Source organism: Camellia sinensis, chromosome 10 (assembly GCF_055761805.1).
Source record: "Camellia sinensis isolate YWXY chromosome 10, ASM5576180v1, whole genome shotgun sequence".
NCBI lineage: Eukaryota > Viridiplantae > Streptophyta > Magnoliopsida > Ericales > Theaceae > Camellia > Camellia sinensis.
The window spans coordinates 154,127,772-154,199,860 of NC_138970.1; the positions used below are offsets into that span (position 1 = coordinate 154,127,772).

Here is a 72,089-nt window from a genome sequence, read left to right on the forward strand (position 1 = left end):
AATATTGCGATGATTAAATACGTAATAATTGGTTCCAAAAAAATAAATAAATAATGACTATTCCACTAACCGTTTTCACCTTGTAGTAATGGCTAATGATGGAAATGGAACCGGATGAAAATAGCAGTTACTAGTTTTCTGTGAGCCCTACAAACCAACATAAATAATGGAATGCCCGAACGGTAAGAAGAGCTAATTACGATAAAATAGTTCCAGGATTTGAAACCCACCACATTTACCGGCAGTACAAACCTACTGGTAGCAGAAGTTTGGGTCAGAGACATGGAGAAGATTTTTCGTGCGCTACCTTGTACAGAAAGACAGAAGGTAACCTTCGCCACATTCACCTTCAAAGACGATGCATAGGAATAGTGGTTTCTTATCCTGGAGAACGAAAAAATCATGACTTGGGCAAGATTCTTGGAAGTATTTTATGAAAAATACTTTCTAGATTCGCTGCGGGAACAAAACGCATCGAAATTCATACATTTAAAGTAAGGAACCATGACAGTGGCCGAATACGAGAGCAAGTTCACGCAACTAGCTTGATTTGAGACATATGTCATCCCCTTCGAAACTCGAAAAGTAAGGAAATTCGAAGTAGGATTGGATGCTGAAATCAAGGATAGGCTTAAGGTTTTGAAACTACCAACCTATGCGAAGGTGGTAGATAGAGCATACATCGCAAAAAAAGGGATTAAAGGCTCGCGCTCTGGAGAAACAAGTAAAAAAAAATGATTTTGGGAAAAAGACAACAGAAGATTTAGTGTTGCACCCCCCAAGAAAGTAAATACCAGCACAACTAGTTCAGGCAATCAAGGTCCTCTACTAACCCCAGAGGTGGCACCATTCCAATTTACCCTACTTGTGGAAAGGCTCATTGGGAACGATGTCATCGAGACACGGAAGCACGATGTCATCGAGACATGGGAGCATGCTTTAAATGCAGTCAAGTTGGCCACTTGCTGAGAGTCCAAAACTTACCAATTCTACAGTTGGCCTCTATGAACCAGCCCCAAAACCTGCAGTACCTGGAGAAGTGAGGAAGGACCAAAAACGCCAAGGAAGAGCTTTTGCCTGGGTGCTTGGAATTACCGAGAACGTTGTGTCATGTACACTTTCTATTTGTGGCCATTTAGCTCATGTCCTCATTAACTCTGGTTCAACTCATTTTTTTGTTGCACTACACTTTGCTTCTAAGTTAGCATCAACACCCAAACCCTTAGGATATATATTATCTGTGCCTTTTCCTTCTAGTAATTCTGCCCTTGGTACTGATGTGTACAAATCTTGTACTATATCCTTAAAAAGTGAAACCTTACACATAGACTTGATTCCCCTCTGTATTAGTACCTTTGATGTGATCTTAGGAATGGATTGGTTGGCTGCAAACCATAGCTCCATTGACTGCAAAGCCAAAAAGGTCTCCCTCTTGTTACCAAACCAGCTAGAGCTTGTCTTTGATGAATCTAGAGTGTCTACCCCTCCATGTCTTATAACCTCCATGACAGCCCAACCACTTCTAAGAAAGGGTTGTTGTGGCTATATCTGTTATGCGATTGATACGTAACAAGAGACCTCCACACTAAACGAAATCCATGTGGTTAGAGAATTTCCAGAAGTCTTTCTTGAAGACCTACCTAGTACCCTAGTTGATCGGGAAATTGAATTTACCATTGAAACCGAACCTGGTACACAACCAATATCAAAAGCTTCTTATCACATGTTAATGACAGAATTGAAAGAACTAAAAATCCAATTTTAGGAACTCTTGGACAAATGCTTCATCCAACCAAGCACCTCACCCTGGGGAGCTCAAGTACTGTTTGTAAAGATAAAAAAGATGGCACGATGAGGTTATGCATCGATTATCGGGAGCTAAACAAGGTCACCATCAAGAATCGATACCTTCTACCATGAATCAATGACTTGTTTGATCAACTTCAAGGCACTCAAGTATTCTAAAAAATCGACTTGTGTTTCAGCTATCATTAACTAAAAGTCAAAATGAAAAGTATCAAAAAGACTGCCTTCAGAACACGTTACGAGCACTACGAGTTCTTCGTTATGCCATTTGGCGTCACAAATACTCCAGCAACCTTTATGGACCTCATGAATCGGGTGTTCAAACCCTATCTTGACGAGTTCGTCATTGTTTTCATTTACAACATTCTCATATACTCCAAATCACTAGAAGATCATGAACACCACTTGCGAAGAGTTCTACAGACACTACATGATCACAAACTTTATGCCAAGTTGAAGAAATGCAAATTCTAGATCACTAGTATACATTTTCTCGATCACGTAATTAACAATGATGGCATCTCGATCGACCCTCAAAAAGTTACAGCAATCGTGGATTAGCCATAACTTACCAACATGTTTGAGATTCGAAGTTTCTTGGGTCTAACCGGCTATTATCGATGTTTCGTGCAAGATTTCTTGAAGATAGCATCACCCTTGACCCAGCTAACTCAGAAGAACACACCCTTTGAATGGACTGACAAGAAGGAACGTTGCTTCCAAGAGTTGAAAAATAGACTTGTGACAACTCCTATACTAGCACTTTCTACGGGAGTGGAAGGGTTCGTAATTTATAGCGATGCCTCATATAATGGTTTGGGTTGCGTTCTTAGGCAAAATGGGAAGGTCATTGTACAAGATCCAGAAAAACAAGTAGCATTTTTTGAAGAAAAACAAAAAGAATTAGACCTATATCCCTATCCATATAAAGGAAATAATTCGGAGGAATCCTTTGAATTAATTTCACTTGCAAAACAAAAAGATAATGGAATTAAATAACTACAGCTTAAAACAGTCAAAAGAAATGGTTGAAAAATAAAATACAAGATAATATTACAAATAGCTGAATTATTAGATATGGTAGATGAAGAAATAATAGAGGAAATAAATAATGAGAGAACAAATTTAGAAGAAGATATCTATAAACAATTAGGATTAATCAACTTGGGAGAAATGGAACACATTCCCCTTGAAGAATTAAAACAAATAATGGGAAATAATGAGGCAAAAAAAGAAAAAGAAAAAGAAAATAATATACTAGAAAATTTCGAAGACATAGAAAAAGATAATGCTTTAGAAGAAGAAACTAATAACGTTAATGATATGGATAAGACAGTAGTAAAACAAGAAGGAAGTAGCTCATTTGTCCCACCTAATCCAAATCATCCAGATTTTAAAAATTTTATGAGACAACAACTAGAAAATGATACCAGAAATTATGAATATAGAAGAAGAACGGGACATTATAGTTATCTAAATAGGGGTCTTTTGCTAAAGGAACATCCAATTATGTTGATTTTATTCCTAAGAAGGAAGTATTCTTAAGGGAGGTGCCATTAAAACCAATAAGTAATATAGTGTATTTATTAAATATTGATAGTGCTACAAATACAAGTGAGGTAATAAAACAATGGAAGAGAGGCATGCACCATGTCTTAAATATCCATAGTAGTAGTTGAATCGCGCAAAGTTTTCTAAATTGTATTGAACATAGCTTTACGAGTATAGTAATAAGTTGACATGACAACCTAAGAGAAAGTAACAAAGAAAAATTAACAGTAGAAACTACCCCGGAAGGTATGTTAAACATATTTGTAAAACATATTGAAGAAGAGTTCATAAGAAAAGAGTGGGATAAAGATAAAAGAAAAAGAGAATGGGTCAGGAAATTAAGTAACATAGAAATATATAATATGGAATATATAGAATTACATATATGAATATTCCTATTATTATTATCAAATAGGTAGAAATAAAATTCATTTAACTATGTTTTTTCATAAATACCATATCTTATCAATGTTAATATAGAAGAAAAATATGAAAAATGGTTAAAAGAACTAGGAGATGCCACAAGTAACATCTTGGGTCATAGAATTAAATATCTACGAGAATAGGTAGAGCAAGAATGCATGAAAATGAAGTAAAGAAGAAAAATGAAAAAATAATATTTACATTGCTGGCAAAAATCTAATTCATGGAGATGTGAGCCTTCAAGACGAAAAACATACAATAAGAAAAAGAAAACATTTTATAAAAGAAAAGGTTTTAATAAGCAAAAAGGAGAAAAATATAAAAGAAAATATTATAAAAAACACTATAATTTCAACAAAAGAAGAATGTTTTTTAGAAAAAATAATTATTGTCTAGAAGGCTAGAAGGAAAAAAGACCTCTAAATGTTGGGCATGTAGAGAAATATGCCACTTTGCTAATCAATGCAGAAATAAAAAGAATAATAAAAGCTTTAGGAAGTCCGGATTATGTGGAAGAAGAAGAAGAAGAAGAAGAAGAAGAAGCTTTAGAATTAGTTTTAGAAAATAATGAAGGAATAATAGAATTAATTGAAGAAGAAATAGGAATTGAAGATGAAGACTATAGTAACACCGATGAAGAGTTAAATTTTATGATAACAGAAGAAATAAGTATAGAAAATTTGAGATGAGAATAATTTGTCATAGAAAATTATCAAGAAAAAGAAATAGAAAAAGATTGGATATTACCAATAATATGAAAAGACGAAATATATAAGAAATCAATATTCAAATTAAAAAGTAAATATATATGTGAAAGAAGGGAAGGAGATATTGAAATTAAGGATTGTGAATATGATTTAAGAGAAATAAATTATGAAAATATATTAAAGAATAATAAAGATAATAAATATAAATATAAATATATGTATATAGAGAGTGTACAAATACAAATGACACCGTTATTTGACAAATGACAAGATATAGATATATATGTATTTTTTGTGTGATATTAAATAACGAAATTTTTGAAGATCCATAATCAGTGGAATAAAAAGTAATCTATGTAGAGGACTGTTAGATTTTAATTGCAGACCAGAATGTTATATTAGCTTAAAAGATGTATTCATAAATAAATTTTTAACTCTAAAAATAAAAATCGTAGGAATCGATATGCATAAAACCACCTATCCATTAAGGATATTTTGGAAAATAATATATAAGTTAGATAATACTGTAGATCCTAAAATGTAGCATAAAATTATAGAAGCAGACAAATTTGAACCTACCAATGAAATAACAATAGATAGAATTACACTTAAAAGAATAAATCCTAATGAGATCAAGTTAGATAATCGATGGATAGCAAGTTTCAATAATCCTAAAAATATTAAAATCGATAATACCGAAAATATTAAAATAGAAACTCTTAGCACAATAGAAAATAATGATGAAATGGATAACATAAGCATATCGTCAGAAAGACATTCTATAGATAATTCTAGTATATAATCTGGAAAGAGTTTAGTTAGCAAAAGAATAATAGGATATAGAACTACCAGCGTGCTAGTATATGAAGATGAGGAGAATCTTATGGCATGGACAAAAGACGATGAAAAAGAGACACAAAAAGAATATGATACATTTGTAAAATGGTGTAGCAAAAATAATGAAGAAAATAAAATGTCATTTTTCATACACTAATGTTAATAGTATATATATACCAATAAAAATACACATAGAAGGATTTAATATCTACGAACTATGTGCTTACTTAGGTAGTGGATGCTCAATATGTTTTGGAAAAAAGGAAACTCTTTGCTGAATATATGTGGAAAAAGCAAAATCCACCATTAATAGTTTGAATAGCTAACAATAGTATGGTGACACATACTGATGCTATAGAAATTTAGTTATCGAAATTAATTCAGTTACCTTTATCATTCCTAAACTTTGGGTAACCGATCAACCATCACATGATGTAATTATAGGCAATAATTTTCAAAGATTATACAACCCTTGTATTTAAACATTACACTATGTTATTTACAAATAACAATAAACCAATTGAAGTCTTAAAACTAAAAGCGGCTGTTATGCATCACAATATTGATTTTGTACGCATCAAGCGTGGTGAGGAGGTAATCTCTCAAATTGGGCGCGAAATTGCACTAAGTATTAAAAAAATTAGTATTCAAGAAGAAATTCAAAAAGAACAACAAGAATGATGCAAAAATTTATATAGTGAAGATTCGTTAAAATTTTGGCATAAAGATAAAAGTATAACTAAAATAGACTTAATCGATCCTAAAAAAATAATTAGAGTAAAACAAATGGTATACACTTACAATGATATAGAAGAATTCAGAAAAGAGATAGAAGATCTAACAGGATTAGTTAGAGATAGTGAAAGTCCACATAGTAGTCCAGCATTTATGGTCAGAAATCATGCTGAGATTAAAAAAAGAAAGGCTAGAATGGTAATAAATTACAAAAATTTAAATGATAATATTAAAAGAGATGGTTGTTTTATTCCAAATAAGCAAGTCCTTTTCAACAAAATACAGGGCGCCTCCTGGTTCTCAAAAATGGCCTGCAAAAGTGGATACTAGCAAATAAAAATGGATAAAGACAGCATCCCACTAACAGCCTTTAGTGCACCATAAGAACATTATGAATGGCTTGTAATGCCATTCGGGTTAAAAAATGCACCTCAAATATTTCAAAAAAGAATGGATAATGTCTTTAAAAAATTAAATAGTAGTTGTCTTGTATATATGGATGATATTTTAATTTTTTCTAGATCTATGGAACAACATAGAACAAATATCAAAATAATAATAGAAAAATGTGAAAAACATGAAATAGTATTAGGTGAAAAGAAAAACGTGTATGAACAAAAGGAAATAGAATTTTTAGGATTTGAAATCGAGGGAGGAGCAATAATGCAAAGTCATGTTCTCGAAAAAATTAATAAATTTCCTGATAAAATCACGGATAGAAAACAATTAGAAAGATTTTTAGGATGCTTAACCTATGCCTCAGATTTTATAAAAGACTTAGCCAAAATAAGAAAACCTTTACAAAGAAACTAAAAAAGGATGAGAGTTGGACTTGAAACTCAGTCGACTCCACTTTAGTAAAATTCTTAAAAGAAAATTGTAAAGGTCTACCTACCTTAACTCTTCCTAATGAAAATGATGAGTTAGTACCAGAAAATGATGCAAGTAACAATCACTGAAGCACATTTTTAAAAATAAAAAAAATAATCAATTATGTAGATATTGCAGTGGAAGTTTTAATCAAGCAGAATGTAACTATTCCACAATAGAAAGAGAATTATTAGCCATAGTAAAAGGAATAGAATTTTTTAAAATATTTTTGACACCAAAACCTTTTTTCATAAGAACTTATTGTAAAGGCCTACTAGATTTCATAAATAAGAATTTATCTAACATGCAGGCGCAAATGAGGCTTTTACGATGACAACTTTGGTTAAAATAATTTACTTTTGATATAGAACATATTAATGGTAATAAAAATGGTTTAGCAGATATTCTAACTCGAGAACTTGCAGATGACATTCACATTCACAAGACTTACACCGCCAAAGAAGGAAACACTCCTGACAGAAACTCAAGAAGTGTTGGACTTGGTGACACAAGACAGTGATGAAATTATCAGAAAAATGCAAGCTGCATGAAAGAGCTGTTCTGTGAACGAGCTTATTAGAACAACCCATTTAGTAGCAAAAACCTTTTTAAGATTAGAAGTATTATATTCGTTTCTTCAACTCCCCGATGACATCCAAGATAAAATAAAAATATGTACATTTATTATTTCTGAAATGGTATGAAGAATGTGTCACCTATCTGGGAACTCAGTGGTGCTACTTACAGTTATAGAATGTTAAAAGTTTCATTCGATCCAGACAAGGTCAATAGCCCAAAAAATCCTTTGGGTCAAATGTAGAAATTGGGAATAATCTATACATTCGACATTTCCTCTCACCCATAGAGTACTTTGTTCACTCAACTCACCAAATTTCAACAATTCATGTTCAGAAGAATTTATAAAGCCTTTGAAGAATATCCAAGCATAGCACCCATCACATTTACAACTGCCCAAACAGAGGTAAAGGATGAACGTCTAAATGCAGCTCATTATTTGATAAAAGTCAAAGACAAGAAAGACATAATCCCCTACAAATATGATTGGTTCAAAAATTGGGACGAGCCATTTATATTAGATCCAATAGAAGCAAGGGTGAGAGGATTTTTCCTAATATCTTACGAAACTATAGAATTAGCAAGGGTTGGATTCAAATTAGTTCATTATGGAAGAATTACGTTTGTAGTAACACCATCATTGACAAAAAAATTAATTTATGAATCAGTATATGATTATTTGGAACAGGTAGAATCAGGGACATGTTTATTTGAAAGAGGATGTAAAAGTTTGGAAAAATATCTTGTGGAACAAGATCTAAAAGAATGGGATAAGAGGTTTGACGAGTATGATGAGAATTATGATCTTAGTAATATCATGGGTGATGAAGGGGTGTGGAATCTAGACAATGCAATGAATTAACAAAACCATGGATTGTTTGGCAAAACCATGGGCTGAAGACTACACTTCCATGTGACTACCCCACCAGGTGTCTCTTGTTCATAAATAAATTAGCATGTAGCCATGCCACCTGCTTGTTTGTCTTCTAGTAACAATAAACTGTAATATATAAAACATTGTATATTTATAAAATAGGTTGAAATCCAGACTTTGAAGTCCATAAGGTGCCTATATAAAGGCCTTGAGGGAGAGAAAAAAGAAGGCAGATTACTTAGAATATACTTAAAACAGAAAGAAGTCTGTTCTCAAGCCTTCTTAGAGCAAACAATACTTTAGCAATCTAATAGTCTACAAACACTCCTTTCCTTGTAAATCTTTGTTCAATAAATAATTTTTTTTTTTCATTTTTAGAAGAGAGTGTGTTATTATTGTATGTCAAATTATTGATCTTAGGTCTCCTGTATAACCAAAGAAGCAGTTTCTGAAGTTAGGGTCTGAGGTATGAAACGAAACAGTCTGTGCTGAGCATGATCTAAGGAAGAAAAGGTTGAGGGTAGCTACCTTTATAAACTGGAAGCTTGCCAACGCCAGTGCCCTACGTCGACTACGTTCAGGTAACGGTCAAAATCTTGAGATACTGTTCTTATTTTGGAAGTATAATGGGCCTATAATCAAAACATCTAAAACTTTTTCATTTTTTATGAGTTTTTATCACTATTTTTATATCCAAGACCTGTTGCTAGATCGTAATCAAGTAATAATATTAATAGCAAACTGTCACAAACGTCGTGAATTTTTACAAAATCTACTAAATATTGGTACTGCTAATGATATAGAATTTACAAGAAAAAGAGTTGATAAAATATCTCAAGAAATCGTATATTATCAAGAACAACTAGGTTTAGTATCCTAAAAAAAAATAATAAATAAATAAATAAATATATATAATAATAATTTTTCACATCATTTGAGCCACAAAAATTGGGACTACCTAGCATTGCTGATTTAAAACACATGGAGTGAGTTTTTGAGATTTGAATCGCATCAGAATTTGCCATATATTTATGATTTTTTTTCATTTTCTTTCCATTTTATTTCATACATAGTTTGAGGAACAATGCTAGTAACACAACCACAAAACACAAAATGAGACAAATATGTCTCACATGACGTGGATCCTATTTATTGGTTGCACACCATGTGAACCTCACGGTATATTAAATATATGTGTCTTATTCAATATTTGATGATTGTGTTTCTAAACTTTTTATAATTTGAGTACTTGGGACGAAGGATGACTCAATGGTTAAGCCATTTTTTTTACCAGACTTCATGGACAAGGCAAATCTCATTAGCTTTACGTGGGCTTAGTGGGATTCGAAACTGGGATTTTCTCTGGCCCGAATGGCGAACAAACGAACAAAAATAAAAGGACCTCCTATTAGTAAGCTTCAAGGAGCTCCTTTGACTGTTTTGGATTTCAAGTTTGATGATTCTTGAGTATTTCAAAATTTGAGAGAAAAGCCTCTCAAATAATTTGTAAATTACATATATATCAATTAAAATAATCTATAGTATCACTGAAAATCAAACTTAATGCCAACTTTTACCATTGAAATCGGTAAAAAAAAAAAAAAAAAAAAAGAAGAAGAAAACTTATATATAGGTTCTAATATGTGGACTTATTATCCAATAAGTCCTATGATAGTTAACATTATTTTTCATTAAACACTATTCAAAAGTTATTAATTGTTAATTTTTAAGGACAATTTAAAAAATGTCACAATTGTAAGTTTTAGTAACAGTTTAAAAAAATCAACATAAAAAAAGTTACCAGTTTTTAACTTTTAGCTACAATTTTAAAAACTCGTCACAGAAAACCGTCACTAATTATAAGTTACTAATTGTCAATTTTTGGCGACATATGTAAAAAATCGTCACAAAAAATTATTTTTAACCACGATTTTACTAGAATTAACGTACAATAGGATTAATGGGACTTAAGTCCAACTATTAAGACTTATTGATAATTTACCCAAAAAAACAAAAAGTTTTAATTTCCCCTTGCCATCCATCACTAACCATGAATAGTAGGAGTGAGCAGAGGATATACCGATTCGTCAAAACCAACTGAACCAAACCGATCTGTCACATTTTGGACGGATGCATGGTGACGAGTGGACGGTTGTGGATTAATTTTTTCCAATCCGCTAATCTGGCGGACGGATGGTGGATTTGAGATTCCTTTGGCCGCAACCGAACCGCCAAACCGCGAGCACTCCTGGTAATTCATAAGACTGTGTTTTCAGTTTATTTAAATATTCTGTTTATGTTTTCAATCAAAAAAGAGTTTAAATATTCTGTTGAAAAAAAAATTTCAACTTGAATATTTTTTTTGAATTGAAAAAAATAAACGTATTATTTATCTATATTTTTTGATTTTTAAATCTATCTCTAAAAATAATAAAAAATATGATATATGCTTGTTGGTTTTTATTTTAAAAAACAGATATAGATGTAACAGTATAGAGACATACAATCTCTACTACTGCTATGTTCATGGTTTTAGTAGTTTGAATTGTTTTTATATTTTAAAGACCACAAATTGTAATAAGATATCATGTGATTGTAGTATGTGGATGAGGCATGCAGTGATTTTGATATTCTAAAGTTTCAAACTTTCTTGATTTGGATGAGGCATGCAGTGATTGTAATATTTTTTTAAGTCATTGATTGTAATATTTTTTTTTTTGAAGAAGTGCACAAGTTAAATTATGTTGAAAATTTATAAAATTTTAAACCGCCAAACCGATTCGCATCCATCCACCAAACTGTCAATCCGCTCAATCCACATCCGCTGGTTTGGTAGACAGATGTAGATTGATTTTCTCCAATCTGCCAATCTAGCGGACGGATGACGGATTGGAGGTTCCGTGGCCGCAACCGACCCACGCCCACCCCTAATGCATAGAATGGTGAAAGTGAAAACACAAAATTGGTCCAGATCAAAAAAAAAAAAAAAAAGAAAACACAAAATTGGTCAATTAAAAATTTCAGAAAGTTGAAAAAGAAAATGAGCACTGCAAAAACTTGGATGAATAAATTATAATGGAACCAATTACACACTGCATGTTATACAACATTGGTAACTTCATCAAATAGTGAGTGTTTCTTGTCTGTGGCCATCAAGCCGACTGTGAGTCAATACTTCTCTCGCTCGTGCACTCCTATGTTGCAGACGCTGGTGTAGAGTTTCCGACATCTGGTTGAAGAATTCGGCATCCCATCTATGAATCAATAACGGGTCTTCTGCATAACATATGTATATGGACGTAACAGCGCTTTCCACAACCACCATTGCTAGTCCCACCTGAAATATCAGACATACCGTGCATAAACATTTTGCAGAAAACAGAGAGCAACATACATGCACTAACCACAGTTTATGCAGCATGAACTTCCTTCAAGTCCGTATCATGACAAATTAGTCAATTACAAATTCAAAAAATTAAAAATAAATAAGAATATGTCAAGTTGATACATATATTTCTCCATATAAAGGTAATTAATCGAGTTTTTGATATAGTAGAACTCACAAGAGATTAGAAGGAAACCAGTGGATTACTAATTAGCTCTGCATTCAACTCCATAGACTAAAAGCTTCCCATCACTTAGATTAAATGTTAAAGCCATTAACAATATGCAAATCAAGCATGCAAAATAATTGATGAATTCAAATAAAATTTGATGCCTTCTAGAATATATTCCAATTTCTAGCAGATGAAGCAATGACAAATGTACATGTCCCAAAACAGAAATTCCTTAACTTGGTTGTGGTCAGTTTTCAATTTATTAGCTGAAGAGGCATTTTTATAATTCAACATATTGTAACCTCTTGATCATGAGAAAAACAGCCAAAGTCAGCAAAACCAAGAGGCTTATCTCAAATTAAATAGGCTGAAAGGAGTTCAAGTCATTACAGGTTTGGCCCAAGGCCATATTTTTATAGCAGAGGAAGGAATGCTTCCCTCTAGTTTATAGCTCATCTCCTCTTCAATAGCACAATGCCATATTTTAATAGCAGAGGAAGGAATGCTTCCCTCTAGTTTATAGGGCACAGCACCCTCATCTCCTCTTTGATACTTCGGTTCTCTAGTCGGTCAATTTACCCAACACAGATCCGAGATAAGTAGGTCCACTAGCTTTCCAACTGAGCCAAAGCAAGGACAGAAGACCATTTTGGTTGGGTTGCTTTGGCTGAAAGGTTGATTAGTTCCGAGGTGCAACCATTGAAACATGCATATTTCAATGTACTTACCAAGATCATTCCCATCAACATGGCAGTAGAGCCCACCATAATCACTCTGTCAGGATATTTTTTCATTGTCCAAACTCCTGCACCAGTTCCAGTAATAAGCCCACCTAAAAGAGTACCCATTAATAGAACAGCCCCAGAACAATCATAGGCAACGAGTGCTTCCACACCAGTTAATTGGAATAACTCCCAGGCATCTCTTGCTGAGTGATTAAAGCTTTTGCCATAAGCTGCAATCTGAAGTGACCAAGATGTTAATATATTTTCTAGGAACTAACAATTTCAGGTGTCTAATAAACAACTTGAGACAAAATTCAAGGCAAAGAATCAATTAACTGAAAAAGCACTAACTATTTGAAGAAAAAGTCATAATCCTTCCAAAAAGCGAAGGCAAAGTTCACCTAACAGAAATTAGGAAAAATTAAAATCAACTTCCTTCTTTTGAAGCTTTGATTTGCAATGCAAAACTGCATATCAACTAAACGAATCAATAGACCGAAAGAAAAATAAATGTTCCAAAAATTCCCTCAAGACGGGGTTTGGGACATCAAACAAGCCCTCAGTGCTCTTTAAAAGAAACCCCCTAAAACCTGAAAAGGAGTATCCAAATCCATTCAAAAATATTGTGATGATGGGCATTAAGCCATTACATAATGACTTTGGGTCAGCTTATGTGCAAATATGCTTTGTCTTCAGTGCTACAAACCTCCTAATATTATGTCAAAAAACTTTACATAAATCTGCAGGGAACACCTGGACAATGCCTGTTAGGCACAGTATATAACAATAATATCTTCCAATCATGATGCATTTACAACATGCTGCAGAGCTAATCTATGCCATCTCGAATGTAGTAGCTTGCAAGGTTGTGGACTCAAGGTGATCCTCAAAATAGTTCTCAATTAGACCCACAAATTATGGTAAAGCCACTTTTTCAATTGTTTAATGGAGCTGCACAAATTTTGGCGTGACAAATTTGCCAGGGATAGGTGATCCTCAAAATAGTTCTCAATTAGACCCACAAATTATGGTAAAGCCACTTTTTCAATTGTTTAATGGAGCTGCACAAATTTTGGCATGACAAATTTGCCAGGGATATTTAACAGATCTTTTAAGCCTTGTTAACCACCGTTCAAATAGACTGAACTAGCAGAAATCTATAGAGAAGAAACAGAATTTATAGAAACTTCTCCCTCTTAAGATACATGATAAAACTACAATTTAAAAATGGTCAATAGAAACAGGATGTAGCCCAAGGCCTTGCGGCCTAGGGGCAAGACATAAATGTGCTTGCAAGGAGAGGTTGGGGGTTCAACTCCCCCTAGGTGTGCTAATCTAACAACTAATCACTGACTGTTGCCGAAAAAAATAAAAAATAAAAGTAGAAACAGGATGTAACTAGAATCTAACAAACAGTTTGCCACAAAAAATGGTATGTGAGAGAATTTACCAATAAAATGGTTAATAAAATGTTAAAACCTATCACCTACTTCATCCACTAAACCTAACCCACTACACCACTACCACCTCACCTACTCCACTAAACCTAACCCACTACACCACTACCACCTCCACTTCACCTACTCCTTACCTACTACACACTCACCCTCTTCTATATATAGGAATCATGAATCATTGTAATAAATATAACATTATATCAATCAATAATACATACAATTTATTCTCTCTCTCTTTCTCTATACATTATTTCTTACATGGTATCAGAGCTGGTTTAAAACCTAGTATTTTCGCTTCCCCGGCGGGCGGCAACCTCACCTTAGCCGCCCGCCGGACCTCAACCTATTCCGCTAATAAAATCAACAAAGATTTGTGCAACTGTAGTCATGTGTGAGGCTGATGGAGAAGAATTCTTCACCTCATATGACGAGACAGTCTGGAACTGGAAACACTGCAACATTCTGCTCTGGAATTCTGCAGCAGCTAGATTATAGCTTGGTTGAGTGCCAAGCTTTGGTTCTTCCACCCACTCTTGAACTTGCCCAGCAAAGTGTGAAGGTTCATGCTTGTGTTGGAGGGACTAGTGTGCGCGAAGATCAGCGCATTCTCTCCAGTGGGGTTCATGTTGTTGTTGGTACTCCTGGTCGTGTGTTTGACATGTTGCGGAGACAATCACTTCGCCCTGTTTGCATCAAAATGTTTGTCTTGGATGAAACCCTTACCATACTCCACTCATTCTCTCCAACTGTTCTAACTTTTTATTTTTATTATTATTATTATTATATCAAATAATCAATGCACTCATGATCCCCACTAACAGTGTCCACTTTTGACCCAAACCATTTTCAATCCATCATTTCTCCTTCACCTTTTGCACCCCACTCACCGACTCTCTCTCCACTTTATCACATGGGTTTGTCCCTCTCTCTCCTCCATTTGATTTCAAAAATCACTTATTTTTATTTATTTTTTCCAAATCACTTTTCCGCTTTTTTAAATACCCCACTTTATTTTGAAACAATCGCACTGATGTTTTTCATATAATCCATCTATAAATATTTTTTATCTATTTTCTTTCTCCCTTGTTTTCTTTCATTTTATTTTTATTTTTTCAACAAAACACTCCCAAAACAAAAACAAAAAAAAAAAAACAAAAAAAAAAACAAAAAAGAAAAAAATAACATTTTACAAACTTGTCATTTCTTCATGCCGGGGATCAACCCCGATCAGCATTTTACACCATAAAAAAATAAAAATAAAAATAAAAATAAAATAAAAATAAAATAAAAATAAAAAAAACACAAAACAAAACAAAACACAACCAACACAAATCGGAACAGTGGGATTTTTCTTCTCGCCTATTCCGCCGGTCTCTTCTTCTTGCCTCCGTCTTGGACGGCCCTTGCCGGTGTTGCCTCCGTGTTTCCTTGTCCACCGAGCACGTTCACTCCCCCATACTCCTCCACTGCAGCATATGGTGGACCTCCAAAACGGAACATCACGGTGGCCTTCCGCTTCAGCTCCTTGTTTTCCATCTTTAGCACGCTTATCTCTGCTCGCGCATCCTTATACATGCGTTGGAGCAGAGCCAGCTGGGAGTTTAACTGTTGCACTTCATTTGTCCTGCTCTGCAGCCGGTGCGACAAGTTTGTGACCGCCGTCATGGTTTCCACACATGACTTCAGAGTATACTGATTGGCCTCAATATCAGTTTGCACCGCCATTTTTTGCTCCACCGACCGCATCGGAAAGTTCAAAGGAGCAAACCCAGAAGTGTTTGGTTGGGGTTCACTGGCCACCGCACCAGTTATTTCTCTTGTGGACTCGTTCAGTTCTGGAAAGAGCGTAAGCAGACCGCGGGAAGAGGAGGCCATGTTCTGGGTAGCTGGACGGGAAGAAGAGGCCATGTTATGGTTGCTGAGTGTTTCAGAGTGTTTACAGAGTGTTACTAGTGTATCTCTCTCAGCCCACGAAGAGTTTTTCAGAGGTTTCAGACTGGTTTGATTTCCACATGTTCTCTCAGCCTCCGCCTTCATTTATATAGCACATGACGAAGAGGCCGACACGCGCACTGTCGATCACGTGCATCGCCGCGTGTCTGGCGCGCCTTTTGATGGCACGTCTTTTTATGGATTGGGCACGCCTTTTGATGGCACGCCTTTTTATGGATTGGGCACGCCTTTTGATGGCACGCCTTTTGAAAGATTGGGCACACCTTTTGAGGGTTAGCTCCTTTAAGGGTCCGACAAGACTCTGTAAACTGTCCCGACATAGATTCCGGTTAGTTTCTACAAGGGTCCGACAAGACTCTGTAAACTGTCCCGACATTGTTTCCGGTTAATTTCTACAAGGGTCCGACAAGACTCTGTAAACTGTCCCGACATTGATTCCGGTTAGCTCCTTCATGGGTCCGACAAGACTCTGTAAACTGTCCCGACATTGGTTCCGGTTAGTTTCTACAAGGGTCCAGCAAGACTCCGTAAACTGTCACAACAACTGTCACAACATTGTCTGCTACAACGGTCCGACATGACCCCATAAACTATCTTCTACATCGGTCTGACACCGCTATCCAGTGTCCTCTACACCGTTATGACACCACCATACAGTGTCCTCTACAACGTTATGACACCCCCATACAGTGTCCTCTACAACGTTATGACACCACCATACAGTGTCTTCACCATCGGTCTGACACGACCATACAGTGTCTCCTATCCTCTTTTCTTTTATGTATTCGTCTATTTTCTTGTTTTGTTACTCTCTCCAAACTCAAGTTGGCTAGTTCCTATCCCCCTTGAGTTTGCGGGGGGCTGTTAAAACCTATCACCTACTTCATCCACTAAACCTAACCCACTACACCACTACCACCTCACCTACTCCACTAAACCTAACACACTACACCACTACCACCTCCACTTCACCTACTCCTTACCTACTACACACTCACCCTCTTCTATATATAGGAATCATGAATCATTGTAATAAATATAACATTATATCAATCAATAATACATACAATTTATTCTCTCTCTCTTTCTCTATACATTATTTCTTACATAAAATTACCTGAACATAGGCATACTTGTTGAAAAACCGAACAAGAGTCTCCACAAGATGAAACAGGAAATCAACACAGCAGAGCAAACACTCGTTGTTGCCAATCTTTGACCTAAATCCCCTAATCTAAAAATATTAAATTGAACTGCATGATCAGTCACAACTGAGCACACTTAGTAATATCTACAAGCACTATTAGCTTAAGAGCAAAGCAAAAGAGTATAGCTACCTCCCAACGCAATGTCCGGATAGAAGCTGTAAAGAGTGATCCATAGCAGATGCTACCAAAAGAAGTTGTGACAGCGTACCGTAGAGACTTCATCAGTGGCTTGGAAGGCATTGATGCTGCTTCCCGGCCACCATGGATGAGAACAAGAAATACCATCCCAGACACAATAACATGAACAGTATTACAGAGAACCGCACCTGTCCAAAATAAACTTACAGAGAACAACTGCATCACAAATAAAAGCATTTTTCAATGTGATGTCCGTGGCATAAAATTGTGAGATGAGAATACTTTGTGCTGGCTAATCCCCAACATAACCAATAGAATGAAGAACAAAACTTTCCAGCTCACCACAAGAAACCACCAGCATGGTTGGTCACTCATGTTTGAAGCCATAACACCAGCTGCACCGAAAGACCATAGTGCTAGCCATAAAAGCATGACTACCATGAATGCACATGATACTCTCATAACCTCAGGAAGGTTCCAAACCATCTTCACAGCTCCTTGCAGCACCAACATAGTAAATGGAAGTCTACAGGAAAACATTATAAAGTTGAAGGAAAACTGTAAAGATTTGAATAAAGGTTTTAATATCTTTACGAGAAAGGTGCTCTTTAAAGCACAGTAACACAGAAAAATAGTTCTAAAATTGAGACAGTGGGAAAGACATCCAATTTACAGTTCTGCTAAAAAAATTTACATTCAATTATATCACCATAAAGATATATGCCATTATGATTCTGTCCATTAAAATTTCACCGTACAGATGTAGTTCTGCTCTCTGTTGGGGAACAAAAGTAGAAATGAGCAGATGCACCAAAACAAGTGAACATCTCTACATACTGAAATAACAAAACATTGAGGAAATATCACATTTAGTAAATACAGAAAATTAAAAATCACACCAAGCATGTAATCTCTTTTAAGCCAAAGTATTTTCCGGATGTAGCTGTAAGATTTCTGAATGTTTTTTGTATATTCAATTGTGTTTAATACAAAGCTTACAACCAATATATATAGCAATCCTAACCCTAATCTGAATAGGAAATACTGTCAATCTACATAATCAATCGACTAATAAGGAAATACAATCAATCTACACAATCAATCTAATATTTCCATAAGTAACATAATATTCTCACACCCCTGTTCAAACTCAAGGTGTTTTTGCCGAAAACACTGAGAATTTGCCAAGAAGAAACTGAAAGCAAGCAATGGTGTGAGTCTTCGTAAAGAAATTAGCAAGCTGTAAGGCCGAAAAGACAAAAGGAAGCGAGATAGAGCCAGACTGTAGATGTTGGTGGACAAAATGACAATCAATCTCAATGTGCTTCGTCCGTTCATGAAAGACAGAGTTATGTAGGAATGGCAACGGGGCGGGGCGGGGGCGGGGGCGGGGGCGGGGATCACCCTCCCCGTCCCCGATCCCCGATGGCCAAAACTTCCCCGTCCCCGTCTTCGTCCCCGGCCCCGATCCCCGACGGGGAACCTATCACGGTCCCCATCCCCGTCCCCAACGGGGATCGGGTTTTCCCGACCCCGAAAATTCCCCGATCCAACTCTGTTTCAACATTCAACACCATCAACAACAACTTTCAACATCATCAACAACATCCTCAAAAATCATACACAGAGAGACACACACACACATACTTACATGTATACATTCACACAAAGACACACACATACATTATATATACACATAGACACACCCATACATGTATACAGAGAGAGAGAGAGAGAAAGGGGACGATGGAGATCGGCGGAGATCGGCCGATCGGCGGCGACGACGGAGGAGATCGGCGGAGATATGAGATCTCTGTGTGACTGAGGGCAGCGATGGAGGTGGAGGTGGAGGTGGAGGTGCACAGCAACTGAGGGCAGGGCAGCGATCTGAGATCTCTAGAGCGAACGGCGGAGGTGAAGCGGCGGTCGAGGTGGACAGTGACTCTGTGCTGAGGAGGCGGAGAGGAGAGGTGCGAGAGTGAGAGAGAGGAGAGCTGCGAGAGTGAGAGAGAGTAGAGGGAAGAGAGAGAGTGGGAGAGATAGAACATAACATATAATATATATTAAGGGGTATATATAGTAACTTTAATTCAGGGGGCTAACGGGGACGGGGTCGGGACGGGTCGGGGGTGAAAAACATATCACCTTCTTCGGCCCGAAAATCATCGGGGATTTATTTTTGAGTACCATCCCTAGCCCGTTGGGGATATTTTTCAGGAAAAAATCGCTCTAATCGGGGTCGGGGGGTCGAGTCCCCGTCGGGCCGGTTTCAAATTGCCATCCCTAATGTTATGTGCAATCTGAATAGCACTGCAGTTGTCAAAGTAAAGGGAGGTGGGAGAAGACTGAGGGACACCTAAATCAGTCAAGAGACAACGAAGTCAAACAATCTCAGTAGTGGCATGAGCCATAGTACGATACTCAGCCTCAGCAGTTGAACACGCAACAACAGTCTATTTCTTGTTCTTCCAAGAAATCAAGGAATCACCAAGAAACATGCAGAAGCCAGAAGTGGACTTGCGATCAGTGACATCACCAGCCCAATCAGAATCAGCATTAGGAATGGCAACGGGGCGGGGCGGGGCGGGGCGGGGCCGGGGATCACCCTCCCCATCCCCGATCCCCGAAACTACAAACTTCCCCGTCCCCGACCCCAATCCCCGGCGGGGAACCCCTCACCTCCCTCGGCCTCGGCCCCAACGGGGATCGAGTTTCCCTGACCGTGGAAAATCCCCGTAACTATCTCTCTCTGTTTAGCTTATCATCATCAACAACATCATCGATCATCAACACCAACATCATCGATCATCAACAACATCATTTTCATCAACAAAATAAAAAATAAAAAATAGACAGATTGGAGAAAGACGGATCTTCAGCACCGACGAATCTTCTCAGATCGATCATCAACACCAACGGATCTTCTCAGAAAGATGGATCTTCAACATCGATCATCAACACCGACGGATCTTCTCAGATCTGACGGTGGCCTGGCGGAGAAAGACGGCTCCGCCTGCGAGAAGCGACGGGAGGAGGCCGTGAGAGGCGACGGAGAAGGAGGAGGAGGAGGAAGCGACGGAGAGGCGGCAGTGGCCTGGAGGAGGAGCCGACTGCGTAGCATCTGTGGAGAGAAAAGAGAGAGTGAGAGAGAGAGTGAGAGAAGAGAGACAGATCAGAGATATAGATTAGAGATATATAATAGATTAGAGTGAGGGGGGTTTTTATTTTGGGGAGAAACGGAGCGGTGAACGGGGACGGGGACAGGCCGGGTCCGGGGCTGTGAAAGTGATCCCCTTCCTCGGCCCGAATTTGATCGGGGATTCAATTTTAAATACCATCCCCTCCCCATCGGGGGTATTTTTGGGGAAAAAACCACTCTTATCGGGGACGGGGGGTCGGGTCCCCGTCAGGCTGGTTTCAAATTGCTATCCCTAATCAGCATAAGCCACCAAGTCCAAAGAAGAAGTTAAAGACAACAGTAAACCCTGAAATATAGTACCCTGGAGATAGCGAAGAATCCGAACAAAAGCAGGCCACTGGGTAGAATGAGGAGCAGAAACGAACTGACTAACCGCATGAACAACATAGGCAAGATCAGGACGAGTAACCATCAGATAGACTAAGCAACCCATGAGCTCTCGAGATAAAGTAGGATCATCTAGAAGAACACCATTAGTAGTGGTGAACTTCGCATTAAGCTCAATAGGGGTATCAGAAATCTTAATGTCAGTAAGACCGACACGATGAATAACCTCATTGGCATATTTAGCCTGAGATAGAAAGTAACCCTTAGGAGACGAAGTTACCTCAATACCAAGAAAATATCGCAAGGGACCTGGATCCTTCATTTTAAAGGTGCGAAAAAGATATTGTTTGACCTCAGAGATAGTAGAAGAGTCAGAGCCAATGATAATCATATCATCCACATACAGTAATGAGGCAACCAATCCAGCAGAGGTATGCAGAAGAAATAAAACAGAGTCCTGGGCACAAGGATGAAACCCAAACGCAGTAATAACAGTTTGAAAGCGATCATACCAAGCACGAGGAGACTGCTTCAGACCATATAAAGCACGCCGAAAGTAACAAACTTGTCCAGAGGAATGGTGAAGGCCAGGGGAATGACGCATGTAAACCTCCTCTGTGACATGGCCATTAAGAAAAACGTTCTTAACATCCATCTGATAAAGAGACCAAGAACGAACAGCAGTAACAGAGATCAAAGTATGGACAGTAGTCATCTTGGCAATAGGAGCAAAGGTCCCCTCATAATCAATACCATACTCCTATGAGAAACCTTTGGCAACCAGACGAGCTTTGTAGCGCTTAAGAGAACCATCAGAATGAGTCTTGCCTTTGTAGACCCATTTGCAACCAACCAGATTCTTTCCAGCAGGCAAAGGAACCAACTCCCAAATACGAGTTTTGTATAGTAGACAACTCATCTTCCATAGCTTGAACTCAATGAGGATCCTAACAAGCCTCCTTGTAAGACTGAGGTTTTGGAAAAGAGTAAATAATAGACAAAAAAATACGATAGGAAGCAGAAAAACAAGTATTAGACTAACCTAACCTGTTTGGAGGACGATGCGCTCGAGTAGGATATTGGTGTGTAGTAGGATCAGAGTCGTTAGAAGTAAGAGGATCAGCAGCAAGGGCAGAGACAACCGGTGGAGAAAGAGCCTTGTGACGAGAATAAACTAACAACGAAAAAGGAGAAGAAACCGAAGAACCAGCAACTAGAGGTGAAGCAGGAGGAGAAGATGAAACAAGCTCAGAAGGAACTGTGGAGATGTACTCATCAGACGGGACCTCAGAAGGAAACGGATCAATATGAATCAAATCCTCTTTGGAAACTGGGGTAGTGAGAGGAGGAAGTTAAAAGTAAGGTAGACGTTTGAGAAAGGCAACATGGCGGGAGACATAAATGCGATGGAAAATAGGGTCATAACAGCGATAACCATTCTGAGTGAGACTATAACCCAAAAAGACACATAGGACAGATCGGGCACTAAGTTTGGTCCTATCTTTATGAGGTAAAATGACAAAACAAGCAGACCCAAACACATGAAGGAGGGAGTAATTAGAAAGTTGAGAAAACAGAGCCTCATAAGGAGACCGACCAGAAAGAAGGGGGTAGGCATACGGTTGAGAAGAAAAGCAGCAGTAAGAACTGCCTCACCCCAAAACGGAGCCAAAACGGAGACAAAGAGAAGTAGAGACCTAGCTGTCTCACGGAGATGACGGTGTTTACGTTCAGCTCGATCATTTTCGGCAGGTATATCAATACAATAAGTTTGGTGAATGGTACCTAATTTGGCCAAATATTCACAGAATTCAGTTTTAAAGTATTCCCCGCCCAAGTCAGACCGTAACAATTTAATAGTAGACCCAAACTGTGTAGTGACCATAGACTGAAAAGTACAGTATATCTGGTAGAAGTCAGACTTATGAGTCATAAGATAAATCCAAGTGTAAAGGGGGTAGTCATCAACAAATGACACATAATATACAGAACCCCCTTTGGTGAGAACAGAAGAAAGGCCCTACACATCACTATGAACTAAAAAAAATGGTGTATCAGATATAGAAGTACTTTTATGAAAAGGTAGGACTGTCATTTTGGCAAATTTACGTCCCCGACATTCAGTAAGTTTACTAGGAGAAACTTTACCCAATATAACAGACTGAGCTAAAGACCGTAAGCGATCAGCAGACAAATACCCTAATCTAGAATGCCACAAGTAGAAAGGACTAGACAAAGAATCTAACTGAAAAGAGGAAAAGGCAGTCAGAGAGGTTGTCATAAGCTCTCCATTACATAGAGGTCTCCAACTCTACGGTTGGTCCCAATCTGCTGTTTAGACATCCGATCTTGCACATAACAGATAAAAGAAGAAAAGACAACAACAAAACTAGAGACATCAAGCTGACTGATAGATAATAAACTAACAGATAACTGAGAAACATAAAGGACAGATGGAATAGAGACAGTAGACATAGCAGACGGTAGGACAGACCCGACAGACCCAACAGACACAACAGATATACCAGACCCATTAGCAGCATTAACAGTAATAGCAAAGGGAGGAGTACAATTTTGAAGTAAGAAGAGATAGGGAGTCACATGATGAGAGGCATCAGAGTCAAAAATCCAGACAGACGAAGAAATACCTGAAGAAGACCCAAGCAAACCTGAATGAAGAGAAGAGACAATGGAGGCAGAGGGGATGGTTGAGAGGTAGATAGTATATGCTGAGGTAACATATACAGAAGCTGACTGATTTGAGCGCTCAAGGAAGCCAGGTTAGGATCCGGAGTCAGAGCAGATGCAATACAAGCAGTGGAAGAAGCCCAGAATTGGTTCTGAGACTGCTGAAAAAATGAGGCAGGCAGACATTCCTTCTTGGGACAGTGATACTTCCAATGGCCCCTCTGATGGCAGAAGGCACCTCATCAGATGCCAGAGACAACATAATAACCAAAAAATTAAAGGGTTCAAGTGTAATAAACCCTAAATCCAAAACCACAGCGTAATAACCAGAAGAGTTTTGGATCTAAAAGTATTATATCAGTAAACTAATATCAAATGGGTCAAATACCAGAGAAGTCGAGACCCAACCTCAGAGAGAGAGATATCGAGACCCACGAAATAAGAGAACCACGGAGAGAGCGAAATCGTTACAGAGAAGCATTGCGAATAAATCTTCGGTCTCTCAACCTAGTCGATCTAGATGAAATAGTCAGATGGATCGAACGAGAGAGACGAAACAATCAGATAACAGAGCTTCCAGAGAACCATAAGTTCCAAACACAGAGGACCAGAGAGAAGCAGAGTTAATCGCGATGGGTCACCCATGCGAGTTAGAGGAGTGATGAAGAGGTTCAAACCAAATGGGTCACTCACGCGAGTCACACATGTGATGAAGAGGTGCGACCCAGATGTGCGAATTAGATGGACCAACCAAAGGCTGAGGTACAATGATTCCAATGCTAGATGAGCCTGATTCCAACGAGAACCAATCAATCGATCGACTAATAAGGAAATACAATCAATCTACACAATCAATCTAATATTTCCATAAGTAACATAATATTCTCACAGTAGCTTCAAGGCCAAAGCACCAACTACTTGTAATTTGTGAAATACAAGTTGAATATGAGATTTGAGGGCTTCAATATTGCATCTGACAAACCATTTTCTGATTCCAAGGTAGAAGAAATGTACTGAAAGAACATGTTAGGCACGGATCATAGAAAATAAAAGTCAATCAAATGACACGGTTTGCTGAGTGTTTCTCATAATATCAGCCATTTTCAAGAGCACTAAAATGTGTTTTCTGTGTCCAAAAACAGAAACTTTGAACAAGTAATAGGTTCTACAAATTTCATGGTCTTCTAGTTAGGAAAATGAATAATTCTGAAGGAAACTCTTGGTACAAAACAAATCCTTATGTTCCGATTACTAAATCAAAAGACACCATGTTAGCATTAACAATCTATCGCATGATGTGAGTAACAAAATTTTAATCTCCCTTAGTAGCAGGAATCATCTCAGATGGTGACGACTTTGAGGAAGAAGCGCGATTCTGCGCTTCTGAGGAAGAATCGCAGCAGAATCGCGAATCTGAGGAGAGGGAAACACGAATCTGATGCGAGAAGGAAGCACTCTTGAGAGGGCAAGGAGAGAACCTAGTTGTTGGCTTCGAACCTTTGTTCGACGACTTCGATCTCTCGCTGTTTGACTTCCCCTTCGAAGCCCTAGTCTTCGTCCCTCTCTTCGAAGCCCTAGGTCTTCGTCACTCTCTTCTATCACTCTCGATCTCCTCTTCGTCTCTGTTTGCTTCTCTTCTTCGTCTCTGGTTGCTTCTCTCGCTTCTCTCTCTCTCTCGATCTATTATGTTCTCTCTCTCTCTCTCTCCCTTTTCATATTTGACTGTTTTATATAATATAATTTATAAATTATAATATTTATCATAAACAATATAATTTTTATGTCTAAAATAAAAAATTATTTATTTTATCATATATAAAATAATTTTTATTTATTATTTCTTTTTTATTTTTTTAACGAAATTTATTATTTATTATTTCTTACCTTTTTAACATATAATAAATAAAATAAATCACCTAATTGTTTAAAAGAAATCTATTTAAATCATATATAATAAAAAAAAAACTTAAAAAATTTATAAAATAAAGCATCTAATTTTTATTTATTATTTTTTTTAACATAACCAATAAATCCCAAATTAATAACTTATGCACTGTTTAGTCCTAAAAGTTTTCTTATAGACTAAAAGGTCCCATTACAATGTTAATAACATCAGATACAATGTTAATAACATCAGAGTCATGTTACAAACATTGGATTTCAAACATCTAATGTTCATCAAATTTCAATAATGTTTGAAAATATAGGATGAAAAACATCTAATGTTCATCAGATTTCAATAAATTTTGAAATTATAGAATGAAACATCAGATCATTTACATCATTCACATCATGTTGATGTAAAAATGGGACTAAATGGAGCATAAGAAAACTTTTAGGACTAAATGGTTCAACGTTTCAAAAACTAGGACTTATGGGTAAATTTTCCTATTCCTTATTTATTATAATATAAAATATAATTAATAAAAATAATACATAAGTGCTCCTAATCTACGACTCCTTTAAGTGACCACGTTCCCCCACTCCCGCTCCCGCCCCTGCCCCCGCCCCCGCCCCCGCTCCCGCTTCGTGCAACTAAGTAATCTCCGTCTACTTTTCCTGAGTCTAATCCATATTTCCTGACTAGTAATATCAAAAGATACCACTTTACCATTAACAATCTATTAGAGTAACATAATTTTAACTGTCACCTACTTTGCCCGAGTCTAAGTCCGTAAACTCTAAGAGCCTTTACAACAGTCAGAAAAGACAACTAAACAAAGAATAAAGAATAAATTAACAAATTAACTCAAATAAAGCAAAGGAGCAATGAATGCATTTTCCAGTTTTCATTATGAATGAGTCAGCTAAAAGGAACATCACACAAAAAGAAAACAAAAGAAAACCTATACATCAGTTCAAGACCCCATGGCTGTCTACAAAATCTAAACAAGAGCTAATCTTATCCCTGACCAAGCTATACAATGAACTAAAATTTACTCAATGCATTAAAGACGCAATACCATTGAAAGATCAGTGATTCTTTTTTTTTTCCCCACAAAACCTCATCAAACATAAAGGTGTTTGTCGCCCAAACCTTCCTCTTATTATGCATCTTACAAACAGTCCAACCAAGAAATAACCCAATTACTGATTTAGGTGCCTAGTAAGTGTTCTACATCTTTTCTCAATCCTGCAATGAATGAATATTTAATCCACCAACTCCCCCATTTCTTGCACATGCAACACCAATGGAAGGACTTTTATCCATTTTACCAAAATATCAATGATAATTGATAAGTGTCTTCCACTGAACTACCACCCACACAAGAAAATGACACTTTGATGAGCCTTTAGACTTCCAAATGTATTTCCAAGGAGGAGAAAAATCACTTAACAAAGGAAGTAATTTCATAAAATACGATTTGACCTCAAACCCACCAGATTTGGAGGAAGTCCATCGAATCCTCTCCTCCTCTTCTCCCATAGGAACACCACCCTTAGAAGGCCTCAAAAGTCTCCAACATCACCTCAAACTCTTGATCATAACGAAATCCCACCAAAGGGCTGAGGAAACATCCCAAACCACACATCACCCTCGACTCTTCACAAAAAAAAAAAAAAAAAAACAATAACAATGGTGTTACAGTTTTACAGCTACATAATTGTCAATATGAGAAACAGAAGTGAGAAACAAAACAGTACACAGAAACATGATCCAAAAATATTTTGCAAAGGTGTAAACACTACGCAAGATTGAATAGGATATTTAAGAATTTTAAAACTAGAAATATATAATATTAAAAAAAAATCATGATCAACTAAAATACTAATGCTACACAATATCTATAGAAACTAATTAGAACAGTTAGATATGACGGTTGAAAAATAAGATTTGAAACATGAAAAAGTGGTAGAAACTATGAGAAGCGTTTTTTTGGAGTTTTCATAACATTTTTCAAATTTCTGATACATTTCTTAAAATTAAGTAAGAGTTTCTAAAACTTCCCAGAAATGTTATCCAGAAGTTTCTTAAAATTTCATAAGAGTTTCCATCTCCATTCCCGAAATGAGCTCACAAGAAAATGAGTTTCCCTTCTCAAAGCGAGTTTCTTGGTAACTAGAAACTAGATTCCACAATCAATAGCAAAAAAATTTACAAGGCAGCAACCCCTGGTTTGATTAATCAAACAAAACTGTCATAATGCTATTAGACTACACATTGCACATTGCATGTTTTCATTTCAAGTATCTGTTGAAAATCAAGATACACAGCAGCATGCATCAAAACTTTGGTTATGTGTCTGAGTTGAATTATTCAATTATTTTACTAAGTAAATAAATGATTCTTAGGTAACTCAGTAATATTAAAATATTTTGAAGAAATTTAATTTAAAACATAACCAATAAAAAGAACTCAATTTTTAATTCACTACATAAAGTTTTGACAAAAATCATATTTAATTTAAAACAAAACTGACAAAAAGAACTGAATGTTTCAATTCACTACTTGAAATATGCTTGTGGTTGGACAAGATGCTTTAATGTCGCTACTAATTTGGGTAAGTTTCTCCACTTTAAAAGTCTAATCATTTGCGAGTTTTAAAACCAAATTCCACAACAATCTTTAAGTAAAAATAACAGATTTAAAATGTGACTTTGCCTAACTTTTGACACATTGCAAGTAGAAACAAAGCTAGGAATCTTGAACAAATAAAGACTATGATGTCTAAGACAAGAATTTAAAATTATCAGTTATACTAACATAAACATTTCTTAGTAAATCTCTATAATAGCATCTACATGTTCAAATTAAACATTTCATTTGCATTGGTCATAACCACTTCATCGTTAACAGGAGCAAGTGAACCAAAACAATTAGGGCCCTTTGAATTGTTAGTGCCTGCAAGACTAAAATTTTCTACCACCAACATCTAGATCTACTGAGATACCATCTTGTGATATTCAGAAGTCATTGTTTTATTGATGAAAACCCTGTAAAATCATAATTTGGTCCATATATTTCAAATGAATTGGTCGATGATTGATGACAATGTCACATGAGATAATCACTCTTTAACCATGCCAAAAAGTTCAAAAATATAACCACAAGAATAAGCATGTAAAATCGCAAACTCTTTTACCTGTCTATAACTGATATGACATACAAGAACTGAAATGCAGCCCCAATAGCAAATGCAACACCGCAGAAGAACTGATCACCCCAAAAACACAAGACACTAATCACAGCAAGATAAGTAGTCAAAATGTGAACCGCAAATTTCATCATTTGATTTGCACGTGAACCAAGCAATAACAGCCAAATCCACCCAAGAACAGTCCCAATTCCGCCAGCAACGGCATATAATGGCCAGTAATCCTCCGTCCCTATGTAAAGCATATCCTTCCTCCTAAACCAAGTAAGTCCAAAGAAACTAAGAATACAACCTATCCCAATCATATGCAAAATAAATAAACATAACCAAAAAATATCCCGCCAATGGCGTGAACCCTCCAGAGCCAGTCCCGGAGACAATGAATCAACACCACCACTAGCACTTCTACAACTCTGCCCAACATTCTAGAATCCAAAACATAAAGCAACCAAAATAAGTCAGAACAATTAACAACATAGTTGTCAAATCAAGACACGAATCGTGTATTGTTTTTTCTATTTTTTTGAATTGCTTATTGTATCGTACCATATCGTGTATCGTAAATTTTTTTTAACATCTTTAAAAATAGGTAGAAAAATAAATATATATAGCTATAGAAAAACACAAATATCTTGAACAAACAAAAAACTAAACAATACACTAAACAATGAACAATTCTTAAAATTGCAAAAGTAAGATTGCTTAAAAGACAAAATGCATATAAAATATATAATCATTAATACTAATGCATATAAAATGCAGAGGGGAGTTAAAATATGTATAAAATAATATCTTAATTCACCATTTTAGGTTTTACTATTTAATTTAACTTTTTAGTTCTCAAAGAGTTTGTCCATAATAGGAAACTTTAAACTTTAATCGGTGTGTAAAAAGGCATAAATCAACCATACAAGATGGTAAATACTAAACAAGTAGATATTTGTCTAAAAAGTAAAGAAAACAAAAGAAACAGTATCATTCTCACCTAAAAAATTACTTTATTTATAATAACCAAACCAAACCAAACCAAGCCTTAAGTCCCATCAAATGGGGTCAACTACATGAATCCTTCTTTTCCACGCGGCCCTATCAAAGGCCATTTCGTTAGCCAAATTAAGTAGATCCATATCTCTAGTTACAACGTTAGCCAACGTTAACCTAGACCTACCCCGTCCCCTAACACTCCCCTCTACCGTTACAGTATCGCATCTCTTCACTACTGCCTCTGTTGGTCTCCGTTGAACGTGACCAAACCATCTCAATCGATTCTCTTTTAACTTATCTTCTATCGGTGCTACTCCTACCCATTCCCGAATACACCTATTCCTAATTCTGTCTTGTCTAGTCTTGCCACACATCCACCTTACCATCCTCATCGCAGCCACACTCATCTTATCTACATGTTGTTTATTGGTTGCCTAACACTCCGTCCCATACAACATCGCTGGTCTAATAGCCATTCTATAGAACTTACTTTTTAGTCTAGTAGGTATTCGTTTATCGCACAGTGCCCCAGACGCACTTCTCCACTTACACCATCCCGCCTTAATCCTATGGGCCACATCCGCATCAATTTCCTCCGCTGTTGTGATAATCAATCCTAAATAACGAAAATGTTCACTCTTAGGCAATTTTTGATTCTTAATCTTCACTTCTCCTCTGCTTTCATTGTTACTGTTATTAAATTTACACTCCATGTACGCTGTCTTATTTTTGCTTATCTGGACACCTTTAAATTCAAGAGCTTTTCTCCAAATCTCTAATTTTGTATTAACTCCTTCTCTAGTCTCATCCACTAGCACAATATTGTCTGTAAAAAGCATACACCATGGCACGTCATCTTGAATATTTCTCTTCAACTCATCCATAATAACTAAAGCAAAAAGGTAAGGGCTTAAGGTAGATCCTTGGTGTAACCCAATAGTGATAGGAAATTCATTTGTTTCTCCAGTAGGCGATCTAATAGTGGTCACCACCCCTTCATACATGTCCCTAATCATATCAATGTAACCTTTTGTCACCCCTTTCTTCTCTAACACCCACCATATTATATCTCGGGACAGTCTATCATATGCTTTCTCAAGGTCGATAAACACCACCTGAATGTCTTTTTTCTTTTCTCTATACTTTTCTATTACTCTCCTTAAAAGATAAATCACTTGCATTGTTGACCTGCCGGGCATAAACCCAAATTGATTCTCTGACACCTCTGTTATATCTCGCAATCGGCGTTCCATCACCCTCTTCCACACTTTCATTATATTGCACATTAGCTTGATTCCTCTATAGTTGTTGCAATTCTGGACATCTCCTTTATTCTTATATATTGGCACTAAAATACTTTTCCTCCACTCATCTGACATGTTCCTAGTCAACAAAATTTTGCTAAACAACCTAGTCAACCAAGCAATCCCCTTTTTACCCAAGCACTTCCAAGCTTCAATAGGGATATCATCGGGTCCTAAAGCCTTATTTGATTTCATCTTCTTAAGTGCAATCTCCACTTCAAAATTCCTAATCCTGTGATAAAATCTATAGTCTTGGTTTATCGTATTACTAGCCATTTCTTCCCCTATTGCCGTACCTCCATGTTCCTCATTTAATAGTTTCTCAAAATAGTTCTTCCATCTTTCCTTAATCTCTTCATCCTTCACCAATACCTTAGAATCTTCACTCTTGATGCACTTGATTAAAATCTCTTATTTTCCTCTCCCGTATCTTAGCAAGTTTGTATACTCTTTTCTCTCCTTCTTTACTATCTAGTTTAGTGTATAGGTCATCATAAGCTTTCAACTTAGCCTCTCTCACTACTTTTTTGACCTCCTTATTAGCCAATCTATAGCTCTTAAGGTTTTCCTCAGTTCTATCATTTTGTCACTTTTTAAAGCACTCTTTCTTTGCCTTAAATCTTAGCAAGTTTGTATACGCTCTTCTCTCCTTCTTTACTATCTAGTCTAGTGTATAGGTCATCATAAACTTTCAACTTAGCCTCTCTCACTACTTTTTTGACCTCCTTATTAGCCAATCTATAGCTCTTAAGATTTTCCTCAGTTCTATCATTTTGTCACTTTTTAAAGCACTCTTTCTTTGCCTTAACTACCGCTTGAACCTCTTCCCTCCACCACCAAGTTTCCCTAGCGCTGGGTCCTCCCGTTCCTTTCAACTCTCCAAGCACTTCCCTTGAGATTCTCCTCATACAATTGGCCATCGAGTTCCACATAGTGTTAGCATCATCTTGCAAGTCCCAAGTACCTTCCTTATCCATTCTATTCTTAAATATTTCTAGTTTATCCCCTTTCAGGTCCCACCATCTCGTCCTACGATGCCCACCATCCTTCCTAACTTGGTATTGCCCTCTAAAACATAAATCTAGTACCAAAATCCTATGTTGAGAGGTCAGGCTCTCTCCAGGAATCACCTTACAATCCTTGCATTTTAGGCGGTCCACTTTTCTCACTAAGAAGTAATCTATTTGGCTATTAACTGAATCACTCTTAAAAGTTATCAAATGCTCCTCCCTTTTTTGATATATAGTATTGGCCATCACTAGGTCAGAAGCTAACTCAAAATTTAAGATACTTTCTCCAGTCTCATTTCTGTCACCAAAACAGTATCCACCATGCACCCTTTCATAGCCTAGTTTATCTATGCCTACATGGCCATTAAAATCTCCACCTATAACTAGGTTCTCCCCTACGAGCATCTCCTGTAAGATCTCATCCATTTGCTCCCAAAAATCCCTCTTAGTCTGATCATCTAATCCTACTTGAGGGGCGTATCCACTAATAACGTTCACTATATTCTCTCCCATAACTAGTTTAACTAACATAATCCTATCCTCTTTCCTAATGACCGCCACTACATTTTCCACCAGACCCTTGGCAATTATGATTCTTACCCCATTACTGCGCCTGTTCGTACCACTATAATATAGTTTAAAACTGGTATCCTCAATTTCCCTACCTTTCTCACCCGTCTACTTAGTTTTTTATACGCAAGCTATACTAACTCTCCTCCTAATCATAATATCTACCAATTCATCGTCTTACCAGTTAAGGTTCTTATATTCCAAATGGCTACCCTAAACCTGTAATGAAATTTCTAACAATATTACTTTATTAGAAATAAGTACAGTTATTTTTTTTTTCCTAAATGCTAAAAAAATTTAAGGATAACTTACACTTACCTCGCTTGAGGCTTGAAAAAAATATAGTAAGCCCCATAAATTTGACATAATTACATTAAATTCTCTTAAATAACACTTAGGCCCATTTTCATAATAATTTTGTTAGTGATACGGATGAAAATGATGTTGTCATCTCTTTTACACTGAAATGTGTATTTTACTTTATTTATCTCTTTGTTTGCATTAATTGTGATATCTTTAATCTTACTAAAAGAGAAGTGGTGTAATTATGCTAAAGTTGTGGTGTTTTCTATATTGTCTCCACACCTCAGGAGAGCTTAGTGTAATTTACCCAAAATTTAAATATTATCATATGAATCTTATTATGTATAAAGTATTGTAAATTACATATATATTGTGTATATATATACAAGTTGGCCGCCTCGGGCCTCCAAATGATTTAATTCTCATGTTAGGTTTGGTTTATTGAAATGAATTGGGATGAAACAATCATTCCTTCATAATATTCATTTTCATATTTGGTTCACTGAAAAAATGATAAAAAAAAAAATTACAAATAAAATCATCATTTACATCATCATTGTGAGAGAATAATCATTTTATAGAGAGGTTAAAGAATGACTATTCTATTCCATTTCATTTTAATGAACCAAACATTAAATTATTGTATTAGTAGTTTAAAAGTGAAGTTTCAATGTTTTTTTTTTAAAAGAAAAAACATAATTGAAATGGTGAATTATGTAATAGTAATGGATGATTATTTATTAAATGTATAGATTGTTTATAGAATATTGTTGATTATACTAGTTACAATTCCCTCTTAAGTTTTTTTAAAATTGAAATTGATCAAATTTTATATTCAATCAGTTACTTCATAAAAAAGTTAAATAAATTATTACGTTACGTCACCCATCGAAAATATCCAAATCTTATTTCAATAATTATGATTTATGTCTATCTCAACAACAATGATTATGTCAATTAAGAAAATCATATAAAATTGCTCAGAAAATAAAATGTTATAATTATTGTGAAAAATAAATTATAATTAAATTATTGACTAATACAATATTTTTTCAAATTAGATTTATCACTTAATATGTCTGTACAAGAAAAGAAAATAATTTTTTTAAAAAAAATATATATATAAGGGCCCCATTTTTTAAACTCGCCATGGGCTACAGAAAGTCAGAATCGGCCATATATATATAACGAAAAATATACATATTGATACATATCGATTTCTTTTAAAAATATTGAATCATGTAACTATTGTAAATTGTTAGTAAGGGAAATTCTAATATACACCAATTTAAAAAGGTGTACTATATGCACCCGTAGTTATGCTATATTCTTCTTTAGTTATGAATAATTTTCTTATTTAGTTACGACATTATTTTACAATTCATGAGTTCTTTAGTTATGTCTTATGTTTTGTTTAGTTATAGGATAAATTACAAACACAGCCCTTGAGATTTACTTAAATTACAAATTAACCCCTATGATTTTAGAAATTACATTATGCCTTTAAGATTTCTAATTTCATAACAAATAGGTCATTTTATTAATAAATCATCAAGTTAATTAACAGTTTTTAATAGTGTTAAAATTTTATTTCAATTAATAATTCAGATAATTTTATTATTGTATAGCTGAATAGTTAGAAAATTTACTTTTTCAATTAATTCTGTTAAATAAAAAATTATGACAGGGAGATATTTGTAATTTTTCAAACCACATGGAGCAATTTATATTTTAAACAAATCTTAGGGGTGTATTTGTAATTTACCCTTAGTTATAATATATATATATATATATATATTTGTTATCACTCAGAAAATTAAAGTTATTTATTATGATTTTAAGTTATGGGCATATATAGTATTTTTCTTTTTCATGACATTTTGAGCCTTTACTTGTTTAATGATGAGTCGAATTGAAGACGGCGGTGATTGAAATTTTACATGAATACATCAATAAATAGTCTATATAGAATGATTAAAACATGAAATTGGATAGAGAAACTGATATACATACAGTGATTTAAACATGAAATATAGTTGTTAGAAGTGTGATTGAAACATGAAATTTAGTGATTGAGACATGAAATTTCAGTTTGAAAAACCTACCTGTTGGGGGGCGGAGGGGGAACCAGAGTTGGAGGAGTAGGAGGAGGGGCTTTGAGAGTCGCTCATGGTGTGATTGATCCAACGGTGCGAGTAGATTTAGAAGACATGATGAGCATTGGGATGTAGGGAGAAGAAGACGTCAAGACCGAGAGAGCGTGAGAGAGAGAGAGAGAGATTGGCGGTCAACGGAGACTTGTTACGAGTTTGAAGAGACCAAGAAGAATGATTGAGACGTTTTGGAAATGGAATGGAAAAAACGGAAACTCAACGGCTATCATTTGGAATTTGCAGAGAGAGAGAGAGAGAGAGAGAGGGGCAAATGAGCGAGTGATTAGTTGGTGACAACAATTTATTTTGGTGGTCCCCGCGTGGTGACGCCACAGGTGTGTTTCGATTGGTGGACAGATTGGGATTTATCAATTTTTATTAAAAAATTATATAGATAGTGTTACATGTATCAATTAATATATTAATTAGTATAATAATATTAATAGCATCTTCTGTGGAGGTTTTTCTATTGTCTCTGCCTATGATGTTGTCACGGGCCATCATAGTTGTGTAGATAACTGGAGTTGGATTTGGAAAGTAAGGCTACCTCAAAAACTTAGAAGTTTTATGTGGCTTCTTTTTCATGGAAAGCTGCTAACTAACCTTATGAGATTGAGGAGGGGCTTAACATCTGCCCATACATGCCCTAGCTACTGTGGGGTGGAAGACATGGATCACCTATTCATACATTGATTCAAAGCCAAAGAAGTGTGGTTGGCCTTATGTGGCCGAACCTGGTGCAGAAACATGTTTAACTTATCTTGGAAGGATTGGCTTTTGTCTAATTCCAAGAATAAAAAGCCTTTTAATGAGCAGGCTACTTGGTCTTTTGTCTTCATTATCACTTTATGGAAATTTTGAAAAAATAAAAATGTTTTTGTTTTTGAAAAAAAGTTGTGTAATGGCATGGATAGTGTTAAATTCATTCTTGACTACTCAAGAGATATTGATTTGGCTTTCAATTTGTCCCTTATTAATCCCAGGCCTGCTTTTAGATTGATACAGTGGATGTTACCTCATGCAGGTAAAATAAAACTAAATGTTGATGGCAGTAGGAAGCTGGGAGGTGGAGGCGGTTTTGGCGGAGTTTTCAGAGATGAACGCGGTGCTTGGGTGTGTGGCTACTATGGAAGGCTGGACAGTGGAACAAGCTTGGAGGCGGAACTGTGGGCTCTCTACAAAGGATTGACCGTGATGCTCCAGAAGGGTATGCACGAGGTGATCATTGAGACTGATGCTAAACAAGTTGTGCAGCTAATGGAGGATGCCATAGATGATAAATTCCGTTTTAAGGGACTGTTGAAGGATGCAAAAATAATTTTCAGAGGATGTGAATGCACCATCCACCACATCTATAAAGAGGGAAACTTGTGTGCAGATGCGTTGGCCAAATTTGGAGCGGAGTAACCTGAAGATATCTTGGTGGTTAATGATCCACCACAGGAAATTCAATGTTATCTTGTTGCTGATATGGCTGGCCTTATGTGGCCGAACCTGGTGCAGAAACATGTTTAGCTTATCTTGGAAGGATTGGCTTTTGTCTAATTCCAAGAATAAAAAGCCTTTTAATGAGCAGGCTACTCGGTCTTTTGTCTTCATTATCACTTTATGGAAATTTTGAAAAAATAAAAATGTTTTTGTTTTTGAAAAAAAGTTGTGTAATGGCATGGATAGTGTTAAATTCATTCTTGACTACTCAAGAGATATTGATTTGGCTTTCAATTTGTCCCTTATTAATCCCAGGCCTGCTTTTAGATTGATACAGTGGATGTTACCTCATGCAGGTAAAATAAAACTAAATGTTGATGGCAGTAGGAAGCTGGGAGGTGGAGGCGGTTTTGGCGGAGTTTTCAGAGATGAACGCGGTGCTTGGGTGTGTGGCTACTATGGAAGGCTAGACAGTGGAACAAGCTTGGAGGCGGAACTGTGGGCTCTTCTACAAAGGATTGACCGTGATGCTCCAGAAGGGTATGCACGAGGTGATCATTGAGACTGATGCTGAACAAGTTATGCAGTTGATGGAGGATGCCATAGATGATAAATTCCGTTTTAAGGGACTGTTGGAGGATGCAAAAATAATTTTCAGAGGATGTGAATGCACCATCCACCACATCTATAAAGAGGGGAACTTGTGTGCAGATGTGGTGGCCAAATTTGGAGCAGAGTAACCTGAAGATATCTTGGTGGTTAATGATCCACCACAGGAAATTCAATGTTATCTTGTTGCTGATATGATCGGCCTCTCTAGGGAGAGGTCCTAGTTTGTTTGTATTTTCTATTGTACCTAAAAAAAAATATTAGTTATGACATTATTATTGATCTCACTCATTAATCACATTACAAATTTTAAAAATTTCTTAAATTATGTCACATCATTAATTGGTATACTAATTAATACATTAATTAATACATATAACATTATTCAAATTATATATCTATTTTTTTAAAATTTAATGATATTTAAATGATAGGATTAGTTGATGGTTAAAAAAAGATAAGAGAATTATCTTATATATTTTAATTGATTTTGTATTATTAAATTTAAAAAATAAATCTAATTTTTATATTTAAAGGGTAATTGTTATTTTTATATGGAAGAACGGCGGGCTGTGGGCCGAACGGCGGGCTGTATTGATGAATGAAAGTTAAATTGAGAGGTTACATAAATTTGCAACACTACGTAAAATTATACAATACTTTTAAAACATCATATTTGTATTCTTTTATTAATCATTATTGTTGACACTAAAATTGTATATTCTCTGTCGATTGTATGTAACAAATGTAGAGAATTGGTCCAGCGGGTGCTAAGTTTAAAGACCACGAGTTTCCACAAGTTTACAAGTGAAAAGTGAGTGAATATGAAGCCTAGAATACAGAGCAAGTGGCATAAAGGAAGTAGTCAAAAAGACAGGTGTGGTAGTTGTAGTTTTCCTGTCGATTCATCAAGTAATGAAGTGGAATGTGGCCAAACATGGCCCAGGTGTTAAGCCATAAAGTTAGCATGCAAGGCATATAGGATACGTGTCATGTTTCCTAGGAGGAGAAAAGCTGCAATAGAGAAGCAGTTACTAGTAGTTGCAGAGATCATGGGCATTGAAGTGGAGGTAGTTGGCTATATGATGAGACACGTGGTAGCAGAGCAGCAGTGGAGTTTGAAGACCAGCAATATAAAAGCTGGAAATTCGAAGTTAGAGGGACCTTTAAACAAATTTACAATTCTTATAGCATTAGGAGTAACTTAACTTGGTTAGTTCTTACTTAGGAGTAGTCTATCTGTAGTTCAGTTTCTGTAACTAAGAATTCTCTGTCGATTGTCATGTAGATTGAACTGGGAGTTTAATTTTACTAATTAAATTCCAAGTTTGTTTGTTCAACAATTGATTTTCAGTTTATTCCTTCTTGTTTCTTCGCATTATAACCTTCAAAGAAGTTCTTGAATCTGTCAAGGCATAAAACGTTCAGACCACAATTGTTTGATTTGTTGTTGTTTGTAAAAGTTTGGCTTCTCTGTCGAATCACCCTTGTCGATTTGACCCAGACCCGATTTTTTGCTAACATATTTTGGCACGCCCAGTGGGACCTGTCTAATTTGGAGTGATGGCTAGGAAGAAACAACAAGAAGTCTTTGAAGATCCTGAGAAAAGGATCGAAGGTGAAGAAGAGTTGGACAGTGAAATTGAAGGAGTACAAGACAACTTAACTGATGGCCATTCAGTGGCTAGGCAAGAAATAGGCCAAGGAAATGACCAAAATGTGGCTAGAATTGGCCAAAATGTGGCTAGAATTGGCCAAAATGTGGCTAGCATTGGCCAATCCAGTTGTCCACCAATTGACCCAAGGAGGGCTCTTTTGCTGCATACCCAGCAAGCAATTGGTTCCATATCATCAAATGAGAATACCAAGTGATGATTGATGACTTAATGGCTTTGTTTGAGAAAGCCAACATCAAGCCCAGTCAATCAAGAAAGATTGGAGAGGAAGCACAAGGGAAAAAAGCACAACCTAAGTCCCAAATGACCCCTCAACAGTATAAAACAGTAAGTGAACCTCTATCATTTTATAGACCTCCCATACTCTAAGAGAGATATGAGGAGGGAATAAACATAAATCCAATGTTTGAGAGGGAACAACCCACATATCATACAAACCCAGTATTTAATTACAATGTAACTAATATGGGAATGAGGCCTGAGGGGCAACTAAGGCCATAAATGTATGATAATTTTGCATTTAAAGGGCCTGGTTATCAGGCTATGGCAGAACAGAGAAATATTCCATTTAATCAAGTAAGGCCTCAAGATGCAAGGGATTTTACCATGCCTCAACCATATTTTGAACCCTACATGATGCATCTAAGGCCTAGAGGGCCTGGTCCTCCTAATCCTTACTTCCAACCAGAGGTTGAAGGAGGAGGGTAGCAACAACAATATTTAGAATCTCAAATCAATAGACAACAAATAATGAACATCATATAGGAAATGTATGGTCCAGGCTTGAGAAGGCCAGATAGACCAATGTTTAGGAGTCCTTACCCTCTATGGATGGAAATAATTCCCATGCCAAGGAATTACAGAATTCCTGAGTTTACTTTGTTCACAGGAGAGGAAAGACAATCAACCATAGAACATGTGGGCAGATTCATACTCCAGTGTGGAGAACCTGGTTATGATGATAATTTAAAGTTAAAGCTCTTTCCTCATTCTTTGTTGAAAGTAGCTTTTACTTGGTTTATTAACTTGCCAGAGAACTCTGTTCACACTTGGCAAGACATGGAAAATCAGTTTCATGCTCAGTTCTTTAGAACTGAACCTAAAGTGACAATGATGGATTTGCCAAAATTTAAACAAAGACAAGGAGAAAGTTCAGAACAGTACATCGACATGTTTAAAAAAGCAAAAAACCGCTGTCATGTATACGTGCCTGAAATAGAAGTAATAAGATTAGCCCAAAATGGTTTACATTTTGAGCTTAGGAAAAAATTTGAAGGCATGATGTTTAGGGATTTATTTGAGTTGTCTTCAAGAGCAACTAGTTATGAGGCCATTCTCAGAGAAGAACAACATAGAAATGCAGCCTCATTGGGCACTTATTATTAAGAAGTCGAATTTGACATGGAAATTGACATAGATGTTGCCCAAGTAATAGGTAAAAAACCTGTGGTTTGTGAGACATTAAGAAAGACAGACCAACCTATAAGTATGCCAGCAACACAACCAGCCAAAAAGAATGTGGCTATATTACATAGACAATATTCTTTTGATTTGTCTAATACAGATGCATTATTTGATGAGTTATTAACAAATAAGTTTTTCACTTTAACACCAGGCCACAACATTCCTAAAGAAAGGGACAGAGTTGGCAAGGAATATTGCAAATGGCATAATTCTTTCAGACATTCTACTAATAATTGTGTTACATTTCGCAATTGTGTGCAGGATTTAATTCAGAAAGGGATATTGAAATATGTCGAAAAAGATAAAGGGTAATGGCAGTTGACAGTGATCCATTTCCTAGTATGGTGGAAATCAATATGGTAGCTACTGATTAGAAGGAAAAAAGGGAAAAATCCTAGAGTTCTGTTGGTGGAGTTAGAAAAACTTCACAAGGAAAGGTTGGAGAAAATGGCAAAAGAAGCAAAAGGGAAAAGAGTTCAAAAGGAACCAAGTGAGAGTTTCATCTGTTTCAGATGTGGTTCTGAGAAAGAAAAAACTAAGGCTATTGTGATTAATGGGATTCAACAAATTGGAAAAGATGTTGGCCTGAGGTTTAATACTATGGGAAGTGGAGATTTACAAATTTTTGATAATGATTGTTTGTTTTATGATGGAATAGATCCTAGAATTTTTGGACCTGCAGAGAACTATGGTAAGGATGATGCTCCATTCCTATTTCAGAGAGCACCTGTTCATCCATGCTTGGTTGGAGCTAGTAATGTGAGGGCTATGCTCAATCAACATAAGGGTTCTAAGCCTTATGGGAACCCAAAGGTTTTGACTCGACCATATAATGGCCAGCAGCAGTAATTTGGTGCATCACATAGTGGCTATCAACAATTTGGAAGGCCATATAGAGGGCATCGACAATTTGCAAGACCATTTGAAGTATATCAACAGCAGCATCATGGCCTAAGAGTGAGGCCAGAAATGCAACTAGTCCAGCCAAGAATGGTAAAACCTCCAAGACCATCCCATTTAGGATGGCAAGGAGTGTCACATCCAAAGTTTCCTATGAGTGGTTGGAGACCAATGGGAGAAACAAAAACTCTAAAAAGGAGAGAACAAAGAAGGTTTCATGATATGATGTCCACTGCTGCAGGGGATAAACCATCTGGAAGACAAGACTTAGTGTGGACTAGGGAAGGATTGGTTCCTGCTGCTACAAGAAAAGAAATGAAAGGTTCAACGACTTATCCAGTGCAACCAGTTCAGATTTTGAAAAGAAAAATGAGACTAGAAGAGACTGAAGATAGACTTGTGGGTAAACTTTCAGAGAAGGCTTTGTTAAGCCAAAAGCTGAAACAGTTAGAGAAAGATCTGATGTCTGATGAAGAAGATAACAATAACAAAAAAGATGTGATAATGAAAGATGATCAAGATGGTCATTGATAACAAGAAGGTTAATGAAAGGATTGAAGAAGATGATGTGAAATTAGACAGCTCTGGTGATGACTTTGGAGAGAAATTAGCTGCCATTCATTTTGGTTCTTTGCCCCTTTTCAAGGAGTGCAACATGCTTATGGCCATCCCACAGAGGTTTCAGGCCAAACCAAACTAGCCAGATAACTTGGTAGGTGATGTTGAAGATTTGACAGAACCAGCTGTTCAGATAGCAATAGTTGAGACACGGGCCAAGCCATTGAGATCAATCGAGGTCATTAAGTTTGTCAATGGAGAGAAAGTTGTGCTTCAAAAACCAGAAGATAAGCTTATTAAGCATCTGGGGCCTCTGTATGTCAAGGCTTTTCTGGATGGAGTACTAGTGGAAAAGGTGTTGGTAAATAATGGAGTTATTGTCAACATTCTCCCATCTAGGACACTGAAGGCTATTGGTAAGTCTGTCAATGACTTACTTCCTACTGAGGTAAATACAAGTAATTTTTTTGGTGGATCATCTGAGGCTAGAGGAGTAGTAGCTTTACAGCTTCAAGTTCGTTCTAGATTAATGGGAACAACTTTCTTTGTAATAGACTTCACTTCTAATTACAATGTGCTCCTAGGTAGGGATTGGATTCACCTTAATAGGTGTGTACCTTCGTCTCTGCACCAAGCATTAATTTTTCTAACTGGTGGTGGTCAGAATAAAAAAGGAATGGAAATCTTTTGGAGTGATGCAAATCCTTTTGCTGCTGATGTCAACAACATAGAGGTTGTGTTGTATGATGAGGATTTGGGAGTCAAATCACAAGGGAAAGGCTTAACAACTGAAGGGTTCAAGGCCTTCATTGAGGAAGGTTTTAAGCAGATAGGCCAGGAATTGGCCAAACCAAGCCTGATGCAAAAGCAGAAGAGGCTTGTGATAGAGGAAATTGCTGAAGATGATGGGTGATGCAAGTGCAAGTAACAGAAGGAGACAAGCTGGATGAGACAGCTGATATAATTAGATCTACTTTTTCTAGGCTTTTTTTATTTCTTTTTAGAAAGTAAGTTTAGCCCTAAGTGTTTGCCTAATTGTTCTTGGGCAGAATGTGTAATCGACAGTAGCCCTCTGAGTTATAAAGAGGTGCAACTGGAACATCTGAAGGCAACTTCTGCCAAACTTGATGATCTCAAGGCAGATGTGCAGGATCCTTTAGAGGAATATAATTTCGGAAGTAAGGCCTGTAAGAGGCCCATCTATGTAAATGCTAATATATCTAATGAATGTAAGAGCAAACTAGTTAGTTTGCTTTTTGAGTATGTGGATTACTTTGCGTGGACTTATGAAGAAATGCCTGGATTAGATAGAACATTGATGGAGCATAGACTTCCAATTAAAGGAAATTTTATTCCTCATAAACAACCCCCAAGAAGGATGACTAATGAAGCCACCTTATTGGTTAAGGAAGAAATCGAAAGGTTGCTTAATGCAGGTTTTATTAGAGCAGCCAGGTATGTTGAATGGCTGTCTAATATTGTCCCTGTAATGAAGAAGAATGGTAAGTTAAGAGTGTGTATAGATTTTAGAAATCTGAATCTAGTAACTCCTAAAGATGAATATCCTATGCCAGTGGCTGATCTGTTAGTTGATTCAGCAGCCAAGAGCAAGGTTTTGTCCTTTATGGATGGACATGCTGGGTATAATTAGATCTTTATTAACCCAGAGGATACACATAAGATAGCATTTAGATGTCCTGGTGCCTTAGGAATATTTGGATGGGTAGTCATGCCTTTTGGATTAAAGAATGCAAGAACAACTTATCAAAGAGCAATGAACTTCATTTTCCATGATTTTATTGGAAAATATTTAGAAGTTTATATAGATGATGTAGCCATCAAATCTGACAGTTTTGATGAGCATCTAGAACATTTGCAGCAGACATTTCAAAGAATGAGGACATACAAACTGAAAATGAACCCTTTAAAGTGTGCATTTGGGGTATCTGCCGGAAATTTCTTAGGCTTTTTAGTACATCACAAAGGAATAGAAGTGGATGCTAATAAAGCCAAAGCCATTCTGGGGGCAAGACCTCCAGCCAACAAGAAAGAGTTGCAAAGTTTTCTTGGAAAAGTAAATTTTTTGAGGAGATTCATAGCTAATTTGGCTAAGAAAACTTTAGCATTCTCTCTTTTAGTGAAAATTAAGTCAGACCATGACTTTAAATGGGAAGTGTGCCATCAAGAAGCTTTTGACTTGCTCAAAAAATACTTGACAAACCCTCCAGTGCATATGCCACCAATGGTAGGAAAGCCTTTGAAATTGTATATATCAGCCTCTAATCTGTCGATTGGCTGTTTATTGGCTCAAGAAAATGATATGGGTCATGAACAAGCCAATTACTACCTAAGTAGAAGGTTAAATGATGCTGAAACTAGATATAATTCTGTTGAGAAATTGTGTTTGACACTTTATTTTGCAGCCATTAAATTGAGGCATTATTTGCTGCTATCAGAAGTGTTTGTAATAGCACAAACATATGTTATTAAATGTATGTTGTCTAAACCAATTTTAAGAGGGAGACAGGGTAAATAGATATTAGCATTAATTGAGTATTGTCTCAAATATGTGCCACAAAAAGCAGTCGAGGGGCAAGCTTTGGATGACTTCTTAATGGAACACCCTGGCACTTCTGTCGATTTAGACCTATATGAGGTCAATTTGGTGGAAAGTGAACCATGGAAATTGATGTTTGATGGTTCAAAAACAGATGAAGGAGTTGGAGCAGGTATTGTGTTGATTGCACTAAACAAGAAAATGTATTAGTTTGCATATCAGTTGGAAGCACAATATGTACAGTCTTGTAATCAAGCTGAATATGAAGCCTTGATAATTGGTTTAGAATTGGCCATAGAATTCAGGATTAGAAGCCTCTAGGTTTTTGGAGATTCCCAGTTAGTCATTAAACAAGTCTTGGGTGAGTTCAAATGTGTCAGTGGTGCTCTAGAAGAGTATTTAACTGAAGTCAAATGGCTAACTAGTTTCTTTGACCATATCACATTCACACATAGGTTTAGACTGGAGAATAAAGAGGCTAATGAGATGGCCCAGACAGCTTCTGGACTAAAAATACCTAAAGGAGCTTAGGCAGCTTCTGGACTAAAAATACCTAAAGGAGCTTAGGAAAGGGTGATTCGAATTCAGAAAAGAAACTTTTCTGCACTTAAAAATAGGTGCAGGAATTTCCTACCTATTCTCACTTTGGATGTGACAGAAGAAGATTAGAGATTCCCTTTAATAAAGTACCTATCGAATCCCAGTGAAAAAAGCAATAGGCAGGTGAGGTTTCAAGCCCTAAACTATGTTATCATGGGAGATGATTTGTTCAGGAAGGCTCATGATGGTTTGACTCTGCTTTGTATTGGTAAATTAGACCAAATGAAATCTATGGCTAAAGCACATGAAGGAATTTGTGGAGCTCACTAAGCTGGTGATAAAATGAGATGGCTGATTAACAGGTATGGTTATTTTTGGCCATTCATTAGAAAAGATTGCATAATGTATGCAAAAGGATGTCAGAGTTGCCAGAAGCATGACAATATTCAAAGGGTACCAGCTGCCAGCCTGCATTCAGTGGTTAAACCTTGGCCTTTTAGAGGATGGGCAATGGATTTAATTGGGAAAATTTTCCCAGCATCTTCTAAAGCACATTCTTACTTATTGCTAGCCATTGACTATTTTACTACATGGGTAGAGGCAATACCTTTAAAAGTGGTGACACAGGTCCAAGTTATTGAGTTCTTGAAAAAGAATTTGACACATAGGTTTAGTTTACCCAAATCTATCACTGTCGATCAAGGTACAATGTTTAATGAGGATGAGATTAAAGGGTTTGCCAAAGAATATGACATTCAGATATTAAACTCTTCACCATGTTATGCCCAGGCAAATGGACAAGCCGAGGCAACAAACAAGATTGTCAAAAATACTTTAGAGAAAATGATTGAAGACAATCCTAGAGATTGACATTATCTTTTGTCAGAAGTGCTTTGGGCTTATAGAAATTCCAAAATGAATAGTATAGGTACAACTCCATATGAGTTGGTTTATGGGCATGATGTTGTATTACCTTTGGAAGTGACAATGAGATCCAATCGACTGGCCAAGCATTTGGATATTCCTATAGATAAATATTCAGAGGCACTATCGATTGAGATGCAAGACTTAGAAGGAAAAAGAATTGTGGCTTTTAATCATTTGGTGGCTCAGAAGAAGAAAGTTGAGAGAAGTTATAACAAGAAAGTTAAGAGTAAATTATTTTCTAAAGGAGAATTAGTGTGGAAAACCATTTTACCAGTTGGATTTAAAAGCCCAGAATATGGTAAATGGTTTCCAGATTGGGACGGACCATTTAAAATACATATGGTTCTTAGAGGAGGAGCCTATCATCTTGCTTCTTTAGAAGATGAGCCACACAAAAGGATAATTAATGGCAAGTATTTAAAGAAGTATTATCCAACCATATGGGAATGCATGAGTTCATACACATGAAAACAAAGATATATGACAGAAAGAATAAAGTCAAAAAAAAATGTAATAAATATTTTCATTAAACTTGTATAAAAAGTACAGAAGGACAAATAGTGAAATTTTTTTACATTTGACCTAATCCCTTTGGAAATACATTGAAAGTCTACTCCAAGCTTGAAGAACAGACTAATGCTTTAGCTTATTTTACCTAAGCTTGGTTTGGGCTTGCTTGAAAACTAGTGGGCCACTTTTTGCTTGAGCAAGAAGGTTTGGAATTTGCTGAGAAAAGTTGACTTGCTCTTGTTCAATGGCAGTTTTTTGGGCTCTCACGTAGGCCAGTTGAGTTTTTAGCCGAACTTCTTCTGCTGTAAGAGTGTTAAATTGAGCAATGAGGGATTGTGATCTAGCAGATGCTTCAGTTAAAGCATGCACTGCTTCCCTCACTTGCTCAGCCTGATTCTCAACAGTTTTTGGCTCAATCTAAAATTGATTGATAGCCATTAAATGCTGAGGAAGCTCTGAAATGAAGGTTTGAAAGATTTGCACTTGGTTTGGATCAAAAAGTTGAGGCATCAGTGGTGCAATGGCTCCTAAATAGTCAGTCAAAACTGTAGTTTGAGAGAGAGCCAAGACATCCAATGGTTGACCAAGTAAATTAAAAAATTGTTCAATAAGTTCTTGCTCTTCATTGGATAGTTGCTTCAATTTTTCTTCAACAGTTAAATTAGCAACCATTTCTTGAACAGCAAAAATTCGCAAACGTAAATCTTGAATGGACGAAGAGGAGATAATTACAGGCTGTAGTTATAAAAAGTAAAGTTGACAAATGAAGAACAGTGAATATGGAAAATGATATGAGCAATTATTACCTCTGTGACAGTATGAGGTGAGGTAGAAGTACCCAAGATCTCTCTTGAGGGACTTCGAGCTGGTGTAGTCTGCACCCCCATGTCAGCAGTCAATGATGTTTGAAAAGGCATCTCAGTCTTGCATAAGAGAATGAAAGGGGATTGTTTTTAAACCGTATATATCTAAGCATATATATATATATATATAAAATAAGAATAAGGTGTATATGAGAGAATATGTTACATGTGTTGGAAATGACTGAGTAATGGAAGTGATGATAGTTGGTTGAGGAACTCTCATATCACTTGAGGTTGATTCATCATCTAAAACCTCAGTGTCAGCTCTGTCAACTTCATTTAGAAGGTTGTCATCTGGCTCAAAAACTTGCTCATGGACAGGAGAACCTCTATCAATCGGAGATGTGTGGTTGTCAGAATTAGTTGGTAAGTCAATTGGAGCTTCTCTAACATGGTTTGAACTAACTAGATCTTCTTGAGCATGTTCAGGAATTGTTGATTCTTCTGGAGAAGAGGCCACACCAGGAAAAGTGATGACTTCATCAGTTCCATACGGCACCCTTCTAAGAGGAAAGGCATTAGGTCTCCTAAAGCCACTTCTTGGGGAATTTCAGACAAAATTTGAGCCAATTCAGGAGCCAAGTTTCTTAAAATGGCTCTTCTTTGGTCAATTTGTTCTTTCTCAAGGGGGTTTGGTTGAGACTCTGGCAATTCAGTGTGGCTTTCAGGAGGACTAACTTGTGCCTCAGCCAGTTCTTCATTCTCAAGAAGAGGAGGAGGTAGGTTGGTATGAGTTTCGGGTATATCTTCATGAGAAGAAGAAGAGGTGGCCAAAGAAACAAGTCTTCTCTTTTAGTATGACTTAAGATATGTTTGAAAGAGAAAGAGGAAAATGTTAGACAAGTAAAATAGAATGTCATTATGTTTAAAATGATAACAAAATTGACAGATTGAGTAAGATTCATACTATTATGGGACGAGAATATGAACTTCTGGAAGAAGAAGAAACTGGTGCAACAGGAGCTTGTGAAGGAACTGGTTGTTCTTGCTTTCTTTTAGGCCTCCTCACAAGTGCTGCACCATTGGAAGAGGAAGAAGCTGGTGCAGTAGGAGCTTGTGAAGGAACTGGTTGTTCTTGCTTTCTTGTAGGTCTCCTTACAAGTGCTGCACCACTGGAAGATGAAGAAACTGGTGCAGCAGGAGATGGTGGAGGAACTGGTTCCTCTTGTCTTCTTTTAGATCTCCTTTCACGTGTTGCATCACCTTCCGATGTTAGTTGAGAAATACCACCTTCTGGTTGTGATTGAGATGCAAAGAATTTTTGAAGTTCTTATTCTCTAGTCTGAAACCTTTGTTCAGTCTCCACACCTGGGTTGTAAGGTGTGAAACCTTTAGCATTGGTGGTGTTTAAGGGATTACCATTATGCTTTCTTTTCTAGATAGTGGAAGTAGGCATTTCTATGGCCAAAGGAATGGTTTTAACTAAGGACTCAGCTGCATTATGTAGAAAAGATATGTACTGTTATACACCCAAAAAAGAAATTTTAACAAGAAATATAAAGTAAGAAGGAGATAGTTGTTTACTAATGCTCATGGTTACTCCTTTTTTGTTGTCAGGATGCACATTCCAGAGGCATATTTGAGTTTTTTTATTAAAGATTATTACATTCATAAGAAGCCATTGGTCTCTAAATCTTGTAGAGAGAAAGGGTGTGACTTTGCAATAGTAGAAGCTGAATTGGTCAAATAGTTCTTGATTGTGGGCTAGAAGGGCCTCCACAACTGTTTGATGTTTGAATTGAATTCTAGCTCCAACTTGCTCATGAATAATGGGATGAAAGTATGGGCAAGGAACAGTCTGATAGAGGCCCATTTGCCTAGCCCATTGATAGGGGTTATAGCTTTCAAAACTGCAGTTAGAAATTCTGCTAGTTGAAAGGGACCCTCCCACTAAAATGTATCTTGGAGTAAGGATCTGAGCCCAAAAATGCTTTTGTTGTTGTCTCAACTCATCACCCAATACAAAAGGATCATCATGGACATAAGTGAGTCTAGATGAGGTGTAGTGAAGTTGGTGAAAAGGGATGAAAAGCTGAGCATCTCTGTTAATAGGTAGTTCATAAAGAAAAGGGAACACCTTAGTAAAAGAGTTAGAGGTGGCTGGTCTAAAGGAAAGAAAAAACTCAGCATAGCTGTGGCATGTGGGGAGAAATGGAGTTTGAGTAGTGGGCCTAATCTGAGGAAAATAAGCATAAAGCTAGGCTTGGAAAAGCCAGAAAGGACCACCACTATTATGATCAATTTCTTTATCCACTAAAGGAAAGAGACCTCTGTATAAGGTGCCTAGTAAAAAGGGGGACAAGAGCCAATTCTATACCCTTCTGAATGCAAGTGGCTAATGCTAGGTATTCTTTAGTGATTTTCAAACCAGGAACACAGAGAAAATGTTGGGAAAGCCATAGTAAATAAAAAGCTGTCATTTCCTTATTTGTGGGTTTAAGGTCATATTTTTGGTACTTTGTCTGAAATTTCCCATAACAGAGATCAGTGTCCAACTTGATAGGTGTTTTTGGGGTCAAAAAGGGCACTGATATGTTGACTAGAAAAAAGGGAGGAGAGTTAAATGGACAACATCAAGAATAGTAGGTGACATCATACCACATTTTAGAATGAGAGAATTACATGATGAACACCAAAAACATGTAGCAGCACCAATGGCCCATTTGTCCATATCTAAAGAGAAAGTTGATAACCTGATGACATCGTAAATACCTAAAGCTCTCTAGAGGTCAATGTCATATAACATCATTCGTTGGACCTATCGTTTCCAGTTTGGATTAGGTTTTTGCCATGTGCGTAGAGGATTAGGGCTGGAATCCTAATGGTTCCATGACAACTTTGCTTTGTTGAAAAGTAATGTTTCAGTGTCTGCATTAGGATAGTACTAGGTAAGCTTATCAGGGATGGTTACATTGAAAGTAGGGCCCAATTCTCCTTCTACCGAGTTGCCATGGCGTGGGATAATGCAACTGTTAAAGGTGTTTTGACGCAGTAGCTGCTGAAAATCAATTGGAAAGCATTGTACAGGTGGTGACTCAGTTTGTTTCTTTCCTTTGACCTAACCTCATTTGGGCGCCATTAGAGAGTGTGAGCAGAAGGGTTTTTTCGAAGTCGGAAGGATGAAGAAGCAAATAGCAGAGAAAGATAGAGAATGGTGAAATGGTGATTTGAATTCTGACATTCAAATAGCTTGCAGTGGGCCTTTTTAAGTTTAGGCTTTATTTGATAGTTTGATCAGTTGGGCTTACTCAAAGTTCTGGGAAATTATGTTGGACTAATTTTTAGCATTTGGGCCTTATTATAAGTTATAGATAAACAATCCAAATATTTAAATGTCCAACTTTATGTCTTTTAAATAATCATTCAAGGCAAAAACTCCTTTTTCGTCTTGAATGAGAAAGGCATTGTTGACTCTAAAAATTGTATATTCTCTGTCGATTGTATGTAACAAATACAGAGAATTGGTCCAGCGGGTGCTAGGTTTAAAGACCACGAGTTTCCACAAGTTTACAAGTGAAAAGCGAGTGAATATAAAGCCTAGAATACAGAGTAAGTGACAGAAATGAAATAGTCAAAAAAACAGACGTGGCAGTTGCAGTTTTCCTGTCGATTCATCAAGTAATGAAGTGGAATGTGGCCAAACATGGCCCAGGTGTCAAGCCATAAAGTTAGCATGCAAGGCATATAGGATACGTTTCATATTTCCTAGGAGGAGAAAAGTTGCAATAGAGAAACAGTTACTAACAGTTGCAGAGATCATGGGCATTGAAATGGAGGTAATTGGCTATATGATGGGACACGTGGTAGCAGAGCAGCAGTGGAGTTTGAAGACCAGCAATATAAAAGCTGGGAATTTGAAGTTAGAGGGACCTTCAAACAAATTTACAATCCTTATAGCATTAGGAGTAACTTAACTTAGTTAGTTCTTACTTAGGAGTAATCTATTTGTAGTTCAGTTTCTGTAACTAATTATTCTCTGTCGATTGTCATGTACATTGAACTGGGAGTTTAATTTTACTGATTAAATTCCAAGTTTGTTTGTTCAACAATTGATTACTTGTTTCTTCGCATTACAGCCTCCAAAGAAGTCCTTGAATCTGTCAAGGCATAGAACGTTCAGACCACAATTGTTTGATTTGTTGTTATTTGTAAAAGTTTGGTTTCTCTGTCGAATCACCCCTGTCGATTTGACCCAGACCAGATTTTTTGCTAACATATACATTCTAAAAACCACCAATAACTTTTCACATACGAGTGTTTGGGTGAGGCGTGGGGGACGCATAGCATCGTGATGTAAAGCTTCTCTTTCAATAATTGAAATCATTTATGTTGTAAAACTCAACGAGTAAATCGTTCATGTAAAAACATTAAATTAATTGAATATTTGTAGTTTTATAACAAAATTATATTTATATTTTTAAAAAATTGATGGTTAGTCTGATTTTGTTAAATTTAAAAAAAAATGATTAGGGTCTAATTATAAGGTTACGAACGTCCGATTATTCTTATTATTTTATAGATAATATGTTTAACGAATTCTATAATATGAATAATTTGGATTATTGAATTAAATTCAGGACAACTTAACAAGATGTCACAACATAGTGTTGTGACGACATTCGCTCCATATCCATATTTAGTCTTACTTATAAGTTAAAAATTGATAATTAAAAAGTAGAGTTCATCAATATTACATCGCTCTAATTTTCATTCACAAACAAAAATATGAAGGATATAGTATGTTAGTAAACCCTCTAAACTAACAGATAATATGCTAGTTTATGACAGTGTTGATTCATTCACAAACAAAATATGAATATTCTTAAAAATGATCAAATGTTTCACATGGGTATAGGACCTGCAATTTTGTGGACCTCACACTTATGTGAGACATTTGGTCATTTGTTTGGTAAAAAATTTAAGACCCATAACATTTCTTATAAAAAAATGGCAAAACATTAATGCTATATCACTTTAATTTCCCCTCCTAAACTCTTTCCAATGATGTGGTAAAGAATGAAGAGAGTTAATTGGCTAGTATTGTTTGTCACATAAAAGTTTGAAGAGAGTGAAGAGAAAGAAAAATGTTATAAACCTTAAATAATTTGTCAATTTTTTTTACCAAAGCTCTCAAATAATCTACCTGTTATTATTAGGGGTGTCCACGGATCGGTTATGCGCGGTTCGGGTTGCGGGTTGGACCCACCCGATTGGGTGCGAGTCAGGAAAAAATGAAACCGCGTCCGCCCGCAATACGGGTTACGGGTTACACGGGTGGGTCGTGCGGTTGTGCGAGCGGATACGGGTAGTTTCTAAATTATTTATTTATTTATTTGAAAATTTTATTCTTGGCTTTGCTTTTGGGGCTTTCTGAGATATGCTTTGGGTAAAAAAAAAAAAAAACATAAAGCAAAACAAAAATTTCATGGGAACCAATTGGTATGATGATTGATAGTGTGCTACTCACAAACTAGGTAAATTGACTCATAATCATTCCCAAGAAAAAGAAATGACGTCTCTTTTGTACAAACCACGTAACAAACCAGGTAAATTGCAAGCAACCCAGGTAACAAAACAAAAGTGGACATACTGGGCCATCAAGCAAAGCAAACCCACAATCGACAAATCATAAATAAATGAAGACGGGAGATTTCAGACTTGGGACTCATACTTTGTGTAATGAAACACTTTTTTTTTTTTTTGTGTGTGCAGTTTCTACATTTTCCAAATCTGGAAATCTCCAGATCTGGTCTGCAATTGGCGACGGCAACAATGAGAAAATGAGGGGATGACAGCGAGCAAACAATGGCATGGTTGTGTAACTGAAAAATAGAGTGGCGATGCAAGAGACGATGGCGTCACGGCGAAAGGAGAGGAGAAAGATGGTGACGGTGAGGAGAGAAAGGAGACCGTGAGTAAGGAGACGACAGATGGTGGTGGTGACGGTGATGAGGATGAGAGAAGAGAGAGGTCAGTGAGATGAGAGAGAGGAACAAAAACAATGGCGAGAAGAGAGAGAGGGAGAGAGAGAGAGAGAGAGAGAGAGAGAGAGCTGGGTAGAGAGAGAAAGGAAGACCAAAGAAATGATTTTTTTCGATCAATCTGGGTATGAGTTTCTATTCAAAACAAAAAAATTTGGGAGTGGGTTCTATTTTAAATATAATTTGTAGGCAGATACGGTTCTCTGCGAGTAGGGTCGGGTCTGACTCGAACCCGATTTTTGGCTAAAAAATAGACCCGCACCCGCCCTATTTATGTGTGTGGGTCGGGTCAGTTTGGGTGGGTTGTGCGGATTGGATAAACCGTTGCCCACCCCTAGTTGTTATATATATCCTACCAAATAATCTACCTGTTGTTATAAATATCCTATACGCCATGGTCCAAACCCCCTATCTCTTTCTTCTTTATATCCGTCGCTGCCGACTGGTCGTTGCCGTCGTCTTCTACCTCCTCGCCGTCACTACCCCCTTTCACCACATCGTTGTTCCCTCTTTTTAGGGTTTCCAAAACTCAATCATATCAAGCTCATCATCCACCGCAAAATGGCAGCGATCGCTGCCCTTAACTCCGAAGCTAGATCGTAGGACCTCTGTCTTAGTAAAACCCCATACTTCCCCATACTCTTCACCAACTTGAAAGCCCTTTGCCGCTATGAGCCTTGCTACGGTGGTGATCGTCACTCTCAGTGGAATCTTCATCATTACTATGTTCCTAGAAGGTTCGCTGGAGATGAAGCCGGTGAGAGTGAGAATGTATGCCTTGTTTGATGGTGTCGTTACTGTGAGGATCAAATTGGAATATTTTTGAATATTTTATGTTTGATTCTAAATATCAATTTGGTATTTTTTGTTGTTGATTTTTGGTTAATTTTGTAGTGTGGTCGGTGGATCTATGTAATTTGAGAAGATTTAGCTGAGATTTGGATGAGATCTAACGCTGTATTAGTCCGAGATTTAAGATCTTCTCTATGACTCTTGCTCTGTTTTGTTTTGGGAATTTGAATATGATATCAGATTTTCCATGTTATTATGCTGATTAAAGCTTGATTTGATCTATCATCTAATTATCATCTTTTGCTGTTTTGTTACAATTTGTCATGGTAATTTGTATTTGCATTGCAGGATGTAGGGTTAAGATCTATGATTTTAGTTTTTTTTATTTTTAATGTTTGTGTGGGTGTTTGTTTATTCTTGTTTATTTGTATAGATGGACCTTTTTATCTCATCTCTCTCTATGTATATCTCTATGTATGACAGATAGACCTCTTGTGATGCAGATCTGTTCAAAAAATGGTTTCAATCTGTTGAAAATGACACAGATATTTCAACAGATAGTATGGTTGAGAAATGAATCAGGTTTGTTGTTATTGTTGTTGTTGGTGGTGGTAGTGGCGGTGGTTGTTGGTTGTTGATGATGAAATAGATTTCAACAGATAGAAATGAACATACTCTTTTTTTGTGTGTGGACTCTAAATGGCAACCTAAATGAATAGATAGAAAATAATTTGAACATATAAAAAAAATCAACATATAGTTTCAACAGATAAATTTTTTTGAACAGATAAATTTCAACATATAGATTTTATTTGGATAGATAATTGAACAAATAAGGGAAATTTGAATTGAAAAGATCAAAAAATTAAACAAATAGAGTAAAAAAATTGAACAGATAGGGAAGAAAGTTGAACAGATAAATATAAATTTCAACAGATAGTTAACAAAAAGTCAATAGATAAAAAAAGCCAACAGAAAAATTAATCGGTAAAATTAGAAACAAAATGTCTTTCAAAGCAAATAAAAGGATTTTGTACCAAATTATTTCACAAAAGGTGGACCTTTTTTCACGACTCGAACCCCGCCCTGTAAGGGTCGGTGAGGTGACCGACCAGTAATTCGAAATTACCAAAGGCCTTTCTGTATAAAACAAAATATAATCAGGACTAACGGAAGTTTATAACATAATTAAAATAAATAGTCCATTGAGCTGTGCTCACTATATGACTAAACACATAATTACGTTAATATAACCACCCTGTAATACATACCAAGATGTACAAAAACATTTATACCCTATATATGTCAAATTGAATTTATGAAGTCTTATATTAATTATTCTGAGTCAGAATTAAATCACTTTATCAAATAATTCACGCAAAACATTAAATCACATAATCAATTAGCACATAAAAAATACAATTAGATGACTAACTAATCAAATGTATGTTCGGGTCGTTACACATTTTTCATCAATAAAAAATATCCACTATACCTAAATACCTTATACCTTTCTTAAATTAGATTTATCACTAATTTTACTTTTTAAAATTACAAAAAATAATTTATATTTTAAACAAACATAAATGGATGTATTTATAATTTACCTCGTAAGGAATGCTTTAAGGAATTGATTATACCATCCAAAGTGTTATGTTGTCAACCAGGTATGGAAAATTAATTTGGCCCCACAAAAATAATTTCTAATGTTGTGTTAACAATGCAACATTTTGTGTAAAAATTTGTATACTAAACCATTTTTTATATAAATTGTTATACCTACGGGGGTGTGTATAAATTAAATGTATAAATTAAATAAATAATAAAATAAAATAATTCATAAAATAATTATATAAATTATTTTCTGAATTAAACGCTTACAGAAATTAATGTCGAGACTTGTGTTGGACATAATCTCCTTAAAGTAGATTTCGCCCTCGCTCTGGTGTTTTGAGTTTTAACCAGCGTCTGTTTCCCAGAATGCAACGACTAATACTTGATGTTACAGCACTATAAAATCAAGTATGACGAACCAAAACTTTGTTGTAACTCTCTCTTTTTCTTCCTAAAAAATAAATGTAGAAATAGATACAAGAATATAGGAAGAACAGAAGAAGAATGACGAAATTCTGAGGGAAAAATTGAATGAAATGAATTGCTGGAAGTAGGCTTTATATAGATAGAATGGTGGGCTTTCCGAACAGGTATAAACCTACCTGTTCGGATAGATTAAACAGGTGCCAGACAAATTCAGTTTGAGTTGAACCTGTTTTGAACCTGTTCAGGTGGGTCTGAACCCATTAGGGATTTGTTTGGGTGAAAGAAAAAATCTAGACCAATTTATTTTGAATTTTGAAAACAAAATAAAAAAAAAATAAAAAAATTATAAAAGTTTTGGCCCAAAAAGATACGTATTGGGTTGGACAAGCCCAACCTAACCTCACACCACGCACCTGCGCCCAAGCCCAGGCCCAGCCCGTCCGACCGATTGGACGGACGGCGGCGGCAGCGCGCGCGAGTGGTTTTTGTTTTGAGTCCAATGAGTCTAGCCCACTTCACCTATAATGTAACAACCCTCATACTGTTTACCGACTTATGACTGATTGATTACCGATAACCATCGATTATCGTTAAACTGAATTGATTATGACTGATAATTGAACTGATTAAAGTACTGAACTGACTGACTGAAATTGGAAACCGAATTGATTGAGTATATGTTAGTTAATTGCATTCTATCTGTTTGACTGTATGATTATCTGTTCATGCTTATATGTTTAAACTGCTAATTGAAGGCCTTATCGGCGGCCGAATTAGAAACCGATTGATGTTCCATGACCCTCGTAATTAATGTGATTTTATGGTGTATTTACCTGAAAACTGATTGGGTATGATTAAATTAGATTAAAATAAGCTAATTAAAGAGTTTGACGTAATTACAATTTTGCCATCTAGTGGGGCCTTTGTTTACTCATATTTGAGCCTTGCGTATGCTTTATCAAAACATTTCTTCAGCTCATTTTGAGCACATCACCGACCTTGAGGGAGAGAATAGAATTGTTCTTGGGGGTTTGGCTTAGTCAACTTGAAGAATTGCTTGAAATTGAAGTGTATCTGCCTATTTGAGCTCCCTCACTTCTAATTCTACACCTAAGGTAGATCATTCATCATCTTAATGGTGTCCTTGAGTTGTTCTTGCATGATTCATGCTTCATTGTATAACTAAGTCTTGTTTTGGTTCATTGTTGTTGAATTGAAGCTTGATTGTTGCATGCATGTACATATATTGGAGTTTTGAGGTTGTAGTTCATAATACCTCACATGCATGTCCATCTTCTGGTCATACTGTATGAGTTCATCTTGTTTTTGAAGGTTTGAGCTCTTTTGAAACAGCATTAAAGCTTTGAAAATGATTTAAAGATCATGCATGTCATGTTTGAGGATTGTCCTTGGAAAATGGTTTGAAATCGGGTTTGAATAAAACACCCTTGGGCTTTGATTTCTCAAATTGAGTTTTGAATCATGTTTAACTATGAGTTTACATGTGTTTTCTGGAAATTTAGCCCAAGAGGTCGAGTTTTGATGCTTTTGAACTTGGTTTTGGAGCTTGGAGGTGCAATCTGGGTTTTCCAGATTTCGCACTTCCGCTCGAGCGGGGGAAGTGCCGCTCGAGCGTGGAATCCGAGCATCCAGCATCTCTCTGCACTGTTTTGCAGTCCGCTCGAGCAGAGGACTGGGAGCTCGAGCGTAGATTTCACCCACCCAGTACTTTTACAGTACGCTCGAGCGGGAATGTTTACGCTCGAGCGTGTACCTTTGTTGCATTGCCGCTCGAGCGGGGAAACCTGAGCTCGAGCGGAACTCTGTTTTTCTGAAAATGCTTTTAAGTGTACATCTTTGCATCCTCATCCCATCCTAGGTATTCTTAGGCCTAGTTTAAGACATCTTGTTAAGGATATAGATGTAGAACACACCGAGGCATTAGGGATTAAGTTGTTAATCTTTCCTAACTGCGTAGCTTAGTGTGTTCAATCTGTTAACTGTGTAGGGTTGACGACTGGGGAGACACGCTCTAGCATACTGTAGCCCAAACTCTGTGAGTAACAATTGTGTAAAGATATGTTCAACTGATATCTTTTGAATACTGAACTGAACTGTTTACTGAACTGGTATTACTGAATGAATGTATGTCCTTTATTTCTGAACTGTACTGTGGCATCCTTAGTACCTACTGTTTACTGTTACTGTTACTGTTACTGTTACAGAGATCTCTGTCGGTTCCCTCGTGGAACCACTACTGTTTACTGACTGATGGCCATCATTACTGTTCGGTCTTTTAAGACCTACTGTTACTGTTATGCTAATGGATGTACCACATATGACTGTTTGCTGTACTGAACAACTGAAATACTGATTGAATTGAACTGTTTTCATTACTGTAAGGACATTCATTCTAAACCCCTTTACGCTTTATGTTATTCACTGGGCTTTAGCTCACTGCTCATATATATATGTAGGTGTACAGGCACCAGATCGGAGCTAGGAGCGTCAGGGTAACTCCAGTTTTGTCAAGCCAGCCTTTGTGCCTCACTGCGAGGTTCCGAGTTGCCATGCTATGGCTTGGGGGTGTTTTGTTTGTTTTCCCCCGCCTATCTTCATACTGTCTAACTGTCCTGTATAGACTGAATGTTTACCGTACTGTTATCAAGGGATTAGGTCCCTGTACTGTGTGACTGTAAATTCTGTATAGACTGTACTGTTTGTGTATGTATGAATGCATGAAAAATCTTTTTGGCATGCAGACCATCGCAGCTCATTGGACATTGTTTAATTACTGTTTTGGCTTCCGCCAGGCCCTGTACTCTGTTTTACTGTATTACTGTTCAGCAGGCCTTCGGTAATCTCGGATTACTGGCCGGTTACGGTGCTAAACCCATAGGGCCGGGTTTGGGTCGTGACATATAACCTCACCCTTTTATAAACTTGGGTACCCCTTGGGACCCATCCCAAGTATCCCAAGCTAAGGTATATAAATCCATTCAAACCCTTATGCCTTTCCAATGTGGGACAAGCACATTTCACAAATGTATAGGAAACCCACCTAAATACATATCCACAAACCCGAAAATGCGCGTTGAATTCTCATTCATCCGAAAATGGTTTTAAGCAACCAAATATACGGTTTTATTCACTACAAAACATTAAATATAAACCCAATTAGAAACGTTAAAAATAATGGGTCCCACTTTAATTAATGCTCAAAGTTAGCAAAAAATAAGGTTTTTCCAAAGCCTCTAAAGCCATTTTCCAATAATCCCCCACATGAATGGAATTCACGATAACGGACATGCAACAAGATACAAACAAAGAAAGAGTATATTAAGAAGATACACCACATTGAGATAGGTAGCTTTTGGCTTTGAACCTCCTCTAGTGAAAGCCTATCTGACTTACTGGCTAAACAGTGGACGCGATGCCTTCAACTGTTCAGCTGTTTGTGCAAGCCAAGACAATAGACTACACATAGTGTATCCTCAGACACAGTTTGGTTCTTACGGTTGTGTTCACTTTGGCCCTAAACAACACCTGGTAATTCATGAGTGCTCTAGAGAATTTAGCTTTCTTAATTCTCACAGAACCGGTCCAGTTCACACTCATATAGGTGATTTCTTATTAAGAGTATCCTATTATACCCCGCTTGGATGTCCAAGCTATAAGAATCATTAAAAGCAAAGTTTATCCTACTAACGTTGCAGGTATCACTCTTCTTATCATAGAAATGGATAGGAGAAAACCTCCTTAGTGATATGTGAAGTCATCCATAATTCAGTTGTCCCTTTAAACCTAGATCTTGGGATCTCCAGTCAACTAGTTTGGGTTGCCATTATGGCGACTTTTAAGTAATAGGTTTTAATTCCATTCCCCTCGATAAATAGTACACTTGCTCTCTGGCCAGCCCTTTAGTCAATGGATCCGCAATATTCTCCTTTGACTTTACATATTCTATGGAAATTATTCCATGTGAAAGCAAATGCCAAATGGTATTATGTTTTCAACGAATGTGTAGAGACTTACTGTTATACATATGATTCTATGCCCGTCCGATTGCTGTTTCACTATCACAGTGAATGCATATAGCTGGCACAGGTTTAGCCTACATTGGAATGTCTTCTAAGAAATTACAAAGCTATTCTGTTTTTTCTAATGCCATAAACTCAGATTCTATTATCGACCTTGCTATACATGTCTGCTTGGAGGATTTCTAAAAGATTGGAGCACCTCTCAGCGTAAAGACATATCCACTAGTGGATTTTGAGTCTTTAGTATCCGATATCCAATTTGCATCATTGTACCCCTCGAGTATTGCTGGATATTTGGTATAATGAAGGCCATAATTTTGGGTATGTCTTAGATACTTAAGTACCCTAATTATCGCTTTCCAATGATTGGACCCTGGATTACTTGTGTACCTACTCAATTTGCTTACAACATAGGCTATATCTGGCCTAGTGCAATTCATTAAGTACATCAAGCTTCCGATTATCTAAGAGTACTCTAATTGTGATATGCCTGCACCTGTATTTTTTGACAAATGAAGACTAATGTCAACAGGTGTTTTAGTAGGACGGTCGTCATGGTTTCCAAATTCCTCTAGAACATAGTGAGACTGAGATAAAGCATATCTTTCAGATGTTCTAGTAATTTTTATTCCTAGCATCTGCTACTCCTAGATCTTTCATGTCAAACTTTTTGTTCAATATTTTCTTTATGGATTTAATCATGTCATTATTGCTTCCAATAATGAGCGTGTAATCCACATAAAGACAAAGCATGACATAGCCTTTGTCTGTGTTTTTAACATAAACACATTTGTCACATTCGTTTATCTTAAAACCATTCGAAAGCATAGCATGATCAAATTTTTCATGCCATTGTTTTGGAACTTGTTTTAATCCATAAAGGGATTTGACAAGTTTACAAACCTTTTTCCCTTGGCCGGGAACTTGAAACCTTTTCGGTTGCTAAGAGTGAGTTCTTTCCCCGAGGTCATTTTCAACACAACCTTTTCTTGGCCTTCTACAGTTGAAGTGGAGGAGTTTCCCATAAAAAATTGTTCCTCACTTTCTACCACTTTGTAGGTTGTGAACATTTTCTTATCTACATAAATATGGCGGGTTGCTCCAGTATCCACCCACTACTCCTTGGGATTGCCCACCAAATTTGCTTTAGAGACTACTGTAACAAGATCAATGTTTGCCACTCTATCGAAAAGATAAAAATTCTCGGCTATGTTGGCTTGTGCTAGTTTTTTGCTCGAACTCCCTCCGCCCTTGCGAACGTGACAATCCTTAGAGCGATGTCCATCTTTGCCACACACAAAACACTTGCCTTTGAACCTTTTGTTGATCCCGTTGTTAATCCATTTACTTGTGGATCCTTGTTTGGGACCATTGCCATCATGCTTCCTCTTTTTGTTATTGAACTTTGACCTTTGTCCATGTTTCACAACATTTGCCTTAGCCTACATGACATGGTTTCTTGACTTCTTGTCGGAACCACGGTTGTCTTCCTCAATTCGGAGCCACACTATCAGTTCCTCCAATTTCATCTCCTTGTGCTTATGCTTCAGATAATTCTTGAATTCTTTCCAAGATGGTGGCAATTTTTCAATGATTGTTGCTACTTGGAAAGATTCATTGAGAACCATCCCTTCCGCATGTATGTCATGGAGAATTAATTGGAGATCTTGAACCTGGCTAATAACCGTTTTGGAATCTATCATTTTAAAATCAAGAAGACGGCTGACAGCAAATTTCTTTGTACCGGCATCCTCTGTCTTATACTTATGATCTACAGATTCTCACAGTTCTTTAGCAGTGCTTTTCACACTATACACATTGTACAGTGTATTTCCAACCCATTAAGGATATAATTCTGATACAGAAATCACCATGTTTCCATGCATCGACTACGGTAACCACTTGCCGGTCAGTTTCTCCCTCATTCAGTGCCGGTGCTTTTTCATGAGTGAAGTGTCGTAACCCAAACCCGCCCCTAAGGTTTTAACATCGTAACCGGCCAGTAATCCGTGATTACCAAAGGCCTGTTTGATAGTAGTAATAATTAAACAATAAAAGGGGCTGGCGGAAGCCTAAACAAATTAAGTTACGATGTCCAAAGAGCTGTGAAGACTTAAATGAACAAACATCCTCTATATATATATATATATACCAAGGCACATATAAGTTCGAGTCCATGTCCATCATATACTTAAAAGCTCAAGTCCAAAACATCCAAGACATATTAGGGAGTAGAATTCCTAAGCCAAAAAAAAAAAAAAAAAAGCATAAACATGTACTTAGACATTAAACATCTCTCCAAAAAGGGGTGGAAAGAGATCACCCAAAAAGCCTTGACATCAACGGATCGAAGTCTCATAGTGAGATGCAACGGGTTGGCTTGACAAAACAAATTTGGGTCAACGTTGCTAGCTCTGCTCAGGTGCCTGGTCACCTACATACATATATATAAAAAGTAAGCTAAAACCCAGTGAATAACAAATGCGTAAAGGGGTTAAGAATGAATGTCCCTTCAGTGTTTGAAACAGTTATTTGCATCAGTAAACCATTTAAGTGATCAATATTTCATAATTCCAAATCCTATCTATCACATAGGAATTATAGTAGTCATACGTGGTATATCCAATAGCTAAACAATACAATAGGTCTTAAAAGATCGAGCAGTCAATTGATGGCCATCATATCAGTAAACAGTAGTTCCAACATTGGAACTGACAGAGATCTCTGTAACAGTAACATCGGTAGCAGTAACAGTGATGGTAATAGTAAGTTGCTATGGATGCCACGAGTACAGTTCATAAAATAGGACAAACATTCATTCGGTAAATAATATCGTTTAGAAAGCAGTACAATTAATCATTCAGAAAATAATTATAATTTAACATAGTTTTACAACATTGTTACTCACAGATAACAGGGCTGTAAGCAGGCTATTCAACTTCCTTGAGGCGCGTAACCTACACAGTTACAGAACGAACGTATACTAAATTACACACCCGGAATTGATAACTTAGTCCTTTCTACTTGTTTTGGTGTGGTTCTACTTCACTATTCTCATTATGATGTCTTAATCATGGCCTAGGAATGCCTAGAATGGAATGATGATGCAAAAATGTACTTGAAAATATTTTTCAAAACTTGCTGAAAATAGGGGTCTCGCTCGAGCGTAGCTTTCTTCGCTCGAGCGCACATACCAAATGTGAGTGGTCGCTCGAGCGCACACTTCTTTGCTCGAGCGGTCTGCAAAATGTGAAAAAGTTCTGGTTGCGTGCAATTTTCGCTCGACAGTTGCTGGACACTCGATGGTCAAGTCCAATTTTCGTTCTTGTCACTTGAGCGTGCTGCAAAACATGCAAACTTCTGAGAGCATGCAAGTTACGCTTGAGCCCACCTTTTGTTGCTTGAGCGGAAGTGTAAAAATGCAAGCGGTTGCTCAAACGTGGAATCCTTCGCTCAAGCGTAGAGGCAAAATTCTGGATTTTCCAAATTTGCCTCTAAATTGCAAACCTTGAATTCTACACTTCAAAACTCATCCTTTTGGGCCAAAATTTTGGAAAACACTTAGAAACTCACAAAACATCATGATTTAAAGATCATTTCATGAAATCAAAGCCCAAAAGCATGCCAATTGTACACAAATTCAATTTAAACTTTATGAATGTTTCAAGAATATAACATGCATGAATTCTCTTGAGCTCCACCACTTCAAAACATGATCAAACTTGGCAAATTGATAGAAAACATGATGAATTCCCAAAACATAGGTGAGATGAACACATGCATGAAAGAATTCTTTGAAATCATGCCCAATTTGTGAAGAAATGAACATGCATGCATGGTATTGCTCAATTCTTCTCAATTCTAGTGCAATTCCCTCATGAATTCACCTAATTCACTTGAAGTCTTGTAGAGTCTAACTCAATTACACAATTAAGAGTTTGATTCCTTACCTAGAGACTTGAATTCACAAGAGTTGAAGTTGAAACTCTTAAATCTTCATCAAATGTCAATAATTCCTACCAATTCTCTTCTATCCCAACTTTGATCTCAATTTTCCTTCCCTTTCCTTCTCTCCTACGTTTTGCATGTTTGAGCCACAAAATGAGGGATTGAAAATGTATTTTCCTAGTCTTGACTCAACAATTTGCCTTATATAGGCTTGGGCAAAAATGTAATTATTTATTGATCGAGTTAATCAAGTAGATCTTAAATTATTTTAATTTAATCGTTCCGAACCGAATTTCAATTAAATCCACCATAAAATTCTATAAATCCTAATTAACATATAAATCAAGTCAATTTCAAAATTGGATGCCGATAAGGCCTTCAATTCGCAGATCGAAACTAAAACATGAACATATCTTTCTACATCAAACAGGTAAAAATGCATTTAAAGCAACACACTCATGTAATTAATTTAGGATTTCGTCTTAATCATTTACTTAGCATGCTTAATCATGAATTAGCGTTAATCATAGGTCGGGTTGTTACATGAAACGAGCCAAATTCGATGGGTAAGATAAAAAATCATCTTTTGTTTCCATCTTTTAAAATCATTCAATTAAAATTTTCTAGCTTCTCCCCATGATTTACCAGTACTTCTAGAGTCATCACTGGCACAACAGGTGTGGGAGTCAAAGTAATAACAGTCTCAGAACTGTTAGTTGTCATATTTCTGACGAAACAAAAATGTACCAGTCACAAATTTATACACAAAAGAAATTACACACAAAATATGCAAAAAAATATTTTGTGACAAAATTCCAATGATAAGCAATATATCACTACTATGTTATTAAAAAAATCATCAAATAGTAAATTACTACTATTTAAGAAATGAAACAGTATATGACTCTTATTTAATTTCCCGAAACAAAATATTCGTCTGTCTAACACAAATATAAAAAATAAAAAATCTACTTTAAGATTGTTACACCCACGGTGGTATGTGTATGTAAATTAAATGTATAAATTAAATAAATAATAAAATAAAATAATTATATAAATTATTTTCCGAATTAAACGCTTACAGAAATTAATGCCGAGGCTTGTTTTGGACACAATCTTCTTAAAGTGGATTTCGCTCTCGCTCTAGTGTTTCGAGTTTTAACCAGCGTCTACTTCTCACGATGCAGCGACTAATATTTGATGTTACAGCACTATAAAATCAAGTTTGGCGAACCAAAACTCTGTTGTAACTCTCTCTTTTTCTTTCTAAAAAATAAATGCAGAAATAGATACAAGAACACAAGAAGAACAAAAGAAGAAGAATGGCATTCTGAGGAAAAAATTGAATGAAATAAATTGCTGGAAGCAGGCTTTATATAGGCAGAATGGTGGCTGTTCCGAACAAGTATAAACCTGTTCGAACAAATTGAACAGGTGCCAGACATATTTGAATTTGTTTGGACAGATTCAGTTTGAGTTGAACTTGTTTGGAACCCTTTGAACCTGTTCTAGTGGGTTTGAACCCATTAGGGATCTATTTGGGTGAAAGAAAAATTCTGGACTAATTTATTTTAAATTTTGAAAACAAAATTAAAAATAAATAAATAAATTACAAAAGTTTTTGGCCTAAAAAGATAAGTATTGAGCCGAACAAGCCCAATCCAACCTCACACCACGCATCCGCACCCAAGCCCAGCCTGCCCGACCGAACAACGACGCGTGTGTGGTTTTTGTTTTGGGTTTAGCCCACTTCATCCACAAACTCACCCTTCCACAAACTTAGGTACCCCTTGGAGCCTATCCCAAGTATCCCAAGCTAAGGTATATAAAGCTATTCAAACCCTTAAGTCTTTCCAATGTGGGACAAGCACATTTCACAAATATATAGGAAACCCACCTAAATACATATCCACAAACCCGAAAAATGCTTGTTGAATTCTCATTCATCCGGAAATAGTTTTGAGCAACTAAATACACAGTTTTATTCACTATGCGACATTAAACATGAACCCACTTAGAAACGTTAAAAATAATGCTTGAATCTCACCTTAATTAATGCTTAAAGTTAGCAAAAAAATAAAATTTTTCCAAAGCCTCTAAAGCTATCTTCCAACAATAATATGTATATATTTGCTGCAGAGGTTGTGACGTTTCATGGCAATTTTCTTTTAAAATAAAATAGCAACCGCATTTGATAAGGTATATTTATGTTTTTAACTTCTTTTTATTTAAAAATAAATAAATTAAGTTTGATACATATGTTTTTATAAACTTATTTTCGAAAGAGATAGTTAGAGAGAGTTGTCGACATGAGGTGGTGGGGACTCGTTGGACACGGTTGTAGATGGCTAGAGGTGGTCATGGGCAGTAGCATGTTTAGAAGGGTTACTAGCGGAAGTGACAAGCGATAGAGGGTGGCTTGAGGGAGTCAAGAGCCTCTCCTTGCAAGCTTGTGCTTGCGTCCGTCCTTACAGGCCTTCGGGTCTACTTTTAGGCTCAATTTTGATAATTCGAACCGTTTATATTTTATGATTTATTCCGTATATCATACCTGTAAAAAATCAAGTTGATCGGATATCAGAAAGTATGTGTTTGAAAAATTGAACTAAATACTATTTTTTAAAGAATTTAATAAACAGTTTTCCGAACATATGCTTTATGATATCCGATCAACTTGATTTTTTACAGGTATGATATACTGAATAAATCATAAAATATGAACGGTTCGGATTATCAAAATTGGGCCTAAAAGTAGACCCGAAGACCTGCAAAGACGGGCGCAAGCACGGAAGCTGCAAGGAGAGGATCCTCACTCGGCTTGAGGTAGTGAAGATGGAGGAGGTAACAAAAAATTACTTACAAATTAAGAAAAAAATACTCTTTTTTTTTTCTTTTTTTCGTAGACTTTGTTAAAAATTATTAATTTTATTTTTTTAAAACAAGAAGAGACACCAAAAAAGTTTTTGTTTCTAATTTTTGGCATTTTATATAAATTTTTTTTGAGAAATCCATTTCTAATAGTGTATGTCATTAGATTGAAGATTTGTTTTATTTTAGTTGTATGAACATGATTAATGAAATTGTTTGATAAAATGATTAAATTATTATTTTGAAGGATAACTTTTTTATATCTTTGCTCATCGCAGTTGAATCGCCGTTGAATCCCTAGTTGCCTCGCATGGTTAGTAGATGCAGGTGGTGGTGATATGATAAATACGTAGATTTGGTAGATAGATAAGTGAATAGATATGTGATACATCGATAGATAAATAATATACTAGATAGATAAATAAACAAATAGATGATACGTGAATAGATAGATGAAACTGGATAAATAAATAAATTAATGAAAAGATAGACAGATAAGTAAATAATATAATCTTTAAAATTGTTATTATTTTTATAATTAAAAAAATTAAAATTTAAAACTATCGTAATTAAAATTTTAAAGTTAAATTTATGATCCCAATAGCCTTAAAAATAATATTACCACATAATAAGTCATTTTCTTCGTAAAAAATGATGTGAATTTTGTACTTTAGAATAATTTATCTTCTATGGATTTTTTTTTTTGTTTTTTTGTTTTTTGTACATTCAATGTACATGATTCTTTGGGCTCTTCATAGCATATATTATTTTAGCGATATTTTAAAATGTGAGCTTGGATTTTCCGTAACCAGAGTGGCCAACAAACATTACAGCAAAGCCTTCCATGCCACATCACCTCCAACTCTTTTTATTTATAATATCTACCAGAGAGAGAAAGAAAATATTATATAATGTGTATATTTAATATTGTGTTGAATAATTATGTAATAATGTATACAAGACTCCTTCATATAGGAGGAGAGAAAATTAAGTATGGTAATCCTAAATATGGTAATGAATATAATATGGTATGTATGATAGATATAATATATAGTTATTATATTTAATACCCCCTTGAACTCAAGTAGGGATACTAATTAAGTTTGGAGAGAGAAACTAAAACATGAAATAAAATTAAAAAATAAAATAAAAGGCAATAGATTGCAAAGTCCGAACGGGAGCGCAATGGTGCTTGAGATAGATCAAAGACCGGAGCTAATGACGAGAGACAATTTATGGTCGTATTGGACCGTTGTAGGAATTGGCCGGAATTAATGTCAGGACAATTTAAGGTCATGTCATATCATTGTAGAAATTGGCCGAAACTAATGCTGGGACAGTTTAAGATTATGTCGGACCGTTGTAGAAACTGATGAGAATCAGTGTCTGGAAAATTTACGAGGTCACGTCGGACTGTTGTAGGAATTGACCGGAATCAATGTTAGAACACTTTAAGGGATCATGTTGGACCGTTGTAGAGACTGGATGTTGAACTGACAAGCGTGACAAACACATAATTTACGACGTGGTGCTAAACAATGATGGCAACAGATGACTGAATGCGCTAGGGACGGCTTCGATAGTGTGCTAGGAGGCGACTTTGGTCTGAAAATAAATTATAGATGACCAAGTGGGCCGTACTAACAGTAGTTTGGTTTTTCTTCATGCTACACCATATCTCGGTTCTCTCATACACGAACCGTGGTATGCTTGGACCGATCTACTGAGTAGCTACATTCCGATCGACCTACCCTGAATTCATCATGACCGGACTACCTTTCTTGGGACCGTACTAACTCAAGTTGTCCAAACCGAAGCAGCTTTACGATTCCTTAGCCGAAGTAACTTCATCTCTTTTGACCGTAGTAAGTCAACATCTCGGAATAAATCTATCGTTCTTGAACCGGAGTAACATTAACAGCTTGGGCCGGAGCATCTTTTATCTCTCCTGGGCCGGAATAACCTTGCGGCCTTTTCACCAAGTCCTTGGTGCTTTGGGCCACGAAGCCCATCACATAGCTCGGCCCAATTTTTACCAAAAATTACCCTCTCAATTGCCCCTTAATTCCATCTGCATTGCATGATTGGGATTACCAGTCCACCAGCCGAGCTGGCGCCTGTTTTAAGCTTTTCCAGCCGAGCTAAAAATACTTTAGCCTCTCCAGCCGTGCTAAAAACTCTCGAACTTTTAAGTCGAGCTAAATTTTACTTCGGGCTCCGTTTTGTCTGGTAAAAAACGTCTCTTCAATCATAGCGTCTGTAACGCTTCCCATTCCAGTGACACGTGGCAGGCTCTGATAAGCCGTGGCCAACTGTTACGCCGCCCTGCAGAAATTTTGTACAATTCCCGCCTCTTTTTGCCGCCTTTTTCTCTCCCTTCTTTCACAAAACAACTTTTCTTTTTCTTGGCTCACTTCACCTTTCATTCTTCACTTTCTCTTCTCCTCTGTTTCCTGAGCTTTTGAGCTTTGAGCTTGCTGTGTTCGTGCCTCTATTGCTGCCATTGCCTCCATCTCTTAGCTTCTCTCTTACTCGGGTAAGCAAGCGTATCCTTCTTGCTCTTTTGCCTGTGTTATCATCTGTTTCTGTTTTGTATGCTTTTTTGAAAACACTTTTCTTCATTTGTTGCTTTGCTTTCGTACTTTTATGAAAAAACCAGTAGAACTCCATGTGTGTATGAACTATTATGTAGAAAACCACTCTTAGATCCAAAATCACATAGCAACTGAACTAGGATCCTGTTTGCCCCCAAATAGATAGATCTTTGTAGTCAATAACCGAACTAGAGTCTAACTCGCTTTAGCCGAAATAAGATCACCAAGTTTTGAATATAGCAAACTAGGAACCTCGGTGGTCAACCGAACTAAGCTTTTGGGGCCAAGTCGGCTCTCTTGGTTCCTAAACCGAACTCAGAAGGCCGCCCCCAGAGGCTTAACCGAAGTAACTCTATTCTCATTGCAGCCGATTTAGGCCTTGGGGCTAAACCAGCTCTCTTAGTCTTTTAGACCGAACTCAGAAAGCTGCCCCTAGACGTTAAACCGGTCTACCGAGCAAACTGCTCAAACCGAGTTGCCAAACCTTTTGATGAACCGAGATAGAACCAGTTAATTTGAGGCCGAAGTAGGGCTCTTATACCTTGCTTTTAAATTGTAGCACGGTCCATTGATCAGTGCTTTAACCCCCTCTGTTTTTTACTTTGCAGACTTAGGTTACCCAGGCACTCCTGCGTGCGCTCAACCGAGTTACTGAGCACGATTTTTGCACCGAAATAACTTATCCGTAAATTATACAACAAATGGGTAAGTATAGGTATTTAGTTGAGACCCCTGGTGGGATGGCCGAATTCAGGAAGGACTATAACATACCGGATGACGTCCATTTGACTTTGGCAAAAAAGAACGTTATTCCATGGGACAACGAAGGTTTTGTCCCCTTTACCCTACAATCCATAATAGAAACCGGACTACGGTTTCCTGTCCAACCATTGATCTGTGAGTTCCTTAGGCAAACTAGGCTATGCCCCACCCAACTGTCCACCAATACATACCATATTATTATGGGAATAGCCGCACTAAACCACCAAACCGGATTAAACCTTGGCCTTGCCGAAATATTCCATCAATATTCCATCGGCTCGAAAGATGCTGGGTGGGTCTATTACCTTAGGATCCGCCGCCGCCGAGAGAAGATAGTTAAACACACACCGGACAAAGATCTTAATGACGATGATTTCTTCTGGGTCTCTGGGAACTTTGAGGATTTTCAAGCTCAAATTCCTGGCCGACCTATAAATTGGAAAATGGGCGAGCCTGGTAATTTAACTTCGGTCTTGTTCCTTGTATGTCATCTCGGTTTTTTTAGTCTTATTGACCGAACTAACACTTCTCTTTTTTTGCAGATTTCGCCCACCTCCGTTCCCTGTATAGCTATCCCAACCTTGCGGTTTTGCGAGCCGCACTACGGATTAAAGAACGAGGTTGGGCCAAGTTTCTAAATTTTGAACCGACCTACCGATATAGCGGTCGCCGAAAAGCAAGAGTAACCGATTTCCTACTTGAGGAAGCACCAGAACCGGACCCAACCTTGCCAGAAATACGACTTGTCCCATTAACTGCTGAAGAAGAGATGGCAAAGAGAAGTAGAGTTAGGGCCCTTCTGACCTCGACAACCAGAGCCGAAGTACCAGCGACGATTGAGGAGCAGCCTGCCGTTGTGGCCCTCCCCTCTCAACGGCCTTCTTCATCTCGCCCCTCCAAACGCGCCCGATCTACATCGACCGAACAGCCACTTGTTGATGAGGTTGAATCCACCCCCCGAAGTCCTCAACCTTCCCCCCAACCGGAGCAAACTGACCGAGCTGAATCTCCAAAGTGGGCTCCGCCGCTGACTTTCAACGACCGAGACATCAAAGCTTTTGACTCGGTCGTGGCTGAAAAAGACCACCAATTGGCCTTTAACCTGGCCAAAAGTGTGTGCCTCCCCAAGGACATGGAGCACCACTTGAAGCAACTGAACACCGAAATGAAGTCAATTCGGTCTGCTTCCAAGTCCATGATCTTGGTAAGTAGCTCTGTCTGTTTGTTCTGTCTAAATTTTTCCAACTTTTACTTCGGCTGAAAAGAAATCTTTGTTTTGCCAGGCCTTGCAAAAGAACAATATTACATACAAGAAAGTCCAAGAACTAAGAAAAACTACAAGGCAAGCAATGGCGGAAGTTGAGGCCAAGGCGGCCGAACTAGCGGAGGCCGAAAGGAAACTGACCGAGCTTCAAGCAGAGAACGGTCGACTTGCCGATCTAGTTAGTTCGGCTGAAGCGGAGAGGCAAAAAGCGGCCATTGTAATGAAAGACAAATATCTGCGTGAGCTGCTAAAGCTAGAAAAGAGAAAGGATACCGAAATAAGCCAACTAAAAAAGAGTGCGGAGGTAGCCGAAAAGGAGGGTTACAAGCAGGGCTACAAGAAGGCGGAGGAAGCCTATGTGAAACAATGTGATGCTGCCAAGGAGTTGTTCTTCAAATGTGGCTGGAGGGCGGCTGTTGAGCAGCTCGGTCATGACCAATAGACCGAGGTCTTCAACCCTCCAGACTACTTCATACCGAAGTCCCTTGCGGAGTATGCCGATACCCTGCAGCAAGAGTTTCTGGAGGACTCAGGTTCCGATGACTCCTCTTCTGAAGATACTCCGGTCGATAATGTGGACCAGCCAGTTCGGTCGGTGCCCACTGTTGAAGACCTAACTGTTGATCTTCCCAGTGAGACCGTGGTTCCAGCCGAAGTGACTCTCCCCATTGTGAATGAGCTCCCTCCAGAAGCCGGTCTTCAAGTTGGTGGTGACGC

The 72,089-nt window shown here is 36.9% G+C and overlaps 3 protein-coding genes across 5 annotated transcripts; 2 read left to right on the forward strand and 1 right to left on the reverse strand.

The window, feature by feature from the left end:
• Positions 1-11,420: 11,420 nt before the first annotated feature.
• Positions 11,421-35,328, reverse strand: LOC114301427 (uncharacterized). Of its 3 annotated transcripts, none has more exons than XR_014342778.1 (7): positions 35,004-35,328; positions 28,716-29,152; positions 17,760-17,943; positions 17,409-17,633; positions 17,189-17,305; positions 12,327-12,898; positions 11,421-11,716 (listed from the first exon to the last, which is right to left on the reverse strand). XR_014342778.1 is itself a non-coding variant. In XM_028246391.2 (7 exons), exons 1-7 carry the CDS (start codon positions 35,067-35,069, stop codon positions 11,501-11,503), a joined length of 1,479 nt encoding a protein of 492 aa, XP_028102192.2. In that variant the 5' UTR covers positions 35,070-35,328; the 3' UTR covers positions 11,421-11,500. The 3 variants fall into 3 exon arrangements, 2 of the variants coding, with proteins under 2 accessions (XP_028102192.2, XP_028102195.2); XM_028246391.2 differs by having other exon boundaries at positions 12,665-12,898; XM_028246394.2 differs by having other exon boundaries at positions 12,665-12,898; positions 28,716-28,982; positions 35,004-35,241.
• A 4,204-nt stretch (positions 35,329-39,532) lies between these two features.
• Positions 39,533-40,150, forward strand: LOC145800773 (uncharacterized). The gene has a single exon (XM_082890511.1). It carries the CDS (start codon positions 39,533-39,535, stop codon positions 40,148-40,150), a length of 618 nt encoding a protein of 205 aa, XP_082746637.1.
• A 5,548-nt stretch (positions 40,151-45,698) lies between these two features.
• LOC114301761 (uncharacterized) lies at positions 45,699-46,178 on the forward strand. Its single transcript, XM_028246727.2, has one exon. It carries the CDS (start codon positions 45,699-45,701, stop codon positions 46,176-46,178), a length of 480 nt encoding a protein of 159 aa, XP_028102528.2.
• Positions 46,179-72,089: the final 25,911 nt, after the last annotated feature.

What these genes read in the sequence shown, in the direction of transcription:
- LOC114301761 (XM_028246727.2), top strand. Translation starts at nt 45,699, where the DNA reads ATGAATAGTATAGGTACAACTCCATATGAGTTGGTTTATGGGCATGAT.
- LOC114301427 (XM_028246391.2), bottom strand. Translation starts at nt 35,069, where the DNA reads ATGAGCGACTCTCAAAGCCCCTCCTCCTACTCCTCCAACTCTGGTTCC. An exon ending in ACAAGTATGCCTATGTTCAG is followed by an intron (nt 12,899 to 17,188) that starts GTAATTTTATGT and finishes TGGTCACTTCAG; the next exon opens with ATTGCAGCTTATGGCAAAAG. An exon ending in TGTTGATGGGAATGATCTTG is followed by an intron (nt 11,717 to 12,664) that starts GTAAGTACATTG and finishes CTGATATTTCAG; the next exon opens with GTGGGACTAGCAATGGTGGT.
- LOC145800773 (XM_082890511.1), top strand. Translation starts at nt 39,533, where the DNA reads ATGTATGGTCCAGGCTTGAGAAGGCCAGATAGACCAATGTTTAGGAGT.